Source organism: Oncorhynchus nerka, linkage group LG9a (assembly GCF_034236695.1).
Source record: "Oncorhynchus nerka isolate Pitt River linkage group LG9a, Oner_Uvic_2.0, whole genome shotgun sequence".
NCBI lineage: Eukaryota > Metazoa > Chordata > Actinopteri > Salmoniformes > Salmonidae > Oncorhynchus > Oncorhynchus nerka.
The window spans coordinates 15835224-15907312 of record NC_088404.1 but is presented as its reverse complement, the minus strand read 5'-3'; the positions used below and the strand labels follow the sequence as shown (position 1 = coordinate 15907312).

General features: G+C 42.0%; 2 protein-coding genes across 2 annotated transcripts; one reads left to right on the top strand and one right to left on the bottom strand.

Annotated features, from left to right (window-relative positions):
* Window positions 1–26951: 26951 nt before the first annotated feature.
* On the bottom strand, window positions 26952–39286 carry nts (neurotensin). Its single transcript, XM_029668882.2, has 4 exons — window positions 39043–39286; window positions 35563–35624; window positions 30062–30265; window positions 26952–27413 (listed from the first exon to the last, which is right to left on the bottom strand). The coding sequence occupies exons 1-4, from the start codon at window positions 39101–39103 to the stop codon at window positions 27267–27269; spliced, it is 474 nt and encodes a 157-aa protein (XP_029524742.1). The 5' UTR covers window positions 39104–39286; the 3' UTR covers window positions 26952–27266.
* A 1332-nt stretch (window positions 39287–40618) lies between these two features.
* rassf9 (Ras association domain family member 9) lies at window positions 40619–49201 on the top strand. The gene is made up of 2 exons (XM_029667413.2): window positions 40619–40803; window positions 47243–49201. The coding sequence occupies exons 1-2, from the start codon at window positions 40757–40759 to the stop codon at window positions 48579–48581; spliced, it is 1386 nt and encodes a 461-aa protein (XP_029523273.1). The 5' UTR covers window positions 40619–40756; the 3' UTR covers window positions 48582–49201.
* Window positions 49202–72089: the final 22888 nt, after the last annotated feature.

Here is a 72089-nt window from a genome sequence, read left to right as displayed (position 1 = left end):
CATCACCATCAGAGTCTTACTCCTCACCATCAGAATCTTACTCATTACCATCAGAATCTTACTCATCGCCATCAGAATCTTACTCATCACCATCAGATTCTTACTCATCACCATCAGAATCTTACTCATCATCACCATCAGAATCTTACTCATCATCACCATAAGAATCTTACTCATCATCACCATAAGAATCTAACTCATCACCATCAGAATCTTACTCATCACCATCAGAATCTTACTCATCACCATCAGAATCTTACTCATCATATCAGAATCTTACTCATCACCATCAGAATCTTACTCATCATCACCATCAGAATCTTACTCATCACCATCGGAATCTTACTCATCACCATCAGAATCTTACTCATCACCATCAGAATCTTACTCATCACAATCAGAATCTTACTCATCGCCATCAGAATCTTACTCATCACCATCAGAATCTTACTCATTACCATCACAATCTTACTCATCACCATCACAATCTTACTCATCACCATCACAATCTTACTCATCACCATCACAATCTTACTCATCACCATCAGAATCTTACGCATCATCATCAGAATCTTACTCATCATCATCCAAATCTACTCATCATTACCATAAGAATCTTACTCATCATCACCATAAGAATCTTACTCATCATCACCATCAGAATCTTACTCATCACCATCAGAATCTTACTCATCATCACCTTCAGAATCTTACTCATCTCCATCCAAATCTTACTCATCACCATCAGAATCTTACTCATCATCACCATCAGAATCTTACTCATCACCATCGGAATCTTACTCATCACCATCAGAATCTTACTCATTACCATCAGAATCTTACTCATTACCATCAGAATCATACTCATCACCATCAGAATTTTACTCATCACCATCAGAATCTTACTCATCACCATCAGAATCTTACTGATCACCATCAGAATCTTACTCATTACCATCAGAATTTTACTCATCACCATCAGAATCTTACTCATCACCATCAGATTCTTACTCATCACCATCAGAATCTTACTCATCATCACCATCAGAATCTTACTCATCATCACCATAAGAATCTTACTCATCATCACCATAAGAATCTTACTCATCATCACCATCTGAATCTTACTCATCACCATCAGAATCTTACTCATCACCATCAGAATCTTACTCATCAGAATCTTACTCATCATATTAGAATCTTACTCATCACCATCAGAATCTTACTCATCATCACCATCAGAATCTTACTCATCACCATCGGAATCTTACTCATCACCATCAGAATCTTACTCATTACCATCAGAATCTTACTCATTACCATCAGAATCATACTCATCACCATCAGAATTTTACTCATCACCATCAGAATCTTACTCATCACCATCAGAATCTTACTCATCACCATCAGAATCTTACTCATCACCATCAGAATCTTACTCCTCACCATCAGAATCTTACTCATCACCATCAGAATCTTACTCATCATCATCAGAATCTTACTCATCACCATCAGAATCTTACTCATCATCACCATCAGAATCTTACTCATCACCATCAGAGTCTTACTCCTCACCATCAGAATCTTACTCATTACCATCAGAATCTTACTCATCGCCATCAGAATCTTACTCATCACCATCAGATTCTTACTCATCACCATCAGAATCTTACTCATCATCACCATCAGAATCTTACTCATCATTACCATAAGAATCTTACTCATCACCATCAGAATCTTACTCATCTTCATCCAAATCTTACTCATCACCATCAGAATCTTACTCATCATCACCATCAGAATCTTACTCATCACCATCAGAGTCTTACTCCTCACCATCAGAATCTTACTCATTACCATCAGAATCTTACTCATCGCCATCAGAATCTTACTCATCACCATCAGATTCTTACTCATCACCATCAGAATCTTACTCATCATCACCATCAGAATCTTACTCATCATCACCATAAGAATCTTACTCATCATCACCATAAGAATCTAACTCATCACCATCAGAATCTTACTCATCACCATCAGAATCTTACTCATCACCATCAGAATCTTACTCATCACCATCAGAATCTTACTCATCATATCAGAATCTTACTCATCATCACCATCAGAATCTTACTCATCACCATCGGAATCTTACTCATCACCATCAGAATCTTACTCATCACCATCAGAATCTTACTCATCACAATCAGAATCTTACTCATCACCATCAGAATCTTACTCATCACCATCAGAATCTTACTCATTACCATCAGAATCTTACTCATCACCATCACAATCTTACTCATCACCATCACAATCTTACTCATCACCATCACAATCTTACTCATCACCATCAGAATCTTACTCATCATCATCAGAATCTTACTCATCATCATCCAAATCTACTCATCATTACCATAAGAATCTTACTCATCATCACCATCAGAATCTTACTCATCACCATCAGAATCTTACCATCTTCATCCAAATCTTACTCATCACCATCAGAATCTTACTCATCATCACCTCAGAATCTTTCATCACCAAGAGTCTTACTCCTCACCATCAGAATCTTACTCATTACCATCAGAATCTTACTCATCGCCATCAGAATCTTACTCATCACCATCAGATTCTTACTCATCACCATCAGAATCTTACTCATCATCACCATCAGAATCTTACTCATCATCACCATAAGAATCTTACTCATCATCACCATAAGAATCTAACTCATCACCATCAGAATCTTACTCATCACCATCAGAATCTTACTCATCACCATCAGAATCTTACTCATCATATCAGAATCTTACTCATCACCATCAGAATCTTACTCATCATCACCATCAGAATCTTACTCATCACCATCAGAATCTTACTCATCACCATCAGAATCTTACTCATCACCATCAGAATCTTACTAATCAGAATCTTACTCATCGCCATCAGAATCTTACTCATCACCATCAGAATCTTACTCACCATCAGAATCATCACCATCACAATCTTACTCATCACCATCAGAATCTTACTCATCACCATCACAATCTTACTCATCACCATCAGAATCTTACGCATCATCATCAGAATCTTACTCATCATCATCCAAATCTACTCATCATTACCATAAGAATCTTACTCATCATCACCATAAGAATCTTACTCATCATCACCATCAGAATCTTACTCATCACCATCAGAATCTTACTCATCATCACCTTCAGAATCTTACTCATCTCCATCCAAATCTTACTCATCACCATCAGAATCTTACTCATCATCACCATCAGAATCTTACTCATCACCATCAGAATCTTACTCATCACCATCAGAATCTTATCATTACCATCAGAATCATCACCATCAGAATCATACTCATCACCATCAGAATTTTACTCATCACCATCAGAATCTTACTCATCACCATCAGAATCTTACTGATCACCATCAGAATCTTACTCATTACCATCAGAATTTTACTCATCACCATCAGAATCACCATCACCATCAATTCTTACTCATCACCATCAGAATCTTACTCATCATCACCATCAGAATCTTACTCATCATCACCATAAGAATCTTACTCATCATCACCATAAGAATCTTACTCATCATCACCATCTGAATCTTACTCATCACCATCAGAATCTTACTCATCACCATCAGAATCTTACTCATCAGAATCTTACTCATCATATTAGAATCTTACTCATCACCATCAGAATCTTACTCATCATCACCATCAGAATCTTACTCATCACCATCGGAATCTTACTCATCACCATCAGAATCTTACTCATTACCATCAGAATCTTACTCATTACCATCAGAATCATACTCATCACCATCAGAATTTTACTCATCACCATCAGAATCTTACTCATCACCATCAGAATCTTACTCATCACCATCAGAATCTTACTCATCACCATCAGAATCTTACTCCTCACCATCAGAATCTTACTCATCACCATCAGAATCTTATCTTACCATCAGAATTTTATCATCACCATCAGAATCTTACTCATCACCATCGGAATCTTACTCATCACCATCAGAATCTTACTCATCACCATCAGAATCTTACTCCTCACCATCAGAATCTTACTCATCACCATCAGAATCTTACTCATTACCATCAGAATTTTACTCATCACCATCAGAATCTTACTCATCACCATCGGAATCTTACTCATCACCATCAGAATCTTACTCATCACCATCGGAATCTTACTCATTACCATCAGAATCATACTCATCACCATCAGAATTTTACCCATCACCATCAGAATTTTACTCATCACCATCAGAATAATACTCATCACCATTAGAATCTTCACCATCAGAATCTTACTCATCACCATCAGAATCTTACTCATCACCATCAGAATCATCACCATCAGAATCTTACATCATCACCATCAGAGTCTTACTCATCACCATCAGAATCTTACTCATCACCATCAGAATCTTACTCATCATCACCATCAGAATCTTACTCATCTTCATCAAATCTTACATCACCATCAGAATCTTACTCATCATCACCATCAGAATCTTACTCATCACCATCAGAATCTTACTCATCACCATCAGAATATAACTCATCACCATCAGAATCTTACTCATCACCATCAGAATCTTACTCATCATCACCTTCAGAATCTTACTCATCTTCATCCAAATCTTACTCATCACCATCAGAATCTTACTCATCATCACCATCAGAATCTTACTCATCACCATCAGAGTCTTACTCATCACCATCAGAATCTTACTCATCACCATCAGAATTACTCATCACCATCAGAATCTTACTCATCACCATCAGAATCTTACTCCTCACCATCAGAATCTTACTCATCACCATCAGAATCTTACTCATTACCATCAGAATTTTACTCATCACCATCAGAATCTTACTCATCACCATCGGAATCTTACTCATCACCATCAGAATCTTACTCATCACCATCAGAATCTTACTCCTCACCATCAGAATCTTACTCATCACCATCAGAATCTTACTCATTACCATCAGAATTTTACTCATCACCATCAGAATCTTACTCATCACCATCGGAATCTTACTCATCACCATCAGAATCTTACTCATCACCATCGGAATCTTACTCATTACCATCAGAATCATACTCATCACCATCAGAATTTTACCCATCACCATCAGAATTTTACTCATCACCATCAGAATAATACTCATCACCATTAGAATCTTACTCCTCACCATCAGAATCTTACTCATCACCATCAGAATCTTACTCATCACCATCAGAATCATCACCATCAGAAATCATCATCACCATCAGAGTCTTACTCATCACCATCAGAATCTTACTCATCACCATCAGAATCTTACTCATCATCACCATCAGAATCTTACTCATCTTCATCCAAATCTTACTCATCACCATCAGAATCTTACTCATCATCACCATCAGAATCTTACTCATCACCATCAGAATCTTACTCATCACCATCAGAATATCTCATCACCATCAGAATCTTACTCATCACCATCAGAATCTTACTCATCATCACCTTCAGAATCTTACTCATCTTCATCCAAATCTTACTCATCACCATCAGAATCTTACTCATCATCACCATCAGAATCTTACTCATCACCATCAGAGTCTTACTCCTCACCATCAGAATCTTACTCATCACCATCAGAATCTTACTCATTACCATCAGAATCTTACTCATCGCCATCAGAATCTTACTCATCACCATCAGATTCTTACTCATCACCATCAGAATCTTACTCATCATCACCATCAGAATCTTACTCATCATCACCATAAGAATCTTACTCATCATCACCATAACAATCTTACTCATCATCACCATCAGAATCTTACTCATCACCATCAGAATCTTACTCATCAGAATCTTACTCATCATATCAGAATCTTACTCATCACCATCAGAATCTTACTCATCATCACCATCAGAATCTTACTCATCACCATCGGAATCTTACTCATCACCATCAGAATCTTACTCATTACCATCAGAATCTTACTCATTACCATCAGAATCATACTCATCACCATCAGCATTTTACTCATCACCATCAGAATCTTACTCATCACCATCAGAATCTTACTCATCAGAATCACTCATCACCATCAGAATCTTACTCATCACCATCAGAATCTTACTCCTCACCATCAGAATCTTACTCATCACCATCAGAATCTTACTCATTACCATCAAAATTTTACTCATCACCATCAGAATCTTACTCATCATATCAGAATCTTACTCATCACCATCAGAATCTTACTCATCATCACCATCAGAATCTTACTCATCACCATCGGAATCTTACTCATCACCATCAGAATCTTACTCATCACAATCAGAATCTTACTCATCGCCATCAGAATCTTACTCATCACCATCAGAATCTTACTCATTACCATCACAATCTTACTCATCACCATCACAATCTTACTCATCACCATCACAATCTTACTCATCACCATCACAATCTTACTCATCACCATCAGAATCTTATCATCATCAGAATCTTACTCATCATCATCCAAATCTACTCATCATTACCATAAGAATCTTACTCATCATCACCATAAGAATCTTACTCATCATCACCATCAGAATCTTACTCATCACCATCAGAATCTTACTCATCATCACCTTCAGAATCTTACTCATCTTCATCCAAATCTTACTCATCACCATCAGAATCTTACTCATCATCACCATCAGAATCTTACTCATCACCATCAGAATATTACTCATCACCATCAGAATCTTACTCATCACCATCAGAATCTTACTCATCATCACCTTCAGAATCTTACTCATCTTCATCCAAATCTTACTCATCACCATCAGAATCTTACTCATCATCACCATCAGAATCTTACTCATTACCATCAGAATTTTACTCATCACCATCAGAATCTTACTCATCACCATCGGAATCTTACTCATCACCATCAGAATCTTACTCATCACCATCGGAATCTTACTCATTACCATCAGAATCATACTCATCACCATCAGAATTTTACCCATCACCATCAGAATTTTACTCATCACCATCAGAATAATACTCATCACCATTAGAATCTTACTCCTCACCATCAGAATCTTACTCATCACCATCAGAATCTTACTCATCACCATCAGAATCATCACCATCAGAATCTTACTCATCATCACCATCAGAGTCTTACTCATCACCATCAGAATCTTACTCATCACCATCAGAATCTTACTCATCATCACCATCAGAATCTTACTCATCTTCATCCAAATCTTACTCATCACCATCAGAATCTTACTCATCATCACCATCAGAATCTTACTCATCACCATCAGAATCTTACTCATCACCATCAGAATATAACTCATCACCATCAGAATCTTACTCATCACCATCAGAATCTTACTCATCATCACCTTCAGAATCTTACTCATCTTCATCCAAATCTTACTCATCACCATCAGAATCTTACTCATCATCACCATCAGAATCTTACTCATCACCATCAGAGTCTTACTCCTCACCATCAGAATCTTACTCATCACCATCAGAATCTTACTCATTACCATCAGAATCTTACTCATCGCCATCAGAATCTTACTCATCACCATCAGATTCTTACTCATCACCATCAGAATCTTACTCATCATCACCATCAGAATCTTACTCATCATCACCATAAGAATCTTACTCATCATCACCATAACAATCTTACTCATCATCACCATCAGAATCTTACTCATCACCATCAGAATCTTACTCATCAGAATCTTACTCATCATATCAGAATCTTACTCATCACCATCAGAATCTTACTCATCATCACCATCAGAATCTTACTCATCACCATCAGAATCTTACTCATCACCATCAGAATCTTACTCATTACCATCAGAATCTTACTCATTACCATCAGAATCATACTCATCACCATCAGCATTTTACTCATCACCATCAGAATCTTACTCATCACCATCAGAATCTTACTCATCAGAATCTTACTCATCACCATCAGAATCTTACTCATCACCATCAGAATCTTACTCCTCACCATCAGAATCTTACTCATCACCATCAGAATCTTACTCATTACCATCAAATTTTACTCATCACCATCAGAATCTTACTCATCATATCAGAATCTTACTCATCACCATCAGAATCTTACTCATCATCACCATCAGAATCTTACTCATCACCATCAGAATCTTACTCATCACCATCAGAATCTTACTCATCACAATCAGAATCTTACTCATCGCCATCAGAATCTTACTCATCACCATCAGAATCTTACTCATTACCATCACAATCTTACTCATCACCATCACAATCTTACTCATCACCATCACAATCTTACTCATCACCATCACAATCTTACTCATCACCATCAGAATCTTACGCATCATCATCAGAATCTTACTCATCATCATCCAAATCTACTCATCATTACCATAAGAATCTTACTCATCATCACCATAAGAATCTTACTCATCATCACCATCAGAATCTTACTCATCACCATCAGAATCTTACTCATCATCACCTTCAGAATCTTACTCATCTTCATCCAAATCTTACTCATCACCATCAGAATCTTACTCATCATCACCATCAGAATCTTACTCATCACCATCAGAATATTACTCATCACCATCAGAATCTTACTCATCACCATCAGAATCTTACTCATCATCACCTTCAGAATCTTACTCATCTTCATCCAAATCTTACTCATCACCATCAGAATCTTACTCATCATCACCATCAGAATCTTATCATTACCATCAGAATTTTACTCATCACCATCAGAATCTTACTCATCACCATCGAATCTTACTCATCACCATCAGAATCTTACTCATCACCATCGGAATCTTACTCATTACCATCAGAATCATACTCATCACCATCAGAATTTTACCCATCACCATCAGAATTTTACTCATCACCATCAGAATAATACTCATCACCATTAGAATCTTACTCCTCACCATCAGAATCTTACTCATCACCATCAGAATCTTACTCATCACCATCAGAATCATCACCATCAGAATCTTACTCATCATCACCATCAGAGTCTTACTCATCACCATCAGAATCTTACTCATCACCATCAGAATCTTACTCATCATCACCATCAGAATCTTACTCATCTTCATCCAAATCTTACTCATCACCATCAGAATCTTACTCATCATCACCATCAGAATCTTACTCATCACCATCAGAATCTTACTCATCACCATCAGAATATAACTCATCACCATCAGAATCTTACTCATCACCATCAGAATCTTACTCATCATCACCTTCAGAATCTTACTCATCTTCATCCAAATCTTACTCATCACCATCAGAATCTTACTCATCATCACCATCAGAATCTTACTCATCACCATCAGAGTCTTACTCCTCACCATCAGAATCTTACTCATCACCATCAGAATCTTACTCATTACCATCAGAATCTTACTCATCGCCATCAGAATCTTACTCATCACCATCAGATTCTTACTCATCACCATCAGAATCTTACTCATCATCACCATCAGAATCTTACTCATCATCACCATAAGAATCTTACTCATCATCACCATAAGAATCTTACTCATCATCACCATCAGAATCTTACTCATCACCATCAGAATCTTACTCATCAGAATCTTACTCATCATATCAGAATCTTACTCATCACCATCAGAATCTTACTCATCATCACCATCAGAATCTTACTCATCACCATCGGAATCTTACTCATCACCATCAGAATCTTACTCATTACCATCAGAATCTTACTCATTACCATCAGAATCATACTCATCACCATCAGCATTTTACTCATCACCATCAGAATCTTACTCATCACCATCAGAATCTTACTCATCAGAATCTTACTCATCACCATCAGAATCTTACTCATCACCATCAGAATCTTACTCCTCACCATCAGAATCTTACTCATCACCATCAGAATCTTACTCATTACCATCAAAATTTTACTCATCACCATCAGAATCTTACTCATCATATCAGAATCTTACTCATCACCATCAGAATCTTACTCATCATCACCATCAGAATCTTACTCATCACCATCGGAATCTTACTCATCACCATCAGAATCTTACTCATCACAATCAGAATCTTACTCATCGCCATCAGAATCTTACTCATCACCATCAGAATCTTACTCATTACCATCACAATCTTACTCATCACCATCACAATCTTACTCATCACCATCACAATCTTACTCATCACCATCACAATCTTACTCATCACCATCAGAATCTTACGCATCATCATCAGAATCTTACTCATCATCATCCAAATCTACTCATCATTACCATAAGAATCTTACTCATCATCACCATAAGAATCTTACTCATCATCACCATCAGAATCTTACTCATCACCATCAGAATCTTACTCATCATCACCTTCAGAATCTTACTCATCTTCATCCAAATCTTACTCATCACCATCAGAATCTTACTCATCATCACCATCAGAATCTTACTCATCACCATCAGAATATTACTCATCACCATCAGAATCTTACTCATCACCATCAGAATCTTACTCATCATCACCTTCAGAATCTTACTCATCTTCATCCAAATCTTACTCATCACCATCAGAATCTTACTCATCATCACCATCAGAATCTTACTCATCACCATCAGAGTCTTACTCCTCACCATCAGAATCTTACTCATCACCATCAGAATCTTACTCATTACCATCAGAATCTTACTCATCGCCATCAGAATCTTACTCATCACCATCAGATTCTTACTCATCACCATCAGAATCTTACTCATCATCACCATCAGAATCTTACTCATCATCACCATAAGAATCTTACTCATCATCACCATAAGAATCTTACTCATCATCACCATCAGAATCTTACTCATCACCATCAGAATCTTACTCATCAGAATCTTACTCATCATATCAGAATCTTACTCATCACCATCAGAATCTTACTCATCATCACCATCAGAATCTTACTCACACCATCGGAATCTTACTCATCACCATCAGAATCTTACTCATTACCATCAGAATCTTACTCATTACCATCAGAATCATACTCATCACCATCAGAATTTTACTCATCACCATCAGAATCTTACTCATCACCATCAGAATCTTACTCATCAGAATCTTACTCATCACCATCAGAATCTTACTCATCACCATCAGAATCTTACTCCTCACCATCAGAATCTTACTCATCACCATCAGAATCTTACTCATTACCATCAGAATTTTACTCATCACCATCAGAATCTTACTCATTACCATCAGAATCTTACTCATCACCATCAGAATCTTACTCATCACCATCAGATTCTTACTCATCACCATCAGAATCTTACTCATCATCACCATCAGAATCTTACTCATCATCACCATCAGAATCTTACTCGTCATCACCATCAGAATCTTACTCATCACCATCAGAATCTTACTCATCTTCATCCAAATCTTACTCATCATCACCATAAGAATCTTACTCATCATCGCCATCAGAATCTTACTCATCACCATCAGAATCTTACTCATCATCACCATCAGAATCTTACTCATCACCATCAGAATCTTACTCATCACCATCAGAATCTTACTCATTACCATCAGAATCTTACTCATCACCATCAGAATCTTACTCATCATCACGATCAGAATCTTACTCATCACCATCAGAATCTTTAATTTATATCCAAAACTATCAAATGAAGATTCATAACAGCTTTAGCTTCTTCTCTCTCTCTTCTCTGTCTCTTCTCTCTCATGACAATTCCTGGGTCTTCAGGAAGAGTGCAGTTAAAAGAGCAGGGCTTGGGGCTTTCTTGGAGCCAGTTGGTACCTCAGAGGGTGTCCCTACAGCAAGAGCGCTTAATCGCTCCCAATTGCTATGCCTCACAAAGGTGCAAAACTCCCCATCTGTTTCTCACTGTTACTGACACACAAATCTTGCCGCAAGGAGAAGGCTTGGTTTGTGTTCCAATTCCAGACGGTGGGCTATTCCTTATTGTGCACTACTTTTGACCAGAGACCAATAGGTGCACTATATAGGGAATAGGGTGCCATGTGGGACGGAGGAAACCACCAATCTATTGCCTATGGACCATATTGAAACAAATATCATACTGTAGGCTAACAGAGGATATTTTCTTGGAACACTAAATCTGGCTTATTTATCATGGAGATAAATACTCTGATTCATCTTTTATACATAGAGTATCTCTCTCTCCATCTCTCCCTCTTTCTCTCTCCCTCTCTCCCTCTTTTTCTCTCCCTCTCTCCCTCTTTCTCTCTCCCTCTCTCTCTCTCCCTCTTTCCCTCTTTCTCTCTCCCTCTTTCCCTCTTTCTCTCTCCCTCTCCCTCTCCCTCTTTCTCTCTCCCTCTTTCTCCCTACCTCTCTCCCTCTTTCTCTCTCCCTCTCTCCCTTTTTCTCATGCCCTCTCTCCCTATTTCTCTCTCCCTCTCTCCCTGTCTCCCTCTCTCTCTCTGAATTCAAGGTATCCCTTCCTGGCGGTAGTAGATCAGAGTCTCCTGATTAGCTAAAGAGAAAGAAAAAAAACGGTGAATTCCCTGACAGAACAATGGTTCCTGGACTTTGATGAGACAGAATGAGCTCAACCAGTAGACGTAATGGCTCTGCCTCCGCTATCCCTCCCTACACTCATTATACACACACACACACACACACACACACACACACACACACACACATACACAGGATTCCACACACATTAGCACACACACTAAACCCTCACCCACTGCTCATATCTAGCTCTTCACTCTCTTCACAGATTGACTGCAGTGCCATCCCTTAGAAATGAATAGGCCTTAATTAAAGATTAATGTTGGGGTTCCCCGCACGCTGCGTGGAGATAGCTCCTCTCCCAGGGTGCATCTCTGAACCCGCAAAGCTGATCGCCGGTTCACTGCGGCGTGCAATCAGAACAAAGACCAAACTATCAGGTCAGGACGCTCCCCGCTGAAGGACACGCAGTAATGGCACAGCGGCCACCGCTGTGGAGAGAGGAGAGGGAAGGGGGGTAGAGTTGTTTTAATTATCGTCTGCAAAGAGACACAAATAGCAAATTGAAGTTCTGCTGCACCGGCTGCCTCAAACACACACACACACACACACACACACACACACACATACTCCCTCCCCTCTCGACAATTACCGCCTCCTGTCTTCATGAGGCACAAGGGAAGGTGTAGTGGATGTGTGTGTGTGTATATGTGTGTGAGAGAGAGAGATATTATTGTGTAAATGGTGTCTCACTGACTCAGTCTTGCCGATGCACATGACACTACAAAACAATGTTTGATGTGCCGCATCAACTGATCTGCTCTGGCTTTTTAAAGACCTGACTGTGTGCCTGATCTCTTTCACGAAACATCCCATTTGTTTCTCACTCAAAATTGTAGGTTATTTTTGGGGGTTCCGTTAAGGTTGTGGTTAGGATGGGGCGGCAGGGTAGCCTAGTGGTTAGAGCTGTTGGTCTAGTAACTGAAAGGTTGCAAGTTCAAATCCCTGAGCTGACAAGGTACAACTCTGTCGTTCTGCCCCTGAACAGGCAGTTAACCCACTGCTCCTAGGCCATCATTGAAAATAAGAATTTGTTCTTAATAACTGACTTGCCTAGTTAAATAAAGGTAAAAAAGTATGTGGATATTAAGCTAGAGTTGAACTGGGGTGCGGACATAAAACTAGTGTTTAACTATTATGCAGACATGAATCTAGGGTTAGGTTTGAACCAGGAAGTGGACATGAAGCTAGGGTAAGGGTTGAATCGGTGTGTGGACATGAAGCTAGGGTTAGGTTTCTGTTTATGCTGGTATCAAACCTTGGGTTGCATGGTCCTGTAGCAACTTTCTACCCTGTTTCTATATTGTACATCAGACTGGTCTGGAGAGGGTGAGAGAACATGAAAGGCTGAGAGCTCCGAGGGGTCACACAGTTCAACAACAGGACGAAGGCCATTTTTGATAAAGTGCTTGGGGAAAGTTCAATTTTAAAACAAATTTTATATAATAAAATCATATTAAAACATGCAAACTGGATCAATAAATTAATAGATAAATAACTAAATAAGTCAGGACATAATTGGAAATCACACCAAGGGATGAAGGGATTAAGTTCTACAAAGATAAGTGTTGTGTTAAAGTGCTTGATATAATACAATTAAATATAAAAAAGACAAAACCAGATTGAGCAAATAAATACATAGCTTTTTCTTGAACTTCCTCCTCGTGTCGGTGGCCCCTCCTGCTCTCTAAATTAGGCCCTCACTAACTCCCACTGTCAATGCTTTATCCTACTCTTTACCATTCATACGAAGTGGAGCCAAGGTCTCAAGTTTTGCTATCCACCTGGATTCAGCTGCTCTCCTCTGGAATATGGTCCAGGAGGCTTTCATCTCCAGACCGGTGATGCGGAGGGAGGTTGTAGGGTGGTTTTGAATTTGTTTTACCAGGTTAAGGTTGTGGTTAGGGTTAGGATAAGAAAAATCAGTATTGTGACATAGAGATATGCTTTATCCAAAGAACAAAATGTAAATCAAGGTTTAATTTCTGCTGGGTAGTGGTGGTTCTCCTTATTCTGCAAACGGGCCATTATTTTTTAAATTATATTATAATTAGAAAAACTTTCTTAATTGACAGGCAGCACTAGTCTTATTGGATGACAATAAACAGCTCTGACAATGCCTGTTCCCTTGTCCCTTCTGTGGTGAGTTCTGTAATGGCTTCCATACGAAGGTCTAATTACCGCCTCGGCAGGCCCCGCAACAAGGTCGCGCTTGTTATGCCATCATCCAATTCACACAATCAGATTTTGCACAAAGGGAACTAATCTCATTCCTTCACAAGCCATTCTCTTGATCTGACTGCCTTGTGCCTGTTCTACAGACAGACAGAATGTGCTGTGTCTCCCGTCCAGATGAGATGAGAGAATTACTTTCATTTAGCGAGAGAGACAGAGAGAGACTCACTGACTGAAAAGGCTCCAGCAGGCGGCTCGCATCGACAAGTCGTTAACTGTCAATCTGCATCCAGACTAAAGGAGTGGAATTGAATAGGCGTACTTCAGGGGGATTTAGTCCAAAACAAACAACTAGAATTTAACATTACTGCTGTATGCATCAGATGTTTATGAAGGCTTAAGGGCTGGATTAAATCCATATTGACGAAGTATCGCTCAAGAGCCGCATTATAGCTTTATTGAAATTTAAAGGCAACGTTACCGCGTTCGCGGTTACTGCATTCACGGTAAGAGCTGCATATGTCGGCTCAATCGGAAATTACCTTTACATTTTTACGAGGATCTTCCGCTATATGGAATTAAACCAGTCCTTAATACTGTTCTATTAATTGACATAGTGTAGCATATCATCTGGTGTGTGGTAGAGTGGTAGGGGTGTTGATGGTAGGGATTAACTCTACAGGGTCAGTAAACCCGCGGAGACTGAGACAACACAAGTGTTGATAGTGTAAATCAGTGTTTCTTTAACCTGGTGGGGGCCCGAAGGTGTTTTGCTCTAGCACTACACAGCTGAAACACTGCTGTAAAATCCTTCAAAACCAGTGTAGTGGAAGAGAACACTACCTCTGAAATAGTAGTAATAATACCTTCAAAACCAGTGTAGTGGAAGAGAGCACTACCTCTGAAATAGTAGTAATAATACCTTCAAAACCAGTGTAGTGGAAGAGAACACTACCTCTGAAATAGTAGTAATAATACCTTGAGAATTAAAAACAAGTCTATAGATAATGACGATGGCTGCCTAGGAGCTCCCCGGTGTTGCAGCGGTCTAAGGCACTGCATCTCAGTGCTAAAGCCACCACTTTTCTATTGTTATTTTTTTAACCAGGTAGGCTAGTTGAGAACAAGTTCTCATTTACAACTGCGACCTGGCCAAGATAAAGTACAGCAGTTCGACACATACAACAACACAGAGGTACACATGGAATAAACAAACATACAAATAATACAGTAGAAAATGTCTATATACAGTGTGTGCACATGAGGTAAGATAAGGGAGGTAAGGCAATAAATAGGCCATGGTGGCGAAGTAATTACAATATACCATTTAAACACTGGAGTGATTGATGTGCAGAAGATGAATGTGCAAGTAGAGATACTGGGGTGCAAAGGAGCAAGATAAATAACTAAATACAGTAAGGAGATGAGGCAGTTGGATAGGCTATTTACAGATGGGCTATGTACAGGTGCAGTGTTCTGTGAGCTGCTCTGACAGCTGGTGCTTAAAGCTAGTGAGGGACATATGAGTCTCCAGCTTCAGTGATTTTTGCAGTTCGTTCCAGTCATTGGCAGCAGAGAACGTTAAGGAAAGGCGACCAAAAGAGGAATTGGCTTTGGGGGTGACCAGTGAGATATACCTGCTGGAGCGTGAGCTACGGGTGGGTGCTGCTGTGGTGATCAGTGAGCTGAGATAAGGCGGGACTTTACCTAGCATAGACTTGTAGATGACCTGGAGCCAGTGGGTTTGCGACGTGTATGAAGCGAGGGCCAGCCAACGAGAGCGTACAGGTCGCAATGGTGGGTAGTATATGGGGCTTTGGTGACAAAACAGATGGCACTGTGATAGACTGCATGCAATTTGTTGAGTAGGGTGTTGGAGGCTATTTTGTAAATTACATCGCTGAAGTCGAGGATCGGTAGGATGATCAGTTTTACGAGGGTATGTTTGGCAGCATGAGTGAAGGATGCTTTGTTGCGAAATAGGAAGCCGATTCTAGATTTAATTTTGGATTGGAGATGCTTAATGTGAGTCTGGAAGGAGAGTTTACAGTCTAACCAGACACCTAGGTATTTGTAGTTGTCCACATATTCTAAGTCAGAACCGTCCAGAGTAGTGATGCTGGCAGGTGCGAGCAGGTGCGGGCAGCGATCTGTTGAAGAGCATGCATTTAGTTTTACTTGCATTTAAGAGCAGTTGGAGGCCACAGAAGGAGAGTTGTATGGCATTGAAGCTCATCTGGAGGTCAGTTAACACAGTGTCCCAAGAAGGGCCAGAAGTATACAGAATGGTGTCGTCTGCTTAGAGGTGGATCAGAGAATCACCAGCAGCAAGAGCGACATCATTGATGTATACAGAGAAGAGAGTCGGCCCGAGAATTGAACCATGTGGCACCCCCATAGAGACTGGCACACTACAGACCCTTGTTCAATTCCAGGCTGTATCACAACCGGCTGTGATTGGGAGTCCCATAGGGCGGTGCATAATTGGCCCAGCGTCGTCTGGGTTTGGCTGGGGTAGGCCGTCATTGTAAATAAGAATTTGTTCTTAACTGACTTGCCTAGTTACATAATTTTTTTTACCTAGGATTCATTTGTTTTCTAAAATCCATTATATTGTTATGTTACTAACTTTTTACAATAAACTCTCAGCCTATGTTTTTCTCCCTCTCGTTCTCTGTCTCAACAACCAACCCACTAGGCACAGACGTCAATTCAACGTCTATTCCATGTAATCTTATTGAAATAATGTGGAAACAACGTTGATTCAACCAGTGTGTGCCCTGTGGGAAGGTTCAAAGATACATTGTATAATACTGCCATCTGTTGGCATGTATGCATCCATACATACTGGACACATTTTGATTAATGGACATTTACGTGTATGTAATGTACGTATTTAATGCCGTAATATATGGACATCAATGTGCATACATTAACATTAAAGATACTTGTTGCTCTGGATATTTCAAACTTTGTTCCTGTGATTTGATAGTCACTACTTTCTGTTGATCTGGATATTTCAAACTGTGTTCCTGTGATTTGATAGTCACTACGGCTGTTGATCTGGATATTTCAAACTTTGTTCCTGTGATTTGATAGTCACTACTTTCTGTTGATCTGGATATTTCAAACTGTGTTCCTGTGATTTGATAGTCACTACTTTCTGTTGATCTGGATATTTCAAACTGTGTTCCTGTGATTTGATAGTCACTACGGCTGTTGATCTGGATATTTCAAACTGTGTTCCTGTGATTTGATAGTCACTACTTTCTGTTGATCTGGATATTTCAAACTTTGTTCCTGTGATTTGATAGTCACTACTTTCTGTTGATCTGGATATTTCAAACTGTGTTCCTGTGATTTGATAGTCACTACTTTCTGTTGATCTGGATATTTCAAACTGTGTTCCTGTGATTTGATAGTCACTACGGCTGTTGATCTGGATATTTCAAACTTTGTTCCTGTGATTTGATAGTCACTACTTTCTGTTGATCTGGATATTTCAAACTTTGTTCCTGTGATTTGATAGTCACTACTTTCTGTTGATCTGGATATTTCAAACTGTGTTCCTGTGATTTGATAGTCACTACTTTCTGTTGATCTGGATATTTCAAACTGTGTTCCTTGATTTGATAGTCACTTCCTGTGATTTGATAGTCACTACTTTCTGTTGATCTGGATATTTCAAACTTTGTTCCTGTGATTTGATAGTCACTACTTTCTGTTGATCTGGATATTTCAAACTTTGTTCCTGTGATTTGATAGTCACTACTTTCTGTTGATCTGGATATTTCAAACTGTGTTCCTGTGATTTGATAGTCACTACGGCTGTTGATCTGGATATTTCAAACTGTGTTCCTGTGATTTGATAGTCACTACGGCTGTTGATCTGGATATTTCAAACTGTGTTCCTGTGATTTGATAGTCACTACGGCTGTTGATCTGGATATTTCAAACTTTGTTCCTGTGATTTGATAGTCACTACTTTCTGTTGATCTGGATATTTCAAACTGTGTTCCTGTGATTTGATAGTCACTACGGCTGTGCTTTTCTAATAAGAGAAGGAAAATGAGAGATCCAGTCACAGTGCGTTATGTTTGGATGGGTAATATGGAGCCGAACAGGATGGGAGAAACTGACAGTATCTCTCTTTTGAATTGTTTTAATTGAACATGAATGCAATATGTTTTTGTTTAGTTAGCTACATCTGATTGAAGTTCTATAGATAGTGCTCCATCAAATGGTTTTGTTTGAGAGGTGATAGAATTTGTCTTACTCTCTTCCCTAAAAACTTTTTTTATGACTACAAAACAGAATATTTTGCCTGAGATGACACTTGCTATTTCCAACATACATTATTGTCAAAATAAATAATGACACTGTGTGTGTTTCCTTAAATCCTCAGTGCCCTCTGTTGTCTGGCTGGTGTACATACCTGTATGCAGCTCCACAGCAGTCTCACTCGCTGGCAACTGAATACACAAACACACACATTCTACACACACACATTGTGGTAGTGTGGATATTATATTGTACTTCTGTAATAAGAGAGGAATAATGTAATAATGTCTTGTAGGTTGTATTGTGTTATTTATGATGTAGACTGTTGTTGTGTTTTTTGTTGTGCTTTTTGTTGTGATGTTCTTGTTTTAATCCTATTTTGAACCCAGGATCATAATAAATACAAAATACTACAGTTACAAGTTCTGGAATGCTTCTCTCCAGCCTGGCATAGCAGAGAACACAAACACCAGATACTCACTCAGACAAAAGGAGAATCTAATAAATGAGATAAAGTTATTTCAAGATTATACTGAGATGAAAAAAATACAAAACAGTTGTTCCTATTCTGGTGTGTCACTGCTATGAAAATGTGGAGAGGGATTTCAAGATCTCAAGAGCCAATTAAACTGGCCTTAGTGTTGATGCATGGCTTGTAGGTAGGGGAGAGTGGAGTATGTTGGGCCAGTTTTTACATTCAGCATCATTATGTCAAGCGAAATATTTCAAACAGATATCTACTGTGCCTTCAGAAACTACTCACACCCCTTGACTTTTTCCACATTTTGTTGTGTTACAGCCTGCATTTAAAAAGGATTCAACTGAGGTTTTGTGTCACTGGCAATACCCAATACCCCATAATGTCAAAGGGGAATTACGTTTTTAGAAATTATTACAAATGAATTACAAATGAAATGTCTTGAGGTTATGCGTATTCAACCCCTTTGTTATGGCAAGCCTAAATAAGTTCAGGAGCAAAAATGTCACATAATAAGTTGCATGGACTCAGTCTGTGTGCCATAATAGTAGATGACTAAGGTCCCTCAGTCGACCTGTGAATTTCAAACAAACATTAAATCACAAAGACCAGGGAGGTTTTCCAATGCCACATAAAGAAGGACATCTATAAATACAAACAGAATGAATATTCCGTTGAGCACGGTGACGTTATTAATTACCCTTTGAATGGTGTTTCAATACACCCAGTCACTACAAAGATAGAGGCATCCTACCTAACTTAGGAGATGAAGGAAACTGCTCAGGGATTTCACCATGAGACCAACGGTGCCTTTAAAACAGTTACGTAGTTTAATGGCTGTGATAGGAGAAAACTGAGGATGGATCAACAACATTGAAATTACTCCAAAATACTAACCTAAATGACAAGAGAAAAGAAGGATGACTGTAGAGAATAAAAATATTTCCAAAACATGTATTCTGTTTTTGATTAGGCACTAAAGTAGTTCTGCAAAAAATGTGGCAAAGCAATTAATTTGATGTCCTGAATACAAGGTGTTATGTTTGGGGCAAATCCAACTCAACAAATCCCTGAGTACCAATCTTCATATTTTCAACCATGGTGGTGGCTGCATCATGTTATGACTATTCTTGTCATTGGCAAGGACTAGGGAGTTTTTTGGGGATAAAAAGAAATGGAATCGACCTAAGCACAGGCATAATTCTAGAAGAAACCTTGGTTCAGTCTGCTTTCCACTGGGAGACAAATGAATCTTTCAGCAGGACAATAATCTAAAACACAAGGCCAAATATACACTGGAGATGCTTATCAAGACGACATTGAATGTTCTAGTGTCCTAGTTACAGTTTTGATGTAATCTGTCTTCAAAATCTCTGGCAAGACTTAAATGGCTGTCTAGCAATGATCAATAACCAACTTGACAGAGCTTGCAGAATTTTTGAAAGAATAATGTGTAATATTGTACAATCCAGGTGTGCAAAATCCATTTTAATCTCACTTGGTAAAAAAAATGTATAAAAAGTCAAGGGGTATGAATACTTTATGAAGGCACTGTACATTTATTTCAGGATGTTGTGGAAATAATCAGAATTCATGTGAACATACGTTTTCAAAACATAGTTGTCCAAAAAAAGGGACAGGTTAAAAATGACATCGCCTTGGGATGATGTTCAACGTCTATAAAATTCTGTCCCAAATTAAATATTATCACCACCAATGTCCTCTCTAAGTTGCGCGCGGGCATGCAGCTCCCCTAGGACTGCTGAGCATAAGAAATATTAGCCCACGCAGAGAAGCACGAGATTGAACTTCGCTCAACTTTCTAGAGTTTTCCCTGTTAGTTAACACTATCAATGTTTCCCTTTACAGTGGCAATTGTGATCAAATCAAGGCAATATTAGCCACTTTCAATGCAACATACTGAAACAAAACAAACTATGCAAGACTTAGTATGCAAAACTATGCAAGATTTTGCTGTAGGTAGAACACATCGGAAATAGGGTTCTATTGCATTGACAGCCATGACTCAGGCTCTTACTCTACACAGACCAGTGCACCATAACCAATCAGAGCTGCAGTAGGCCTACATGCAAATAGATCATCGCCATAAATGGATCTGTGCCATTCACTTTGAACTGGACGGTGTTAACGGCATGAGTGGTCGTGAGTAGATGTGCTTGTCTTGAGATCAAAGCCAGAGCTACATGTAGCGACGTGTGTACATTTGTTTATATCCTTTGCTAGTTAGTGAGTTATTAGCCCAGATATAGATCATTTGTAGTCAGCAATGGGGGAGTGATTGCTTCCAACAAGAGCACAAAACAGATCTTTGTTTTGTCTTAAAGTGGCAGTGTTGTATTTTGAGACAGGCTTGAAAGAGCCAATAGGCAGAGGATAGCCTAATTTGTCTGATTCTCTGTAATAATGGCATGGGAATAATGCTGCATTTTTTTTTGTAAAGTGGTTTCTTTCATCAAACAATACAACATTTTCAGTCACCTCCTTGTCTGGACAAATAGCTTATGTCAAACCCTGTGTCACGGCCGTTAAAAGAACTGGACCAAGGTGCAACGTGGTGAGAGTACATTTTCTCTTTTATTCGAAATGACGCCGACAAAACGTGAAGCTTAAGGCTATGTGCCATCAAACAAAGTTACCCTTTAAAAAGGGTACCTAAGTATGGTTCCCAATCAGAGACAACGATAGACAGCTGTCCCTGATTGAGAACCATACCCGGCCAAAACATAGAAATAGAAAATCATAGAAACACAAAACATAGAATGCCCACCCCAACTCACGCCTGACCAAACAAAATTAGAGACATAAAAAGGATCTCTAAGGTCAGGCCGTGACACCCTGCGTGTTTTTTTCAAAGGTGTCATGGAATGTAGGCCTACATTGAATACCACACATTGGTTGCTGCTGTAGGGTGAAAGATAGAACAGCTATTTCCATGTTAAAATGTTATGGGATGCATTTTCTCCATTGTTTTTGATGGTAGGTCACTCTGGTAGGCATGCATTATGATCAAATTGCCATAGTAGCCTACTTTACCACTCTTAAAACTAACTTTAAAGCAGGTACAGCCTCAGTGTTCACATTAAACAGAACGTTCAAGTTGGCACTCAGCAAACCTGACATTTGCTCAGTGACAAAAAAAAATGGAGGAAACATTGACCAACACCATTTTAAAACCGATTTTTTTTGTTGATTTTTATTTCAAACACTATTCAACACTATCACTTTTTTGTATTTTAAGAATTTTAACACAGGTTTAACACCTACAGTGTAACACACCTTTCTAACACTGTCCTTAAAAAAAATAGTTTAAACATAGGCTCAGGCCCTGCTGTAACCTCATAACCGCGTGCCAATTGGTAGGCAAGTTGTCTCCGTTTCAGGCTACCAAGCCCATGAAACTGGTCCGCGCTCAGATTCCATGTCACCTTGTGTTCCTCTGCTACTCTCTCATAGCCTCCCTTTATCAAGCTCAGACTCCATGTCATCAGATAAAACCTTGTGTTCCTCTGCTACTCTCTCATAGCCTCCCTTTATCAAGCTCAGATTCCATGTCATCAGATAAAACCTTGTGTTCCTCTGCTACTCTATCATAGCCTCCCTTTATCAAGCTCAGATTCCATGTCATCAGATAAAACCTTGTGTTCCTCTGCTACTCTATCATAGCCTCTCTTTATCAAGCTCAGACTCCATGTCATCAGATAAAACCTTGTGTTCCTCTGCTACTCTATCATAGCCTCCCTTTATCAAGCTCAGACTCCATGTCATCAGATAAAACCTTGTGTTCCTCTGCTACTCTATCATAGCCTCTCTATATCAAGCTCAGACTCCATATCATTAAATAAGACCGTGTTTTTCTGCTATTCAATCACAGTCTCTCTTTCACACAGGTACATGTTTGTTTTCTTTTTGGTACATTTTTTCTTTACTGCCGGAAAGCTGATATGTTGATATGCTTCAGTTAGCCTCATGACTGGTTTCACATTTTTCTCCAGTGATTTAAAAGTTAAAAGAGATCTAAAACAAGTGTCATTTATATTTACTATTCCCTTATCCAGATGGATTAGTCATTTAACTAGCTCTTATCAATATCTCTTATCAAGTTGTACATTTCAGTGCATGGAGAATGGTGTTATTTCTATCAGACCTTATTCATGGTTTAGCTGTTCAGGAGTCTTATGGGGGTAGAAGCTGTTAAGAAGACTTGTAGACCTAGACGTGGCGCTCCGGTACAGCTTACCATGCGGGGGCGGAGAGAACAGTCTATGACTAGAGTGGCTGGAGTCTTTCACCATTTTTAGAGCCTTCCTCGCACACCATTTGGTACAGTGGCTTGTGAAAGTATTCACCCCCCTTGGCATTTTTCCTATTTCGTTGCCTTATAACCTGTAATTAAAATGTATTTTTGGGGGGTTTGTGTCATTTGATTTACACAACATGCCTCCCACTTTGAAGATGCAAAATATTTTTTCTTGTGAAACAAACAAGACATAAGACAAAAATACAGAACTTGAGCGTGCATAACTATTCACACCCACAATACATTGTAGAGCCACCTTATGCAGCAATTACAGCTGCAAGTCTTTTGGGGTATGTCTCTATAAGCTTGGCACGTCAAGCCACTGGGATTTTTGCCCAATCTTCAAGGCAAAACTGCTCCAGCTCCTTCAAGTTGGATGGGTTCCGCTGGTGTACAGCAATCTTTAAGTCATACCACAGATTCTCAATTGGATTGAGGTCTGAGATTCGACTAGGCCATTCCAAGACATTTACATGTTTCCCCTTAAACCACTCGAGTGTTGCTTTAGCAGTATGCTTCGTGTCATTGTCCTACTGGAACGTGCACCTCCGTCCCAGTCTCAAATCTCAAATCTCAAATCTCCACAGACGATGCAATCTCAACCACACTGCACACTGCCCTAACCCATCTGTACAAGAGGAATACCTATGTGAGAATGCTGTTCATCGACTACAGCTCGGCATTTAACACCATAGTGCCCTCCAAGCTCGTCATCAAGCTCGAGACCCTGGGTCTCGACCCCGCCCTGTGCAACTGGGTACTGGACTTCCTGACGGGCCGCCCCCAGGTGGTGAGGGTAGGCAACAACATCTCCACCCCGCTGATCTTCAACACTGGGGCCCCACAAGGGTGCGTTCTGAGCCCTCTCCTGTACTCCCTGTTCACCCACGACTGCGTGGCCACGCACGCCTCCAACTCAATCATCAAGTTTGCGGACGACACAACATGGTAGGCTTGATTACCAACAACGACGAGACGGCCTACAGGGAGGAGGTGAGGGCCCTCGGAGTGTGGTGTCAGGAAAATAACCTCACACTCAACGTCAACAAAACTAAAGAGATGATTGTGGACTTCAGGAAACAACCGCCCACAACCGTAAGGCTCTCCAGAGGGTAGTGAGGCAAACTACCTGCCCTCCAGGACAACTACACCACCCGATGTCACAGGAAGGCCATAAAGATCATCAAGGACAACAACCACCCGAGCCACTGCCTGTTCACCCCGCTATCATCCAGAAGGCGAGGTCAGTACAGGTGCATCAAAGCTGGGACCGAGAGACTGAAAAACAGCTTCCATCTCAAGGCCATCAGACTGTTAAACAGCCACCACTAACATTGAGTGGCTGCTGCCAACACACTGACTCAACTCCAGCCACTTTAATAATGGGAATTGATGGGAAATTATGTAAAATATATCACTAGCCACTTTAAACAATGCTACCTAATATAATGTTTACATACCCTACATTATTCATCTCATATGTATATGTATATACTGTACTCTATATCATCTACTGCATCTTTATGTAATACATATATCACTAGCCACTTTAACTATGCCACTTTGTTTACATACTCATCTCATATGTATATACTGCACTCAAAACCATCTACTGTATCTTGCCCATGCCGCTCTGTACCATCACTCATTCATATATCTTTATGTACATATTCTTTATCCCCTTACACTTGTGTCTATAAGGTAGTAGTTTTGGAATTAGTTAGATTACTTGTTGGTTATTACTGCATTGTCGGAACTAGAAGCACAAGCATTTCGCTACACTCGCATTAACATCTGCTAACCATGTGTATGTGACAAATCAAATTTGATTTGATTTGATTTGTTCTCAGGGTGATAAGAGGTGTTGGGTTTTTGCCAGACATAGAATTTCCTTGATGGCCAAATAGCTAAATTTTAGTCTCATCTGACCACAGTACCTTCTTCCATATGTTTGGGGAGTCTCCCACATGCCTTTTGGCGAACACCATTTGTGTTTGCTTCTTTTTTTCTTTAAGCAATGTTTTTTTTCTGACCACTCTTCTGTAAAGCCCAGCTCTGTGGAGTGTACGGCTAAAAGTGGTCCTATGGACAGATACTCCAATCTCCGCTGTGGAGCTTTGCAGCTCCTTCAGGGTTATCTTTGGTCTCTTTGTTGCCTCTCTGATTAATGCCCTCCTTGCCTGGTCCATGAGTTTTGGTGAGCAGCCCTCTCTTGGCAGGTTCTTTCCATTTTTAAATAATGGATTTAATGGTGCTCTGTGGGATGTTCAAAGTTTTGGATATATTTTTATAACCCAACCCTGATCTGTACTTCTCCACAACTTTGTCCCTGACCTGTTTGGAGAGCTCCTTGGTCTTCATGGTGCCACTTGCTTGGTGGTGCCCCTTGCTTAATGGTGTTGCAGACTCTGGGGCCTTTCAGAACAGGTGTGTATATACTGAGATCATGTGACAGATCATGTGACACTAAGATTGCACACAGGTGGACTTTATTTAACTAATTATGTGACTTCTGAAGGTAATTGGTTGCACCAGATCTTATTTACGGGCTTCATATCAAAGGGGGGAATACATATGCACGCACCACTTTTCCATTATTTATTTATTTAAAAACAGTTTTTAAACAAGTGATTTTTTTCATTTCACATCACCAATTTGGACTATTTTGTGTATGTCCATTACATGAAATCCACATAAAAATCTATTTAAATTGTTGTAATTCAACAAAATAGGAAAAATGCCAAGGGGGATAAATATATTTGTAAGGCACTGTATAGAGTTCCTGGATGGCAGGAAGCTTGGTCCCAGTGATGTACTGTGCCATACTCATTATCCTCTGTAGTGCCTTGCGGTTGGAGGCCGAGCAGTTGCCATACCAGGCAGTGATACAACCGGTCAGGACGCTCTCGATGGTGCAGCTGTTGAACTTTTTGAGGATCTGAGGATCCATGCCAAATATTTTCAGTCTCCTGATGTTTGCTATTATAAACAGCTAGAGTTCTGAAAAAACCGTCACATCTTAGTGGTTTTGAAATATGTATTGTTTAATCATATTGGAAAGAAAATACATGGAGTGAACACATATAGTAAATATAAAGTCTCTCAAAAGATACACACTTTCTTACTGCTTTTGTATGCTTTTATTTCAATTGGTCCTCTCTTTTTGGAGCAGGATTGGGCCTAGAATGTGAGTAGAGACCTATAGTGACAGACACAGGTTTGAGATATCATCTGTATGGACGAAACATTGCGGAAACATCAGTAATAACACTACAACAGAGAGCACATATGGTCACATATCCACAGAATGTATAGTGTCTTTCTTTCTCCTCCCGGGGGTGGATCAGTAAAATGTACTCCGCTTCAAGATGTATGGCCTCCGAGCTTTGGTGTTTTTCACTTGCCTCTTAAAAATATACGGTGATTTCCTTTTGAGCGGGTTGTCACTGTTTTGATCGGCGTCAAGGTACTCTTGAGAGTTGTCAAGCAGCTGTAAAGAAAAACAGAATAATCAAATTAAATATTATTTGTCACATGCACCGAATACAACATGTGTAGACCTTATAGTGAAATGCTTACTTACAAGCCCTTAACCAACAACAATTAAAGAGCAGCAGTAAAATAACAATAGCGAGGCTACATACAGGGGGTACCGGTACAGAGTCAATGTCGAGGTAATATGTACATGTACACTACCGTTCAAAAGTTTGGGGTCACTTAGAAATGTCCTTGTTTTTGAAAGAAAAGCACATTTTTGTCCATTAAAATAACATCAAATTGATCAGAAATATAGTGTAGACATTGTTATTGTTGTAAATTACTACTGCAGCTGGAAATGGCAGATTTTTTATGGAATATCTACATAGGCGCAGAGGCCCATTATCAGCAACCATCACTCCTGTGTTCCAATGACACGTTGTGTTAGCTACTCCAAGTTTATCATTTTAAAAGGCTAATTGGTCCTTAGAAAACCATTTTGTAATTATGTTATCACAGTTGAAAACTGTTGTTCTGATTAAAGAAGCAATAAAACTGTCCTTCTTTAGACTAGTTGAGTATCTGGAGCATCAGCATTTGTTGGAAACAAAGCACTTTCTTTTGAAACTTGTCAGTCTATTCTTCTTCTGATAAATTAAGGCTATATGCTAAGAAACTGAAGATCTCGTACAACGCTGTGTACTACTCCCTTCACAGAACAGCGCAAATGGTCTCTAACCAGAATAGAAAGAGGAATGGGAGGCCCTGGTGCACAACTGAGCAAGAGGACAAGTACATTAGAGTGTCTAGTTTGAGAAACAGACGCCACACAAGTCCTCAACAAGTCCTCAACAAGTCCTAAACAAGTCCTCAACTGTCAAAGACTCCAGCCACTGTAGTCATAGGCTGTTCTCTCTGCTACAGCACGACAAGCAGTACTGGAGTGCCAAGTCTAGGTCCTCAACTGGTAGTTTCATTAAATAGTACCTGCAAAACGCCAGTCTCAACATCAACAGTGAAGGGGCGACTCCGGGATGCTGGCCTTCTAGGCAGAGTTGCAAAGATAAAGCCATATCTCAGACTGGCCAATAAAAAGAAAAGATTAAGATGGGCAAAAGAACACAGACACTGGACAGAGGAACTCTGCCTCGAAGGCCAGCATTCCGGAGTCACCTCTTCACTGTTGACGTGTTTTGCGGGTACTATTTAATGAAGCTGCCAATGTGATGGAGAAGCTGACAGTGTGCACATCAACGTGATGGAGAAGCTGACAGTGTGCACATCAACGTGATGGAGAAGCTGACAGTGTGCACATCAACGTGATGGAGAAGCTGACAGTGTGCACATCAACGTGATGGAGAAGCTGACAGTGTGCACATCAACGTGATGGAGAAGCTGACAGTGTGCACATCAACGTGATGGAGAAGCTGACAGTGTGCACATCAACGTGATGGAGAAGCTGACAGTGTGCACATCAACGTGATGGAGAAGCTGATCAAGTGGAGTGCACATCAACGTGATGGAGAAGCTGACAGTGTGTACATCAACGTGATGGAGAAGCTGACAGTGTGCACATCAACGTGATGGAGAAGCTGACAGTGTGTACATCAACGTGATGGAGAAGCTGACAGTGTGCACATCAACGTGATGGAGAAGCTGACAGTGTGCACATCAATGTGATGGAGAAGCTGACAGTGTGCACATCAACGTGATGGAGAAGCTGACAGTGTGCACATCAACGTGATGGAGAAGCTGACAGTGTGCACATCAACGTGATGGAGAAGCTTGAGAAAAGAGACGAGGAGAAGGATAGGTGTTTAACGAGGGGTGTTCAGCGCTGTGCAGGGCCCAGGGATGGATGCTCATCGTGGGTATTTAGCGCTGTGCAGGGCCCAGGGATAGATGCTCATCGTGGGTATTTAGCGCTGTGCAGGGCCCAGGGATAGATGCTCATCGTGGGTGAGCGATATGTGTGTGGCCCTGTTTATATGTATTTTTGTGTGCGCACTGCTCTCTGTAGACCTACAATGCTCATGCCTGTGCTTGTTTTCTATATGTGTGTATGCAAAGTGTGTGTGTGTTTTCTATTCAAATGGGGAAAATTGCTCTCTTTGCTGTGTATCAGCCTCTGTCATTGTAGGTGTCGGTATGGTCATCCCTGTATGTGGCCTGATTCAATCAGATCGAGCTGATGTTTTGACGGTAATAACTGTGGTATAACTGTGGTATGAGCTGACAAATCGGGGAGTAGCTGCTGTGTTGTGTCACAAACCAATCCCTTCCTTATTATTCCTACTGAGCTAAATGTTCAAAACGGTACTAGACTGTTTAGGCTCTATCCATGGTAGAAATAATGACTCTGAAATGTCAAACCGTTGATGTGAGGCTAATGCATGTTTTCATGTTAATTTGGATGGGAGGATTGTAGCCTGTCAGTCTAATTTGAGCGTATGAACTTGTAACGTGTCTGCATGGGATTTGTTGGATTATAGTCGGGTGTGGTTTCGTTGCACACAATGGCAGTGTCCGCGATAAGGTAACGCAACGAGCCACTTGTAGATTTGACAGCTCTAATTCAGTTCCAGCTCCGAATCCAGTCCTTAGCGTCTGTATATCCCAGTGTACACTATGTATGCATGCATCCCTGTGTCCGTCCCTCACCTCTCGGGGCTGCAGTACTCTGCAGATGTGCTGTAGATCGAGGAGCTCATCCAAGGGCTCCGGCAGGGAGGCCAGCCCCTCCCCCAGCTCCTCCCCAGTGTTATACTCCACCTGTTCTCTCCACAACCGGCTGTTTATCAGGCTGTTCACCATCCTGCACACATTCACCAGGGACACACGCCAGTAGGGGGCGTTCTGCTTGCTCTGTTTCATGTGGGAGACGATAAGAAATAATTAAGACTGTGTGTGTGCGTGTGTGTGGGTGTGTGTGTGTGTACGTGTTTAACTATACTTGTGGAGACCATAAGTTCCCACAAGAATAGTAAACAAACACAAATTTGACCAACTGGGGACATTTTGTTAGTCCCCACAAGGTCAAATGCTATTTCTAGGCCCTAGAATCTAGGGTGTTTAGGGTTAAGGTTAGAATTAGTGTTAGGATTAGTATTAGTGTTAGAATTAGTGTTAGGGTTAGAATTAGGTTTAGGTGTCACGGTCGTCCTCTTCATCTGAAGAGGAGAGGCGAGAAGGATCGGAGGACCAAAATGCAGCGTGGTATGTGTTCATGTTGAATGTTTAATTAAAGAAAGAACTGAACACTGAAACACTATACAAAAACAGTAAACAAAATAACAACCGTGAAGCTAATGCAAGCTGCGCTGAAACAAGCCATCAACATAGACACATATCACGCTGGTCCTCCGATCCTTCTCGCCTCTCCTCTTCTCTTCTCTTCAGATGAAGAGGACGACCGTGACAGAATCACCCACCAAACACTCAAAAAAATATGGCTGCCTAAATATGGTTCCCAATCAGAGACAACGATAAACACCTGCCTCTGATTGAGAACCACTTCAGACAGCCATAGACTTAACTAGAACACCCCACTAAGCTACAATCCCAATACATACACACCACATACAAAAACCCATGCCACACCCTGGCCTGACCAAATAAATGAAGATAAACACAAAATACTTCGACCAGGGCGTGACATTAGGTTTAGGGTTAGGGTTAGGAGCTAGGGTTTCGGTTTAGGTTAAAGTTAAAGTTAGGTTAGGTTTTTGGGTTAGAGTTAGGGTTAAAGTTAGAGTAAGGGTACAGGTTAGGGTTAGGGGTTAAGGAAAATAGGATTTTGAATGGGACTGAATTGTATGTCCCCACAAGGTTAGCTGTGCTGTGTAAGACTGTGTGTGTGCGTGCGTGTGCGTGTGTGTGTGTGAATATCTGTGCTTTCTGCTCCCTCTCACAATTCATGGCAACAGATCAGATCTTAACCTTATCTAGCTCCAAGCCTGCTGTATCATAGTCTAGTTTGAGCGTGTGGTATTGGATGGTGTGAAGCCCCTGCCGCTGCCTGTGGGGACCCCTGTGCGTGGGCCGACTCCCTAACAGCGCACAGCCCAGACTCCCTCCCGGGTGTCACTGACAATGATGAACAGAGTCATAAGGAATATAAGATTGGAGCTTCTAAATCATCTCAAATCCCATCTCACCTATCAGCTTTGCTTTTATAGATGGCATAGGATAGCACTTTTATTTCCTGGCATAGCCATTGTTGAGAGAGGAGTTGTTAGATATTACATATGGATTTTATAGGCCAGGGGGGAGAAATGGCACAGAGTGGATATGTATCGTACCGAGCATTCTGAGCCATAAACCACTCCAGAGACGAGACAGAAAGGACGCCTCGGTCTGGCTGGATAGTGTTGTGAGTTCCTGACAATACTAACATTTAGAGAACCCTACAATTGCAAATGAGGTCTTGTTTACTTCCAAATGAACAGTTTATTAACACACTGAGTTGTGAGACGAGTGGTATGTTCACTTTTAATTGTGTCTCGTCCTTCGTCAGTATCTTTTCGCTCAGTGTCACTTAACCAATGAGGGACTGAGGGACGGATCCCGTGTTTATGGAGCAGGAATGGTCCAATAATGCTTGCATCCACAGCAGAGTGACTAACTGCCATTTTAAATGGCCCGTCCCAACTTTCTATTGAACTGTCTGTCAATGGCTAGTCTTTCATGACAGTTATGGGTGCCGAGATTATCCACTGGCTAGATTACTACACCAGCCATTATTAAATGAACTATTCCTTTAAGACACTGGCTACTGGTTTATCCAGAATAAGTTTATCTCACCTTACTCACCAATTGATTGACTGAAACAGCTTGACGAAAATGTAAAGGCAATGTTCCCGCGTCAGCGGAGACTGCATTCACGGTCAACACTGTAAATGTCGGCTCACGGTAAACGCTGCAAATGTCGGAAATTACCTTTGAATTTCAACGCGAGCTTCCGTCTAATTCCCTGTTCTAATTCCACTCTTTTCTATTCTGTTTAGTCAAATATGTGGGTATGCATGCAGCAGTTAAAGACTGACATGACAGATACTAATGAAGTAATAAACTGTTGTTTAACACCACTGATCATTTGTGCAGTTGTCTTTTCATGGCCTGTCAAACAGCTGCCAAATAACATCACCAACAAGTGTCATGGAAACAATAGTCAACCTATTTCAACAGATATTAGGTGTATAATCTAAAGAGGAACCAGGTGTAATGGGTGTATAATCTAAAGAGGAACCAGGTGTAATGGGTGTATCATCTAGAGAGGAACCAGGTGTAATGGGTGTATCATCTAAAGAGGAACCATGTGTAATGGGTGTATCATCTAAAGAGGAACTATGTGTAATGGGTGTATAATCTAAAGAGGTACCAGGTGTAATGGGTGTATCATCTAGAGAGGAACCATGTGTAATGGGTGTATCATCTAGAGAGGAACCATGTGTAATGGGTGTATCATCTAGAGAGGAACCAGGTGTAATGGGTGTATAATCTAAAGAGGAACCATGTGTAATGGGTGTATAATCTAAAGAGGACCAGGTGTAATGGGTGTATCATCTAAAGAGGAACTATGTGTAATGGGTGTATAATCTAAAGAGGAACTATGTGTAATGGGTGTATCATCTAGAGAGGAACGAGGTGTAATGGGTGTATAATCTAAAGAGGAACTATGTGTAATGGGTGTATAATCTAAAGAGGAACCATGTGTAATGGGTGTATAATCTAAAGAGGAACTATGTGTAATGGGTGTATAATCTAAAGAGGTACTATGTGTAATGGGTGTATAATCTAAAGAGGAACCATGTGTAATGGGTGTATAATCTAAAGAGGAACCATGTGTAATGGGTGTATAATCTAAAGAGGACCTATGTGTAATCTGTGTATCATCTAAAGAGGAACCATGTGTAATGGGTGTATAATCTAAAGAGGGACCATGTGTAATCTGTGTATCATCTAAAGAGGAACCATGTGTAATGGGTGTATAATCTAAAGAGGAACCATGTGTAATGGGTGTATCATCTAGAGAGGAACCAGGTGTAATGGGTGTATAATCTAAAGAGGACCTATGTGTAATGGGTGTATAATCTAAAGAGGAACCATGTGTAATCTGTGTATCATCTAAAGAGGAACCATGTGTAATGGGTGTATAATCTAAAGAGGAACCATGTGTAATGGGTGTATAATCTAAAGAGGAACCATGTGTAATGGGTGTATAATCTAAAGAGGAACCATGTGTAATGGGTGTATAATCTAAAGAGGAACCATGTGTAATGGGTGTATAATCTAAAGAGGAACCAGGTGTAATGGGTGTATAATCTAAAGAGGAACCAGGTGTAATGGGTGTATAATCTAAAGAGGAACCATGTGTAATGGGTGTATAATCTAAAGAGGAACCAGGTGTAATGGGTGTATAATCTAAAGAGGAACCATGTGTAATGGGTGTATAATCTAAAGAGGAACCAGGTGTAATGGGTGTATAATCTAAAGAGGAACCATGTGTAATGGGTGTATAATCTAAAGAGGAACCATGTGTAATGGGTGTATAATCTAAAGAGGAACCAGGTGTAATGGGTGTATAATCTAAAGAGGAACCAGGTGTAATGGGTGTATAATCTAAAGAGGGACCATGTGTAATCTGTGTATCATCTAAAGAGGAACCATGTGTAATGGGTGTATAATCTAAAGAGGGACCATGTGTAATCTGTGTATCATCTAAAGAGGAACCAGGTGTAATGGGTGTATCATCTAAAGAGGAACCATGTGTAATGGGTGTATAATCTAAAGAGGAACTATGTGTAATGGGTGTATAATCTAAAGAGGAACCATGTGTAATGGGTGTATAATCTAAAGAGGAACTATGTGTAATGGGTGTATCATCTAGAGAGGAACCAGGTGTAATGGGTGTATAATCTAAAGAGGACCTATGTGTAATGGGTGTATAATCTAAAGAGGAACCATGTGTAATCTGTGTATCATCTAAAGAGGAACCATGTGTAATGGGTGTATAATCTAAAGAGGAACCATGTGTAATGGGTGTATAATCTAAAGAGGAACTATGTGTAATGGGTGTATCATCTAGAGAGGAACCAGGTGTAATGGGTGTATCATCTAAAGAGGACCTATGTGTAATGGGTGTATAATCTAAAGAGGACCATGTGTAATCTGTGTATCATCTAAAGAGGAACCATGTGTAATGGGTGTATCATCTAAAGAGGAAAAAGATAAAGACAAGTGTCTAATACGACACTGTCTAATACGACACTGTCTATCCAGTGTCTTCTTGAGCACTCCATCACTCATCTGGCGACCTATTATTACAATCAGCCCTCCAAGGAACCTTATAAACCATAAATCACAAGAGTTTATTTGTCATAGTCATGTCTCAGTGTGTCCGCCTCATTATCAGACTGAGAGTGGGGTGTAGGGTGTGTGTGTGTGTGTGTGTGTGTGTGTGTGTGTGTGTGTGTGTGTGTGTGTGTGTGTGTGTGTGTGTGTGTGTGTGTGTGTGTGTGCTTGCGTGTGCGTGTGTGTGTGTGCGTGCGTGTCGGCTGCACGGCGCTATGTTGCTGTCAGAGACAATCTGAATGGTATTAGCTCAGGTAATCAGTCTCCAGGCTCCACTAGTTCCAGTTCCATGATAAATACCCATATAGAATAAGTAATAATTATGTTATACTTGAATGAATTTCAATTCCCATTACGTGTGTGTGTGTGTGTGTGTGTGTGTGTGTGTGTGTGTGTGTGTGTGCACGCGTGCGTGCATGTGGGTGTATATATGTGAGTCGAAAAGTATTGAAGTGAATGGAAAAAGTGAGTTTGAAAGCTTTACTGGTGCATTAGAAGATTATTGACTGTACTAGATTGAACATTATGTTTTTTTCAAAGATCATATATCCTAATAAAGAAATCTGTGAAACAATGAACAAATAGAATCAACTATGAGACAATTCAAGTTGAAACAGAAACCCAGAGAGGAAGATGACATATCTAAAGGACAGGTCTATATCCAGCCCCCATGAAAGAGCGCACACACACACACACACACACACACACACACACACACACACACACACACACACACACACACACACACACACACACACACACACACACACCTCAGATCTGACAGGTGCAAAGAGGAAGCAGTACAGTACCTTTGAAGTAAAGAGACTGCTCAATAGCTCCTCTTCTATCGCCCGCTGTTCTTGGTCAACATCTGTCAGATAGACACAAAACAAGAGTTGGAGTACTGATGTACAGGTACCATACAGCTATCATACAGGTATCATACAGGTACCATACAGGTACCATACAGGTATCATACAGCTACCATACAGGTATCATACAGGTACCATACAGGTATCATACAGGTACCATACAGGTATCATACAGCTACCATACAGGTATCATACAGGTACCATACAGGTACCATACAGGTACCATACAGGTATCATACAGATATCATACAGGTATCATACAGGTACCATACAGGTATCATACAGGTACCATACAGGTATCATACAGGTATCATACAGGTACCATACAGGTATCACACAGGTATCATACAGGTATCATACAGGTACCATACAGGTATCATACAGGTATCATACAGGTACCATACAGGTATCATACAGGTACCATACAGGTATCATACAGGTACCATACAGGTACCATACAGGTATCATACAGGTACCATACAGGTATCATACAGGTACCATACAGGTATCATACAGGTACCATACAGGTATCATACAGGTATCATACAGGTATCATACAGGTATCATACAGGTACCATACAGGTATCATACAGGTAGGCATGTAACAATACTAATACACGTATCATACAGGTATCATACAGGTACCATACAGGTACCATACAGGTATCATACAGGTACCATACAGGTACCATACAGGTATCATACAGGTAGGCATGTAACAATACTAATACAGGTATCATACAGGTATCATACAGGTATCATACAGGTAGGCATGTAACAATACTAATACAGGTATCATACAGGTATTATACAGGTAGGCATGTAACAATACTAATACAGGTATCATACAGGTATCATTCAGGTATTTTGTGCTCCAATCCATAATAAAAACTTGGTTTCTATCACCTTGAGTTAATGTTGTTCTAGCCTTTCCCTCAACAGCTTTATCCAACGGAATTGATTTGTTTGGTACAAATGTAGACCTCACAGCCTAATAAAGCCGATTTGAAGCCTAATAACTTTCTGTTAGAGCCTGACCCTCAAACATCGGCTAAAGGTGCAATAAAGCTCAACCAAGAAAAGCTCAAAGATTTTTGACGTCCATTTTGAAGCGTGTCACAGAGTTCAGATAAAAACCAAACTTTGATTAGATGTTCAATCAAATCCCTTTTTCTCCTTGAGCCAGGAAGTTAATACTGCAGTGGGTTAAATCAGGATCACACAGAGTGTTTCTTGGTAGTCTTAAACAAATCTACTTTGAAACAAAAGTATACACTTTACAGACATGGTTATGGGCGTAAAAAAAGAAGACACCTGTACCATGTCAGATATAGAGTTGAAATGTATTCAATTTTGAGTTTGCATCCCAATATGACACTTTATATACATCACAGAAGACTGAAATATAACAAAACCGTTTGATACACAGGTAGAAACACTGGATTTTCTGCAGTTGAATCAAATATATATATGTTTATTAATTATGAAATATATTAATAACATTCCACCCATGAGGCCACTAGAGGGTGATTTGGTCATTTGACTGCAGGAAAGGGCTACGGCTGTTTTGGGTGCTGCTAGATGGGATTCCTCTCCTCCCCCTCGCCCACACCCTACAGTAACATCAGTTCATTTCTACAACAGAGCTATGTGCTTCATAAGCTCAACGGAACAATGTGCTGTTTCTTTCGGAGAGGATTAAAGGGCTTATGTAATTGAGGTATAATTAGTAAGGATCACTAAACACCCGAGGTGCCCAGGTTTTTTCAAGACTGGTTGTAAATAAAGACTGAATGAGGGCTCTCCAAGACTGGCTATAATAAAGACTGAATGAGGGCTCTCCAAGACTGGCTATAATAAAGACTGAATGAGGGCTCTCCAAGACTGGCTATAATAAAGACTGAATGAGGGCTCTCCAAGACTGGCTATAATAAAGACTGAATGAAGGCTGTCCAAGACAGGCTATAATAAAGACTGAATGAGGGCTCTCCAAGACTGGCTATAATAAAGACTGAATGAGGGCTCTCCAAGACTGGCTATAATAAAGACTGAATGAGGGCTCTCCAAGACTGGCTATAATAAAGACTGAATGAGGGCTCTCCAAGACTGGCTATAATAAAGACTGAATGAGGGCTCTCCAAGACTGGATATAATAAAGACTGAATGAGGGCTCTCCAAGACTGGCTATAATAAAGACTGAATGAGGGCTCTCCAAGACTGGCTATAATAAAGACTGAATGAGGGCTCTCCAAGACTGGCTATAATAAAGACTGAATGTGGGCTCTCCAAGACTGGCTATAATAAAGACTGAATGAGGGCTCTCCAAGACTGGCTATAATAAAGACCGAAACAAACAGAGAACACTGTCACGTCATGGTTATACTCTCGGAAATACGGTATAAAACAGGTTGTTTTAGCCGGTATGATTTGAAAGGGAGAGAGGGGTGAAGAGAGAGAGAGTGAGCAAAAAGAGAAAGAGAGAGAAAGAAAGAAAGAAAGAGGGAGAGAGGGGGGAGTGAGAGAGAGCGAGAGCGAGAGAGAGAAAGAAGGAGAGAGAGGGAGAGAGCTAGAGAGAGAGAGAGAAAAAGTGACAGAGAGAGAGGGGGGGGGAATAAAGAAATAGAGAGAGCTAATCAATGAGCAAACAGTCAGATGTGTGTTCATGCATCAATTAACCCAGTGGCCACAAACCCTGATCCTGGAAAGTTTCAATTGGCTGTCTGAGCTGTAAAACACCTGAGACAACTAGGCTAGGGCATTGATTAAATGGATAGATGGATAGTTCTGTGCTGGGCTAGAACAAACCCATGCACACCCTGTATCTCTGCAGATCTACCCCACTAGGACGATGCACACCAAAAATGTGTTGAAAATGAATTTATTGTATTCAAATTTTGCTGCACTGTAATACAACTCTCCAAGTGTGTACTTTACATATGAAGTAGGTTGAAGATGATTACCTTCAACTTACTAAACTTATGTTTTGAATTTTGGTGAATTCAATTTTGTAGAATTTCAAAGAAACATGATTTGATCAAATAATGTCATTTCTGGACTCTAAATACTTTCAAAACATATAAATAACAAAATAATCTGACAACATTGGGTGAATTAGAGGATACCCACTATTTCAGAGCATATCTCAGAGGGGTTGTGTCTTCTTGATAGGAATGTCAGGGTAATCAATGGATGTGAATGGACAAGATCACTATAGTGTGCATGGTGAAATCCACCTGTTGCAAAAGTATGTTTCAGTTGAGAGAAATTCAGTTAGTCTGTAGTCTCTGAGTATATGTCCTGTTCTTTCAAGATTAAATCCAACCTAGTCAGTTGACAATGCAACCAATATAACACTCAGCAAGGTAGCAAATCAATTAGCATCAATAGGAAAGGATATCAAAGGATGCCCGTGCTTACCTGAACATAATACGCCACACGGCAAACAGAGGAGAAGCACAAACGCCAACTGTGTCTGCATCTTGGAGAAAATCCCACACTCTGAATCCAGCTAGCTAAGCAGGACCCAAGTCCATAGGGTTAGGGGTCAAATGCAGAAAGAGAGACAGAGATGGAGGTGGAGAAGGAGTGTACTCACTCAGTCTGTTTCTCCTTGTGTTCTCTTTTTCCTGGCAGTGACAGTGTGTGACTGTGTCCTCCTGGCTGTAGGTAGAATGAATGAAGTGAAGAACACTGGGCTCCATTCCCTCAATATATAAGAGGTAGAATGATGTCAGAGGACCACTCCCCCCCCCCCCCCACTCCCTCCTTCATCCTCCATTCCTCCATCCTCTCCCCCTTCCATATCCCCCTTTCTCTCTCTCTCATCACCCTCTCCCCCTCTTTCTCAACCTATGAGCCCTGGCGCTGTGTCATCTTGACATCAGACGTCATCCCCGCGTCACACATCAGGGTTTTGCATCATATAACTTCTAGATGTGGTTATTTTCATATTTGGTTATTTTTATTACTTTAGAGTGGGTAGATTGATTGGTTTTCTGATTTGTTTGTGAAGGAGAGCTGTGTGTCTGAAGTTGAGGACCCCCTGTTTCACTGAGATTCAGAGACACACTCTCAGGGCTCTACAAATACTCTATAAACCTTATTTCTGGATGTTTTAGGTGGTGTCTAAATTAGGATTTAATGGTGTCTTATCAAGCCTAGATCAATGTGGTCAAAGTAAAGTTTTACCCCTCTTCTTACCTTGAGACCAAATGCTGTGAATTTATAACTATGGGTATAGGGAGTTTTATTATATGACTTGTATTATAGGCTTATTTTCACCATATTCAACTATCAAACAAAATGTGTATGATTATTATATTATATTGTTTTCTTATTTTTTCCCCCAACGATTCCATTGTCATATATTTGAAATAAATAAATACATTTGTGTAATAACCATTTTGTGTAATAATATATGAACAACCTCTATCAAAAACCCTAGGCTACTGGTAAACCCAAACAGCGATGATGTATAGTCTAATTGTACCATACATAGGTCATGCTATCGTGATGAAAATGCACTCCCGCTAGACGTCAGTCTCAAGCAAATTATGTCTACTTGCTCTTCATTGCGCATTTAAATGCTGCCTAGTGGGCTGTAATAAATTAATAAATTACTGGATTGTGGGAAACCATTAACTAACACGACTATTCTCAAGTGAACGCAGAGATGAAGTAGTCCTTACATGAAAAACATGAACGCATGAATGATTTGCTCTCCCTAACAGAAATGTGAATATCGATATTCCCACTGTATATCAAAGAAAGTTGCCCCCCCCCCCCCACACAAAAAAAAAGATATTGGCTTTTGTTCTGTCCTCTTTTAAAACGGCAAATGTATGCTTTGATGTGTCGGTCATTATAAAGAACAGTTTTGAACGCGCAAAATAATTGCGGCTGAGATTTACGCCTCCATTTTTGGATAAACGCCACCCTCAGTTTTACGATGGGGCGGCCTCTCACTGAAGTGCGCTATGACAAGCGTTTCGCTTTGGGACAGTGTTGAACTTTTTGGTGAGTGACAACCCTACACCAGTTTGTGAAAAAGTCACGGACGTCCTGCAATGCAGTGGCTGTAACCCATTTTGGCAGCATTTTGGATAATTGTGTTTCAGTTGAGCGGCTTGCTATGGCTCCATTCGGGAAGAACTTTCTGAAAGCGCGTTTGAAAAACAGGTAATTTTAAAGATGTATTTTTTAGTTCTCACCTGTTGCATTCAGAACTGTAGAATACTATATATGAGGCACATTTAACATGTGGAGGAGGGAATTTATGCTCCCCTGCCGGGTACTAAATATAACTTATTTTACGTGCATAATTGTTTTATCCATCTGACCAAAAATAACACCAATGTGGCTGTTCAACAATTCACCTCTCATTTCCGAGTCTATTGATGTGAGAGAAAACAGCATAGGCTATTTTTGCATCTCCTCCAGACTATGATATACGTAACTCTTTTGCATTTAGAATGTTCTCCTGCTCAGTGAAGGTAAATGGTGCCATTTTTTGTTACATTTACATTTACATTTAAGTCATTTAGCAGACGCTCTTATCCAGAGCGACTTACAAATTTGTTGTTGAAATTGTGGGAGTTTTTTGTTCTGTAAGCAGGTGAAATGGCAATTTTAATGTTGTAAGTAGACTGTGTGTGTGTGTGTGTGTGTGTGTGTGTGTGTGTGTGTGTGTGTGTGTGTGTGTGTGTGTGTGTGCATTGCATGTGTGGTGATGGGAAAGTGTGGCTGTCAATATGTCTAAGTCAGACCAACTCTAGACACTGCAGATGAACAGATGACTGTGAGCAGACTCCTGTCAGTCAGTCAGACTAATCATGACAGTAGTGACTTTTAAGTGGTCATAACATGGTAATAACATAAGAACACATACATGTCAGGGCATGAATAATACCTACGCCACCACATTGTAAACCCTTGCCTAGGTTTGTTTTGACACTCAAGGCCATGTCACATCAGCTATTACTAGGGTTCATATAACACTGGAGAAAATGTTCACAAAATGTCAACACATGTTTAGTCTGACATGGAATTGCATAAAAATTATATGATCATTTCAAAACAATTCGCGCAAAATATCCATGTAGACTTTGGTGTGGAGTTAAGCCAGACAGAAAGACGTATCATATGGAATCTAATAAGAGTTGACCCGCTCTTAAGATGCAGACTAATCTGTAATTAAACCTAAGATATTTTTCCATAAAGCGTTTCTACCTGAGAGACTGTTTAGTGGGAGAAAGCATTCCTAGTTCAAGTTTAGAGGTATCCTGTCATCGACACTTGTATAATTTGCTTGAGCAATTTCCTTAAGTGGCTCGGTTCCCTTTTTGACGTTTCATGGTCCCAGATAGGCTAGACCACTGTACATTGAAAGGTATTAAAAAATGTATTTGTTGTTTAGCCGCGAGCGATGATGTGTCAAATAAATAATAGTTTCTTTGTTAAGATACCTAAATGATGTGGTTAATGTAAAACCACCATCTAATGCCTCCCTGCTTAATGGACATGTTGCATGTGGTCATGCTTTAGGCTAGTCCACATCTAGGATGCAGGAAACATGCTTGTTGTTGGAACAGCTCCAATCTACTCCAATATCTTAAAACATTTTTATAGAGAAAAATAAATCAATTGCTTTTGTTTGGCTGAATGAACTTTGCTGACACTCTTAAGTTTGAGAGTATGTTTTACACATTTCTTCAGGCATTCATCGCTAACCCTGATTGTGGCAGTGGCACCAGTCTGACACTAACCTATTTTCATTGCACACACAGCTGACGACAAGTGAAGTATTTATCTGTCTAGTCCGACTGTCTTTGATGACTTCAAACAGTCTCAGCTCAAGTTGCCTCAGTAGATATGTAATTTTTTTCATGTTGTGTAGTAATTACCCAGCAGCTTGGCCAACTATAATTATCTCACATTTTCAGATCTCTAGATATGTCAATTTAAGTTGTGTAGCAAGGAGATACACCAAGTTGGATTCATTCCTAAAGATTGGCTTAGATATATCCTAAAGGGGAAAAAAATATTCAGCATGATATACTGTAGTTCTATTCGATGTCAGAATGTGTAGATAGACACGAAGCTTGGTTATATTCAGCTGGATCAAATTAATTTACCCTGGAGGTCAAGGCAATTAAAATTTGACCCATTGAAGCATGTTAGAATATGTAGATCACGTGTCAAACTCATTCCACGGAGGAACGAATGTCTGCAGGTTTTTGCTCCTGCCTTGAAAATGTATTGATGAATTAAGGTCACTGATTGGTAAGGAACTCCCCTAACCTGGTTGTCTAGGTCTTAATTGGTCACAAATCTAAAGAAGAAACCAAAAACCAGCAGACAATTGGCTCTCCATGGAATGAGTTTGACACCCCTGATGTAGATAGACAGGAATCATGGTTATGTTCAGCTGGATCAAGACAATTTACCCTGAGAGTCAGACAATTCAGATTTGACCCATTGAAATGATCAGAAAACAACATACTTTCATTTAAAAGTGGATGCCAATTCACTTCACAACCATATAATACAGTAAGGACTCTTCTCCAGTGCTGCACCGGCCCGGGAGAGACGAGAATAGGGTAAGGGCGTAGATTATTTTGTCTTTTCTCCCAGATGCCTATCTGACTGGGAGTCATCCTAGAGATCAACGAACCCAGATAGAGAAGTGATGTTATTTCCTTCCAAATCCCTCATCCTCTTAAGATAAGAGCCGAAAACTGTGTGCCTCTCCAGGCCGCATCCCAAATGGCAACCTATTCCCTATTTAGTGCACTACTTTTGACCAGGGCCAATAGGGTAGGCTGCCATTTGTGAGGCATGCCCTAGGGTGGCATTTGGAACACAGAGGACCTAGTCTCCTCCTGTTTCGTCACATGATAGTACCCTCCACGTAGTTATTTGTGTTCGGGAAACTGCTTGTGGGACATGTCTTTACACAGACAGGATTAACCCCACTTACTGTACAGTATGGTATTCGCTCCCATTTTCTTCGGGCCTTATTTCATTGAATGGATGGGCTTGGATTACATATGAAAGATGATGATGGTTCCTAGTATCTTTAGAAGGATTTAGATGTGAAACGGTCTGGTGCGTTCACTCTATTACAACTCTTTCAAGAACTGTTCCTGTCTTGCACTTCAGGCTCTGTTACTTTTTCTATGTTCTTTGAATATGGATGTAAAGCAACATAACCGTTCCGTTTATTCCATTCCAGCGATTAATATTAGCCCTTCCTCCAATATAGCTCCTTCCAACAGTCTCCACCGATATATTGTAATCTAGTGTAGTCACTTCCCACTCAAACTAGTCTTGATAACAACAGCTCAACAAATGTTTACGTTCATTGTATCACAGATGGGCAACTGTCACAGAATATCAATAGATCCATGTTTCCCTGTTTGTCTAGTTGATAGTGTCACTCAGTCAACACGTTGTGACATAGAGTAGCGCTAATAATTTGGTCTCACTTGTTGGGACTTGTTCAAACATTAAAGAAAATGCATTTGGTTCTTCAGTGTAAATTTGCCATGGGTGGTTTTCTAAATTGATGAGATCGTCTTTACTGTATGAAATGACTGTTATGATATGTCTTAGGGAACAAGAAGTGCTCTAGCAATGTGAACTATGAATGCTGTGGTGTTCCAACGTAGATCACAGAAACATACACACTGCATATCACCTGGTAGTTTCATAGAATAGAGTTTTTCCTCCACATCAGGCCTTTATGTACTTCCAACGTCTACTCGGGGGTCAAGTGTGCTTGCTCAGGTTTCTGTAGATTACTCAGCATTTAGCTCCCTATTAAATGAGGAATTATTGAATGACACAGATTTGACATTAGCAATGACATAAAGTAGGATATAAAACCTACATGTATGTAGACTTTGATAGTGTGTAGTTTGTATATATATATTTTTTTAACGATTGGCTCAAGTTCATCAGCACATTCATGTACATTTCTGTCATAAAGCACTGTATATAAGTTTATCAATGTAGACCTATAAGGGCGCCCACATACGTTCCTGCCCAAACCATAACATATTCCCCAGCTATGCATATGAAGTGACACACCAGTTCACAGCCCTCATGAATGTATTGGCTTTGATTAAATCAGCCCATTGGCCCATGCAGACTTTGTATTTGTCCAGGCAGGGAGTTGGCTCGAGAGGAGAGGAGACAAACAGTTCCCAGTGTTACACAGTGTGTATGTCTACTGTTTTGGCACCGACTTCACTGTTATCTTATCACCGGTTAAGTGTAAACATGGTTGTCCTCAGAGTGAGAGAGAGCAAGTTGTACCCTCCTCTTCTCCTCACTGAGAGAGAACACGTTTTGACACAGGTCTCTGCTTCGGGTGCTGTCTCAAACGTAAGAAAAGGGCCAGTGAACTATTCCACTAACCATGATGTGAATATGTATCAGTATCGGATGGGAACTATTCCCAGCACAGCTCACTGTTAATATGACATCCATAGAGACATACTCACACAATATACCCATATTCCTTGCTCGCGTTACATTAGGTGTGCACCTCATGTTCCATATTTACCAGGCTCTAGTTATGGAATTCATGTTTTCCTCCTCCCTGTCCATAGACTAGCATTCTGTCAGGAAGTAGCAGGATGTTGCCGTTTTTCCACTGATTGTGGCCCTGCAGGACAAACACAGGTGCTTCCCTTCCTCTAATGTTCTGCCTTCCTGTGACTTCCTGCACAGCTGAGGGTTTAGGTCAGCTGGCCCACCATAACACTAATTGTATGTGTGTGTGCGTGAATGCATGCTTGTTTTCACATGTGTCTATGCAACTTTTCTGTGTTTAAAAAAATGTATTTTTCAGTTAATTTTGGGGGAAAAGGCCCCATGGGAGTGTACAGTACTATATCTACCATACTCTACTGTTCTCCTCACTGAGAAAGGAGAAGGCAGTCTTTACATCTCGAGAGACAGAAGAGAGTCTCCAATTTCTCAAGTTACTGAGTGCTCCTTGGGTTTCCAAGGGAAGAGGTGGAGGAATGGTTAGGTCAAAGTCGTCATGGTGATTGTCTGTGAATGCTGGAGGCGTGTCGAGGAGATTGTTTTCCCTCTCTCTGCATAGCTCAGGTATTTGCATTCCCTTTTCATCTCCAAGGGTCTCCATAACCATTAACTAGCCTATTGCATTGTTGCATACATATCGCATTCCTCAGGCCTCGTTCAGCTCAGAGTTGACACAATGCTCCACCTGTGTGTTTTTATGCCCGTTGGAAACCGTAACACTACGTGGTGATATCGCACTCTATATCAGCTAAACCCAACACTTCACGAGGAGCTAAGCTAGCGGGGATTGGTTTTTCCATTGAACTCTTTTGAATGAGGTCGTTTATTGTGCGTCAGATACGTGTGAGCTTCTGTCGTTCTGAACAGGTAACTACTGTGTCACTACTATGTCATCCAGGGGCCACTCTGAAGCTTTGTTCGTGCCTGGTAGAGAGATGATTGACATTGCCTCCAGGATGCCTGAAGACGTTGATGTTAGCCCAACCTGGATCTTGGGGTCAGAGAAGGTTAACTCTCCACAGACAAACAGAACAGATATAGACTAAGATACCCTTTTATCCAACAGTCAGACAATGGAGTCAGTACCAGATACCAAGACTAGGACCAGACCCACCATATCAGACACCTAACCAAAACCATGTGTGGTTATGATCTATGATCTGATGGAGTTAAATAATGAAAGAACATACAATAAGAATGATATGGATACTTTGGTTCTGGAATGTTGCAGTATTTGGCCTTTGGACATAGGATGCAGTTACAGGACTTATTTAGATGTTCTTATATGAGATGTTAAATTAGATTCTAGGGACATTAGCCTGAAAAATATTAGTCAGTCAACTACTGTTGAGCTACTGAAGACATCCGATGTTAACATTACCATGTATTAAAACATTACAAAGTTCAGTGCCTTGTACTGCAACAAAATTGCCATGTCACAAAATGCTATCTGGACATTACGTTTGATTATTGCTTAATGTAATTAATTGGGTTGGTATCTGCACTGCACTGCCTCTTTTGATCTGAACTGCCCATGGCTATGGGGTTTTCCCATCATGGAAAGGAGACAAAGGAATGAAACATTGAGTTAGATAAGGGACATAATCAAAAGCCGATTTTGGAGGCGATTTTTTTCTCAGGTTTTTATGGTCCAGGCAAAAAGATAATGAGGGCTTCGGAGTGAAATAGCTCAGAACGGAATCATAAAGTGATCATGTCTGATGAGTAAGAGGATGAGTAACTATTTAATAGAATCAGAATCGGAGTGCTGAGCAAATTGAGTGACTACATTTTCTGCTCATCGACTGCCTTGATGACCACCAACCAACCATAGGATGTGCTTTTTCCCAAAGCTATTAGGCTAATGAAATGACACGTCAAAACTAGGTTTATCCATAATTGCACATCATTACATTCTGGGACATTTCATGCTGTTCAACGGTTATTTAAATTATACCCATTGATGTCTAACACATACAGTATAACCAAGTCTTAACATATCAGAACCTGTTGACTATTCAAACACCAAAATTCTTATGTTTTGTATTTGTCTTTTTCCTAGAGCGAAGGACAAAGATGACAAGGAAACTGTGCTAGGAAAGGAGATCCAGGTGTCTGTGTGTGATGAGGAGAAGGTGGTGTGCGGTGTCACCAAACACACAACGTGTGCTGACATAGTGCAGGCCTTGCTGGACGACCACAAGACCATCCCTGAGAACAAGAAAATTCTGCATGGCGACCCTAAAGACTTCTGCCTGCTAGAGCGCTGGAAAGGCTTTGAGAGGGCTCTGCCCCCATTAACCCGCATCCTCAGGCTATGGAACGCCTGGGGAGACCAGCGACCGTTCATCCAGTTCAGCCTGGTCAAGGCCAGCGATTTTGTACCCCAAGCAGGCTGCAAGAAGGGGGCCAAATTAAAGGGGGCTAAGGGGGCTAAGAGATGGGAGCAAGGCCCGGCCCAGTACTCCCAGTCACTGCCAGTGGAGAGGCAGAAACGGATGGTGAAGAAGGCCTTCAGGAAGCTGGAGAAGATCCATAAGGAGAAGAGGGTAGTGGGATCTTCTCCGGGCAGCGAGGAGATAGACAGGATGGTTCAGCTGCTTATCCAACAGGACCACACCATCCGGCATCAGATCCAGAGGATGAGGGAGCTGGACTGTGAGATGGAACGCTTCGAGATGGAGCTGCAGGGAGGACAACAGGATACAGAGCTTCTCCATGAGGGATTCTCCTCACTCTCCCCGATCTCCTTCCCCCACAGCCACAACCAGAACCTGGACAGCCAGCCAGGGGTTTCAGAGGAGGAGCTGCTGCAGGAGTGCGTGTATACTAGTGACGGTGTGGCCCAGTTGGAGATGCAGCTGCTCAGGCACGAGGAGCTTATAGCCCAACTGTCCCAGGACATCGACGTAGAGCTGACGAGGACCATGTTAACGTTGCCGGAGGTCCCCGACAAGGATACTCAGTTACAGGGGGCAGCGGCAGGGGTAACTTCTGACCCAGACCTGTCCTGGGAAGCGGCAGAACTGGAGAGACTGCAGGCCGAACTGAGGCTTAGTCTGCGCACCGGCGTGTCCCTTCACATCCAAACGGCCCAGCTGGAGAAGGAGCTGAAGGGCTATGAATCCACACTGTTTTCCAAGGACCAGGATTGCTGGCAGCTGGCTTCCCAGCTGAGCACACTGCAGGTGGGGGACAGCGTGCAGGAAACGCCCAGGCTCGGGACTATGAAATGCCCGGCCCCATGCATTGTTCCACAGGCAGTGAGACTGAAACACAGCCTGTCCCCTACAGATGTTACAGACACAGACTCAGACACAGGGATCAGCTCCACACACAGTCAGGACTCACTGTCTCCTTGTCTGGACATGATCCTGCCACCGCTGGACACTGATGTCTGAGATGTCTGCCTCTCTGGATTCCCCTCAGAAGGCAATACACAATCCCGCTATATGCACTATTTGCCTGGCGGACTAATTTGATACTGTATTAATCATTGAGTTACACTGACACATTTTCTACTTCAAATGATAATAGTATTTTCTTACTATTCCTACTTTTGATGTGCCCATTGCATGACACTTCATTAAGTATTAATAGATTGACCAAAACACAAAACATAAAATGATTGTTTTATATTAAAACATTCAGCAGACCTTTGTAGATGTAGAATTTTACCGATCTGCCTTTGTTATAAAATGTAAACCATTATCTATTCATATTTTCTTCATAAGCTATAAGATATAATGTCACAGAGATTCATCAAAATGACAAAAGAACAATGAGATGTAAGGGAAAACTATATTTATTTGTGTTCTTGTTTTGGAGCATTATACTATTTGTTACTGTATGTTTATATACATTCCAAAAACATATGAAGCCAAACTCTACATTTCTCAATATGTGTGCAAGTAGTCACTATCATTCATGTCAAATGAAAGCCTTTTAAGCTAAAAAATATATATATATATATAAATGTACATTCTCTACTGCAACAATAAAGGCATGTTTCTTAACAATTCTTAACATTTCTCTAAAACTCCATTAGGGATTCCATCGATTCCACTGGAGATGCTCGCTAGGTGAGCACGAACTAAAGCGAGCAGTCTTTTCTTGTCAAGGTATTGCTGACATAGGTAACATAGTGTATTCTGGGCAAACCAGGGCTGGTGGTGGAAAAGCAGGGGATATCTATTTCACACACTAATTGCCTGCTTCTCCCCCCTCTCTAAGCCTCTAAGTAGCTCTGGCAATCATGAAAGAGACTGAACATTACAATGTGGAAGGCCATGTCACTGGTGCCTTGCCCGACTCATTGAATGAACAAGGGGTGGAGTGCTTTAAGCAGGCAGTTTATCCCAAATTGGATGAAAATCAGATACCTCTGAATGTATTTTCTGATGTCTATAGAGATCCCACATCTTAAAAATGTTGGTTATGATATTGCACAACATAATATGAGGTCACATTGTTAGCTACTGTATCTAGTGTTCTTATGAACGACTACTTAATGTAATGTAGGTGCACCCCATTTCTGTGATTTGGTAACAAGCTTTGTGCTGATTACTTTCCACGACCCTCTGTATTAACCATTAAAGGGATAGTTCACAGCAAACACAACATTTACATGATTTTCCACTTATAGTACCCTGTCGGATGTTGGCAGATAGTACATTAGTACATATTTGGCTTATTTTGGATATTTCAGATGCCTTTGGCAAGCACAAGGGCCAATGATGAAAAGAAGCCAACAGGGCACATCATAGCTTGTTCTTAAAATAATGAAAAAGTTCTCAAAGTGTATTTTTCGCTGCACATTACTGGCTGATATTCCAGAGGGGAGAAGCAAAGAGTCAGGAGTTAGACTGGGTCCAATGAGTTTACCTGTCTACATCAGATCAGCAGGAGATAAAAGCCTCGCAAAATGACAATTACAGTACTGCTGGATTTTTTTCTTCCTGTTGTGGCAACGTCAGCGTTAGCAATTACTACAGGCCAGTTTGGACAAACAGTTATTTGTGGATTAGGATGGTCTTGGGTTGGGAACGATGCTAAAGACAGTAATGGCTGAGTTACAAACTAAACATACTGAGATGTACAGTATGTTCAACATTAGAGTACAGGTCCTTAACATAGCTGTGGTTTAGAATGCCATGCCTGTATGTGCAGTCTTGAAAGCTTCTGGTGCCCTGTTCGTGAGAGAGGTGTCTGTAATGACTCGATTGCTCTTTATTAATTTCCAAATACTGATTTTATTGCTTGAAAAGTTTTAAGAACGACTATATCTGCACTGTAAAACACTAATGTTTTTGATAAAGCCTAGCACATATTCTCTATTCACAGAGAGTGAAACACCACACAACCTAACTTACAATTATCACCTTCTACTGCACCCCAGTCCATTTAACACCACTGAGAATGGTTTCATTTAATTATCAATGTATTATGACTAGTAATAACTAGTAAAGACCTCTTGCACTCTTTTTATACCAAGCATTATTAGCAAACAATGGACGTATCTAACTAGAAACTATCAAATGTCTATGAAATATTTGTATCTCAAAAGAAGGAATATAATATTGAGATAATTGCTCAAATTATATTGAATACATAATGCGACATGACACATGACACATTAATTGATTAAAATGTGTTAATTTTCTCATGCTGTCAGTGCTAAGTTGTTTTAAAAGAACTTAACTATTTTCAGTGGTCCTTGAATGTTCTGATCACAGGGATCAAACAATGAACTCAACTCTGTCATTGACAAAAACAGAAATAACAAGATCATAGAAAGTTTCATATTAATTATTTGATTCCAGCATTAGGCAGCGGCATAAAAGCTGAGGCTTTTGAAAAAACCCAAACCAAAACCCCAAATGATTTGTCAGCAATCCAATTTTCTTCTCATTTTGAAGTTGATAATTGCTTGTTAATTGAACTGCTTTATGCCTCTCAGAGTTCTGTGATTTTAAAATATTTCATTTCGTGGTAAAAAAGGATTATGTTGATCCATTGCTGTCTGCAATGGGGTTGATGTCTGGATAAACAGCAGTATTAAGGTTTTGTTTTGTGAATGTGAGATAATGTGAGAAACTGAATGTGAGATCATGTGAGATACTGAATGTGAGATCATGTGAGATACTGAATGTGAGATAATGTGAGAAACTGAATGAGAGCTCATGTGAGAAACTGAATGTGAGATCACGTGAGAAACTGAATGTGAGATCATGTGAGAAACTGAATGTGAGATCATGTGAGGAAACTGAATGTGAGATCATGTGAGAAACTGAATGTGAGATCATGTGAGAAACTGAATGTGAGATCATGTGAGAAACTGAATGTGAAATCATGTGCGAAACTGAATGTGAGATCATGTGCGAAACTGAATGTGAGATCATGTGAGAAACTGAATGTGAGATCATGTGAGAAACTGAATGTGAGATCATGTGAGAAACTGAAGCCATTAGCGTAGTAACACAACTGGCCCTTGTATGGCATATGACATTTGTAAGATGGTATGCAAGGGATTGTAAAATCACCCTTAGGGTACAAACACACTAATCAGACGCCAAAGATATGGACACATTTTAAGTGTGTGAAAGTGACAAAATGGCACAATACCAATGACTTGACAGGCTGTCAGACTAGAATTGTGTACACTACACCCTTAATCAACTAAGTTTGATGTGATCATGAGCACACACACGTTCTGTTGTTGTATGTGTCACATGCTCCGAATATAACAGGTGTTGACCTTACCGTGAAATGCTTACTTACAAGCCCTTAACCAACAATGCAGTTCAAGAAATAGAGTTACATTTACATTTACATTTAAGTCATTTAGCAGACGCTCTTATCCAGAGCGACTTACAAATTGGTGCATTCACCTTATGACCTCCAGTGGAACAGTAGTGCATCTAAATCTTTTCAGGGGGAGGGGGGGTGAGAGGGATTACTTTATCCTATCCTAGGTATTCCTTAAAGAGGTGGGGTTTCAGGTGTCTCCGGAAGGTGGTGATTGACTCCGCTGTCCTGGCGTCGTGAGGGAGTTTGTTCCACCATTGGGGGGCCAGAGCAGCGAACAGTTTTGACTGGGCTGAGCGGGAACTGTACTTCCTCAGTGGTAGGGAGGCGAGCAGGCCAGAGGTGGATGAACGCAGTGCCCTTGTTTGGGTGTAGGGCCTGATCAGAGCCTGGAGGTACTGAGGTGCCGTTCCCCTCACAGCTCCGTAGGCAAGCACCATGGTCTTGTAGCGGATGCGAGCTTCAACTGGAAGCCAGTGGAGGGAGCGGAGGAGCGGGGTGACGTGAGAGAACTTGGGAAGGTTGAACACCAGACGGGCTGCGGCGTTCTGGATGAGTTGTAGGGTTTAATGGCACAGGCAGGGAGCCCAGCCAACAGCGAGTTGCAGTAATCCAGACGGGAGATGACAAGTGCCTGGATTAGGACCTGCGCCGCTTCCTGTGTGAGGCAGGGTCGTACTCTGCGGATGTTGTAGAGCATGAACCTACAGGAACGGGCCACCGCCTTGATGTTAGTTGAGAACGACAGGGTGTTGTCCAGGATCACGCCAAGGTTCTTAGCGCTCTGGGAGGAGGACACAATGGAGTTGTCAACCGTGATGGCGAGATCATGGAACGGGCAGTCCTTCCCGGGAGGAAGAGCAGCTCCGTCTTGCCGAGGTTCAGCTTGAGGTGGTGATCCGTCATCCACACGGATATGTCTGCCAGACATGCAGAGATGCGATTCGCCACCTGGTCATCAGAAGGGGGAAAGGAGAAGATTAATTGTGTGTCGTCTGCATAGCAATGATAGGAGAGACCATGTGAGGTTATGACAGAGCCAAGTGACTTGGTGTATAGCGAGAATAGGAGAGGGCCTAGAACAGAGCCCTGGGGGACACCAGTGGTGAGAGCACGTGGTGTGGAGACGGATTCTCGCCACGCCACCTGGTAGGAGCAACCTGTCAGGTAGGACGCAATCCAAGCGTGGGCCGCGCCGGGAGATGCCCAACTCGGAGAGGGTGGAGAGGAGGATCTGATGGTTCACAGTATCGAAGGCAGCCGATAGGTCTAGAAGGATGAGAGCAGAGGAGAGAGAGTTAGCTTTAGCAGTGCGGAGCGCCTCCGTGATACAGAGAAGAGCAGTCTCAGTTGAATGACTAGTCTTGAAACCTGACTGATTTGGATCAAGAAGGTCATTCTGAGAGAGATAGCGGGAGAGCTGGCCAAGGACGGCACGTTCAAGAGTTTTGGAGAGAAAAGAAAGAAGGGATGCTGGTCTGTAGTTGTTGACATCGGAGGGATCGAGTGTAGGTTTTTTCAGAAGGGGTGCAACTCTCGCTCTCTTGAAGACGGAAGGGACGTAGCCAGCGGTCAGGGATGAGTTGATGAGCGAGGTGAGGTAAGGGAGGAGGTCTCCGGAAATGGTCTGGAGAAGAGAGGAGGGGATAGGGTCAAGCGGGCAGGTTGTAGGGCGTCTCCTCATCTGCAAAGCCGTCACAAGACGACCCAACTGCAAGATTTCATCTGGAGAGAGAGGGGAGAAAGAGGTCAGAGCACAGGGTAGGGCAGTGTGAGCAGAACCCTCTGGTGTCGTTTGACTTAGCAAAAAAATAACGAGGCTCTTCCGGATGTCGTGCCTACATCCTTCATCTTTTCAAAATGGACTTTGCCAGTCGTTACCATGTCATCTGCAGAGAGGGAGGACTGGGGGGTCAGCTATCCAGAGAACAGCTTTTCCTAGACAGACAGACAGACAGACAGACAGACAGACAGACAGACAGACAGACAGACAGACACACAGACACACAGACAGACAGACAGACAGACAGACAGACAGACAGACAGACAGACAGACAGACAGACCATACAGACAGACAGACAGACAGACAGAGAGACAGACAGACAGACAGACAGACAGACAGACAGACAGACAGACAGACAGACAGACAGACAGACAACCAGACAGACAGACAGACAGACAGACAGACAGACAGACACACACACACAGACAGACAGACAGACAGACAGACAGACAGACAGACAGACACACACACACACAGACAGACAGACAGACAGACAGACAGACAGACAGACAGACAGACAGACCGTTGTACTGTGTTTCTACCTTTTTAGTTGTTTATGTTTTTATTATTCAGATTCAATTTGTAAGTCGCTCTGGATAAGAGCGTCTGCTAAATGACTTAAATGTAATGTAAATGTCTCCGGAAATGGTCTGGAGAAGAGAGGAGGGGATAGGGTCAAGCGGGCAGGTTGTAGGGCGGCCGGCCGTCACAAGACGCAAGATTTCATCTGGAGAGAGGGGAGAAAGAGGTCAGAGCACAGGGTAGGGCAGTGTGAGCAGGAGGAGTCATCTGCAGAGAGGGAGGAGGGGGGAGGGGGAGGAGGATTCAGGAGGGAGGAGAAGGTTGCAAAGAGCTTCCTAGGGTTAGAGGCAGATGCTTGGAATTTAGAGTGGTAGAAAGTGGCTTTAGCAGCAGAGAGAGAAGAGGAAAATGTAGAGAGGAGGGAGTGAAAGGATGTCAGGTCCGCAGGAGGCGAAGTTTTCCTCCATTTCCGCTCGGCTGCCCGGAGCCCTGTTCTGTGAGCTCGCAATGAGTCGTCGAGCCACGGAGGCGGGAGGGGAGGACCGAGCCGGCCTGGAGGATAGGGGACATAGAGAGTCAAAGGATGCAGAAAGGGAGGAGAGGAGGGTTGAGGAGGCAGAATCAGGAGATAGGTTGGAGAAGGTTTGAGCAGAGGGAAGAGATGATAGGATGGAAGAGGAGAGAGTAGCGGGGGAGAGAGAGCGAAGGTTGGGACGGCGCGATACCATCCGAGTAGGGGCAGTGTGGGAAGTGTTGGATGAGAGCGAGAGGGAAAAGGATACAAGGTAGTGGTCGGAGACTTGGGGGAGTTGCAACGAGGTTAGTGGAAGAACAGCATCTAGTAAAGATGAGGTCGAGCGTATTTCCTGCCTTGTGAGTAGGGGGGAAGGTGAGAGGGTGAGGTCAAAAGAGGAGAGGAGTGGAAAGAAGGAGGCAGAGAGGAATGAGTCAAAGGTAGGCGTGGGGAGGTTAAAGTCGCCCAGAACTGTGAGAGGTGAGCCGTCCTCAGGAAAGGAGCTTATCAAGGCATCAAGCTCATTGATGAACTCTCCGAGGGAACCTGGAGGGCGATAAATGATAAGGATGTTAAGCTTGAAAGGGCTGGTAACTGTGACAGCATGGAATTCAAAGGAGGCGATAGACAGATGGGTAAGGGGAGAAAGAGAGAATGACCACTTGGGAGAGATGAGGATCCCGGTGCCACCACCCCGCTGACCAGAAGCTCTCGGGGTGTGCGAGAACACGTGGGCAGACGAAGAGAGAGCAGTAGGAGTAGCAGTGTTGTCTGTGGTGATCCATGTTTCCGTCAGTGCCAAGAAGTCGAGGGACTGGAGGGAGACATAGGCGGAGATGAACTCTGCCTTGTTGGCCGCAGATCGGCAGTTCCAGAGGCTACCGGAGACCTGGAACTCCACGTGGGTCGTGCGCGCTGGGACCACCAGATTAGGGTGGCCGCGGCCACGCGGTGTGGAGCGTTTGTATGGTCTGTGCAGAGAGGAGAGAACAGGGATAGACAGACACATAGTTGACAGGCTACACAAGAGGCTACGCTAATGCAAAGGAGATTGGAATGACAAGTGGACTACACGTCACGAGTGTTCAGGGAGTTAAGCTTACGTAGCAAGAATCTTATTGACTAAAATGATTAAAATGATACAGTACTGCTGAAGTGGCCTAGCTGGCAGAGGCTGCGTTGTTGACTAAGTAGGCTAGTTGGCATTGGCTGCGTTGTTGACACTACACTAATCAAGTCGTTCCGTTGAGTGTAATAGTTTCTACTGTGCTGCTATTCGGGGCTAGCTGGCTAGCTAGCAGTGTTGATTACGTTACGTTGCGTTAAAAGAACGACAATAGCTGGCTAACTAACCTAGGAAATCGCTCTAGACTACACAATTATCTTTGATACAAAGACGGCTATGTAGCTAGCTATGTAGCTAGCTACGATCAAACAAATCAAGCCGTTGTACTGTAATGAAATGAAATGAAAAATGTGATACTACCTGTGGAGCGAAGCGAAATGCGACCGGATTGTTGAGTGCAGAAGTTCTGTTCGGTAGACGTTGGCTAGCTGTTGGCTAGCTAGCAGAGTCTCCTATGTTAAGGACGACATAAAACTACACACTCTAAACTACACAATTATCTTGGGTACGAAGACAGCAAAGACAACTATGTAGCTAGCTAACACTACACTAATCAAGTCGTTCAGTTGAGTGTAATAGTTGTGCTGCTAATCGGTAGACGGTGGACTAGCTAACAGTGGACGTTAGCTAGCTGGCTAGCTGCAGGGCAGTGTAGACTGCGTTAGGACGACGAAATACGATAATTACGCAATTATCTATGATACAAAGACGGCTGTGTAGCTAGCTAAGAAGAAATTGCTAAGATTAGACAAATCAAACCGTTGTACTATAATGAAATGTAATGAAATGTAATGAAATGTAATACTACCTGCGGACCGAGTGCAGATGCGACCGCTCGCTCCAACCCGATAATTGCCAATTGCCAATTAAGTTAAGAAAATATTTACAAAATAAACTAAAGTAAAAAAGTAAATAAAAGTAACACAATTAAATAACAATAACGAGGCTTCATACAGGGGGTACCAGTACCGATGTACGGGGGTACAAGTTAGTCAAGGTAATTTGTACATGGAGGTAGGGGGTAAAGTGACTATGTATAGATAATAAACAGCGAGTAGGGTGATGCAACGGGTTAGGATGCTCTCGATGGTGCAGCTGTAGAACTTTTTGAGGATCTGAGGACCCATGCCAAAGGGGAAAAGGCATTGTCGTGGACTCTTCATTACTTTCTTGGTGTGTTTGGACCATGATTGTTTGTTGGAGATGTGGACACTCTCAACCCACTCCACTACAGCCCTGTCGATGTAAATGGGGGTCTGTTCGGCCCACCTTTTCCTGTAGTCTACAATCATTATTATTTTTTATTTTATACCTTTATTTAGCTAGGCAAGTCAGTTAAGAACAAATTCTTATTTTCAATGACGGCCTAGGAGTGGGTTAACTGCCTGTTCAGGAGCAGAACGACAGATTTGTGCCTTGTCAGCTCGGGGATTTGAACTTGCAACCTTCCGGTTACTAGTCCAACGCTCTAGGCTACCACTAGGCTACCCTGCCGCCCCATCATCTTCTTTGTCTTGATCACATTGAGGGAGAGGTTGTTGTCCTGGCACAACACTGCCAGTCTCTGACCTCCTCCTTATAGGCTGTCTCATCGGTGTCGGTGATCAACACTGTTGTGTTGTCAGCAAACTTAATGATGGTGTTGGAGTCGTGTTTGGCCACGCAGTCGTGGGTGAACAGGGAGTACAGGAGGGGAGTAAGAACGCACCCCTGTGGGGCCCCAGTGTTGAAGCTCAGCATGGCAGATGTGAAGTTACCTAACCTTACCACATGGGGGCGGCCCGTCAGGAAGTCCAGAATCCAGTTGCAGAGGGAGGTGTTTAGTCCCAGGGTCTCTAGCTTAGCGATAAGCTTTGTGGGTACTATGGTGTTGAACACTGAGCTGTAGTCAATGAACAGCATTCTCAAATAGGTGTTCCTTTTATCCAGGTGGGAAAGGGCAGTGTGGAATGCGATTGAGATCATCTGTGGATCTGTTGGGACGGTATGAGAATTGGTGTGGGTCTAGAGATTCTGGGATGATGGTGTTGATGTGAGCCATGACTAGTCTGAGGTTATTTACTACTTTACACACATAATCCCACCCAACTGAACATGTCAGACTGACATCAAGAAGAGCAAGAAAACTGCCTTTCTTGAGTTTAAATTAATCCAACAAAATGTAAATTGATGAGTGTAAACAGAGGCATGAGAACAGAAATGACCATCGCATTATCTTAATGGCTGTGATATCACAAACCCCTCTACTAGTCCCTTATTGAGGCACTGCAGAGCTAGGTCACTCCAGTCATAGACTCTTTAGCAGTGGGCATGTCAGAACACAGCAGATCTATGTCCTGGATATACACTGTACTAGCTAGATATAATTGCCTAAATAATCAAAGCAGAACCAAGATGCCATCCACAACAATTATAAATCATATGATATTCAGATCAAAGAGCCAACTAACAGCCATTGTAAATCAGGTAGGAGCAAGACATCCAGAGAAACTGATGAAGAGAAATGCAACTGATTTATCAGAGTAAATTGTGAATCTCTCATAATAGAGGTACTGTACAGCATGTGCCTGTATGTTGGTCTGGCTGCTTGGGGGGGTCTGCTGACTGGGAAAGGAGTTCTCAGAGGTATCCAGTGCAAGATACAGTACATGATTAACTTTGGCAGTAGATTTAAATGTTCTGATTTATTTTAGTTTAGACTTCAGTTCAATTTGGGTTTTGGATTTTATTGCTCTCATGTTACTTAGTAAAAATGTCCTGATCAAGTCATTGGCATGTTGCCACGCTAACAGAGCACACACACACACACACACACACACACACACACACACACACACACACACACACACACACACACACACACACACACACACACACACACACACACACACACACACACACACACACACACACACACACTTCAAATAGACTGTTTTATCTTTGCTGCCTCCTGCCTTTAATCACTCTGTAAATAAACAGGGCCACATTCTAGCGCAGAATTTAATTATTTTACTCCTTATTAGTGTTGCTGTTCAATCAGAGGCTGTTTGCTGAGCCACAGGTGTTTCTCTGATACTACTCTCTCTTCCATCCATTACCCTTTCATTAAGGAAAAGAGGAAGAGAGACTGTGACTCCCTTCAGTAAGAAAGAGGAAAATATTGAAAAAAGAAAGAAAAAAAGAGGGAGGAAAAAAATAGAAGGTAAAATAGCATACTGCAGAGAGAGGAATGGAGGAAACGAGAGAGGCAGACAGAGGGATAAAAACAAAGAGGTGTGAAGAGACAGAAGCAGCAAGATGACCCAAGCATTAACAACTGGAGTATTTTTCTCTGGTAGGCCTATGTCTGAGCATCTGGTGAATTCTACATCATATAGAAATCATGTGATTCCTTTTCCAACACACACACACACACACACACACACACACACACACACACACACACACACACACACACACACTGCCTTACAACCCACCTGACTATCATTATTAAAACCTACCAGTGCAGCAGCAGGATGATGGGTTTTTGTAGCTAGGTTTCACATTCACATTCCTTTCATTTGAAAGTTTGTTTCTTAAGTCCTTTGTTGTTGTTGTAATGAATTATTTTTTCATCATATTTTAAATAACTTGCAAAAAATACACTTTATGACACTGAAACATTATGAAGCATGAAGCATTATGAAGCATGAAGCATCCTGTTGGACTTACTTTGATGACTCTCATCTTATCTACGAACATAGACAGGGCTCTAACTACCCAAGCTCCACAATGAGATAGGGTACAGGCAAGGCAGCAGGCTGTTAGTCAGCCTGCCAGCTTAATGGAGTCTGCCACTAGCACAGTCAATGTAGTCAGCTCAGCTATCCCCATTGAGACCGTGTCTGTGCCTCGACCTAGGTTGGGCAAAACTAAACATGGCTGCGTTTGCCTTAGCAATCTCACTGGAACAAAGACCTCCTCCATTCCTGACATTATTGAAAGAGATTGTGAAACTTCACATCTTAAAATAGGGCTACTTAATGTTAGATCCCACACTTCCAAGGCAGTTATAGTCAATGAACTAATCACTGATCATAATCTTGATGTGATTGGCCTGACTGAAACATGGCTTAAGCCTGATGGATTTACTGTGTTAAATGAGGGCTCACCTCCTGGTTAAACTAGTGACCATATCCCCTGTGCAATCCGCAAAGGCGGAGGTGTTGCTATCGTTTATGATAACAAATGTCAATTTACAAAAACTAAACACCATTTTCATCTTTTGAGCCTCTAGTCATGAAATCTATGCAGCCTACTCAATCACGTTTTATAGCTACTGTTTACAGGCCTCCTGGGCCATATACAGCGTTCCTCACTGAGTTCCCTGTCCTATCTGACCTTGTAGTCATGGCAGATAATAATCTAATTTTTGGTGACTTTAATATTCACATGGAAAAGTCCACAGATCCACTCCAAAAGGCTTTCGGAGCCATCATCGACTCAGTGGGTTTTGTCCAACATGTCTCCGGACCTACTCACTGCCACAGTCATACTCTTGATCTAGTTTTGTCCCGTGGAATAAATGTTGTGGATCTTAATGTTTTTCCTAATAATCCTGGACTGTCGGACCACCATTTTATTACGTTTGCAATCGCAACAAATAATCTGCTCAGAACCCAACCAAGGATCATCAAAAGCCATGCTATAAATTCATGGACAACTCAAAGATTCCTAGATGCCCTTCCAGACTCCCTCCGACTACCCAAGGACGTCAGAGGACAAAAATCAGTTAACCACCTAACTGAGGAACTCAATTTATCCTTGCGCAATACCCTAGATGCAATCGCACCCCTAAAAACTAAAAACATTTGTCATAAGAAACTAGCTCCCTAGTATACAGAAAATACCAGAGCTCTGAAGCAAGCTTCCAGAAAATTGGAACGGAAATGGCGCCACACCAAACTGGAAGTCTTCTAGCTAGCTTGGAAAGACAGTAGTGTGCAGTATCGAAGAGCCCTCACAATCATCCTATTTTTCCAACTTAATTGAGGAAAATAAGAACAATCCTAAATGCATTTGTGATACTGTCGCAAAGCGAACTAAGAAGCAGCATTCCCCAAGAGAGGATGGCTTTCACTTCAGCAGTGGTAAATTCATGAACTTCTTTGAGGAAAAGATCATGATCATTAGAAAGCAAATTACGCACTCCTCTTTGAATCTGTGTATTCCTCCAAAGCTCAGTTGTCCTGAGTCTGCACAACTCTGCCAGGACCTAGATTCAAGGGAGACACTCAAATGTTTTAGTACTATATCTCTTGACACAATTATGAAAATAATCATAGCCTCTAAACCTTCAAGCTGCATACTGGACCCTATTCCAAATAAACTACTGAAAGAGCTGCTTCCTGTGCTTGGCCCTCCTATGTTGAACATAATAAATGGCTCTCTATCCACCGGATATGTACCAAACTCACTAATAGTGGCAGTAATAAAGCCTCTCTTGAAAAAGCCAGACATTGACCCAGAAAATATAAAAAACTATCGGCCTATATCAAATCTCCCATTCCTCTCTAAAATTGTAGAAAAAGCTGTTGCGCAGCAACTCACTGCCTCCTGAAGACAAACAATGTATACAAAACGCTTCAGTCTGGTTTTAGACCCCATCATAGCACTGAGACTGCACTTGTGAAGGTGGTAAATGAACTTTTAATGGTGTCAGACCGAGGCTCTGCATCTGTCCTCATGCTCCTAGACCTTAGTGCTGCTTTTGATACCATCGATGACCACATTATTTTGGAGAGATTGGAGACCCAAATTGGTCTACACGGACAAGTTCTGGCCTGGTTTAGATCTTATCTGTCGGAAAGATATCAGTTTTGTGAATGGTTGGTCCTCTGACAAATCAATAGTAAATTTCGGTGTTTCTCAAGGTTCCGTTTTAGGACCACTATTGTTTTCACTATATATTTTACCTCTTGGTGATGTCATTCGGAAACATAATGTTAACTTTCATTGCTATGCGGATGACACACAGCTGTACATTTTGATGAAACATGGTGAAGCCCCAAAATTGCCCTCACTTGAAACCTGTGTTTCAGACATAAGGATGGCTGCAAATGTTCTACTTTTAAACTCGGACAAAACAGAGATGCTTGTTCTAGGTCCCAAGAAACAAAGAGATCTTCTGTTAAATCTGACAATTAATCTTGATGGTTGTACAATCGTCTCAAATAAAACTGTGAAGGACCTCTGCGTTACTCTGGACCCTGATCTCTCGTTTGACGAACATATCAAGACTGTTTCAAGGACAGCTTTTTTACCATCTACGTAACTTTGCAAAAATCAGAAACTTTCTGTCCAAAAATGATGCAGAAAAATGTATCCATGCTTTTGTCACTTCTAGGTTAGACTACTGCAATGCTTTACTTTCCGCCTACCTGGATAAAGCACTAAATAAACTTCAGTTAGTGCTAAACATGGCTGCTAGAATCATGACTAGAACCAAAACATTTGATCATATTACTCCAGTGCTAGCCTCTCTACCCTGGCTTCCTGTTAAGGCAAGGGCTGATTTCAAGGTTCTACTGCTAACCTACAAAGCATTACATGGGATTGCTCCTACCTACCTTTCCGATTTGGTCCTGTAGTACATACCTACATGTACGCTACGGGCACAAGACGCAGGCCTCCTTATTGTCCCTAGAATTCCTAAGCAAACAGCTGGAGGCAGGGCTTTCTACTGTGGAGCTCCATTTTTATGGAATGGTCTGCCTACCCATGTGAGAGACGCAGACTCGGACTCAAACCTTTAAGTCTTTATTGAAAACTCATCTCTTCAGTAGGTCCTATGATTGAGTATAGTCTGGCCCAGGAGTGTGTAGGTGAACGGAAAGGCACTGGAGCAACGAACCGCCCTTGCTGTCTCTACCTGGCCAGTTCTCCTCTCTCCACTGGGATTCTCTGCGTCACTTGAGTGAGTTGAGTCACTGACGTGATCTTCCTATGGGCTATACTCGGCCTTGTCTCAGGATGGTAAGTTGGGGGTTGAAGGTATCCCTCTAGTGGTGTCGGGGCTGTGTTTTGGCAAAGTGGGTGGGGTTATATCCTGCCTGTTTGGCCCTGTCCGGGGTATCGTCGGATGGGGCCACAGTGTCTCCCGACCCCTCCTGTCTCAGCCTCCAGTATTATGCTGCATTAGTTAATGTGTCGGGGGGCTAGGGTCAGTCTGTTATATCTGGATTATTTCTTCTATCTTATCCGGTGTCCTGTGTGAATTTAAGTATGCTCTCTCCAATTCTCTATTTCTCTCCTTTCTTTCTAGCCCAAGGACCATGCCTCAGGACTACCTGGCCTGATGACTCCTTGCTGTCCCCAGTCCACCTGGCCGTGCTGCTGCTCCAGTTTCAACTGCTCTGCCTGCGGCTATGGAACACTGACCTGTTCACCGGAGGTGCTATCTGTCCCAGATCTGCTGTTTTCAACTCTCTAGAGACAGCAGGAGCGGTAGAGATACCCTGAATGTGATCGGCTACGAAAAGCCAACTGACATTTACTCCAGGGGGGCTGACCTGTTGCACCCTCGACAACCACTGTGATTATTATTATTTGACCCTGTTGGTCAACTATGAACATTTGAACATCTTGGCCATGTTCTGTTATAATCTCTACCCGGCACAGCCAGAAGAGGACTGGCCATCCCTCATAGCCTGGTTCCTCTCTAGGTTTCTTCCTAGGTTCTGGCCTTTCTAGGGAGTTTTTCCTAGCCACCGTGCTTCTACACCTGCATTGCTTGCTGTTTGGGGTTTTAGGCTGGGTTTCTGTACAGCACTTTCAGATATCAGCTGATGTAAGAAGGGCTTTATAAATACATTTGATTTGATTAAGAAAATACACTTTATAAACACTGTCAAGAAGCATTATGACCATTATAATCATATATGCCAGATAGGCCTATCACGTACATGCTCTTATGTCAGTCATCAGTCGAAGAAATTGTGTTTTGTCTGCTCCTGCCCAGTCATCATAAACAGAGCAATGGGGTAGGTGGGGGGCTCCCGAGTGGCGCGGCGGTCTAAGGCACTGCATCTCAGTGCTAAAGGCATCACTACAGACCCTGGTTCGATTCCAGGCTGTATCACATCTGGCCGTGATTGGGAGTGCCATATGGTGGCGCACATTTGGCCCAGCATCGTCCGGGTTAGGGTTTGGCCGGGGTAGGCATTCATTGTAAATAAGACAGGGTGGCTGGAGTCTTTGACAATGTGTAGGGCCTTCCTCTGACAGCGGCTTTCTCTGACAGCACCTGATACATGTCACAACAGGTCTAAATATATGTGTCATGACAGTGTTATGACCAGTTATGTCAGCTGTTATGACATATTAAGACATAGTTATGATTGTGTCATATGACTGTGTCATAATGTGTTATGACGCATACAAAAATAAGCACATTTTCACATCAAACTGAACTGTTGTGCAAACTGTGCTTGATGATGTAGTCACATAAAAATCCCTTATGTGGTGAAATTTCCATGTACCAAAACAAATGTGAAATGGGTTTCCATCGCATTTCCAACTCTAACGATGGTTTTGTCACAGAAAGTGATGTGATAAATAGAAAACTGCCCAATCTGTTCTGGCGTATGTTCTCTAGACAATCATTTGGATGGATAAGATACATTTGTTTCATAATTGGCAGCCAAACACCGAACATCATGTCCCCAGCCTACCCTCGATATTTAGCCTATTGGAAACTTGCATGACCACCATGTGAAATTCATCTTAACTTGTTTCATCTTCTTATGAACTGTTAATGCTTTTACACATGGTGGTGGTAGGTCCTACAACGAAATATATCATCGCGTGATTTCAGGTTTACGTCTATATTTATTTCACCTTTATTTAACCAGGTAGGCAAGTTGAGAACAAGTTCTCATTTACAATTGCGACCTATATGATGGTTATTACATGTATATCAATATAAGGCATTTCCACTGCCATTTCTTGCATAATTCGTTTTACAGACACAAAAAGACCATGTCAAATTAACAAATTCTCTGACGACATTTATGAAATTGTACCGACATTTCCTGTTTCCATCGGCCCTGTCCTGACCTTTCTTTTATGCATCAGATAATTGATCTGCATGAAATGGTTGGATGGAAACCTGGTTGGTCTGTCTCTAAGGAGGTAGAAGGCACCAGTTACGAGCTACTCCTCGCATCTCCTCTGATCCTCTGCTTCGGCGTGTCGTCCTGATGAGCTACTTACGTAAACATGGAACAAGTAGCTTTGCCACCTCTCCACACATCATAGGGGCCAACAACCTCCACCCTTCTCCTCTCTTCAGGCAGATCTTCTGGGGATCCCTGCATCCCCGCTCTAATTTTATGGTAGACAGGTTCTGATTAGGCGTGTTTTTACAGAAGCAGCTGTGTGTTTTTCTATTACAGCTAATCAGTGCCTGAGCCATGACCCCTATTATGTGAAAGGGTGGTTTGGGTGGTTTGTCACAAAGGGAGGGAAGTTACCACAAGAGTAGAAACTCTTCAGAATGGAAGATATATTACCAAAGTATGATGACACATGTTTGTTAGTGTGTTTCAATAGCGCGTTTGCTTGCGTTTCAATGACGGACCGTTTTTGTTAACTTAATTTTTCAATGACGTTAGCGTGTATAAGTGTGAGTTTGCCTCCATTTCAGTGACATGTACTGTACCTTGAGACATTCTCAATCTTTCCTTATAAACAGTCATATATACAGTTGATGTCGGAAGTTTATATACACTTAGGTTGGAATCATTAAAACTCGTTTTTCAACCACTCCACAAATTTCTTGTTAACAAACTATAGTTTTGGAAATCGGTTAGAACATCTACTTTGTGCATGACACAAGTCATTTTTCCAACAATTGTTTACAGACAGATTATTTCACTTACAATTCATTGTAACACAATTCCAGTGGGTCAGAAGTTTACATACACTACGTTGACTGTGCCTTTAAACAGCTTGGAAAATTCCAGAAAATTATGTCATGGCTTTAGGAGCTTCTGATAGGCTAATTGACATAATTTGAGTCAATTGGAGGTGTACCTGTGGATGTATTTCAAGGCCTACCTTCAAACTCAGTGCCTCTTTGCTTGACATCATGGGAAAATCAAAAGAAATCATCCAAGACCTCAGAAAAGATTTGTAGACCTCCACAAGTTTGGTTCATCCTTGGGAGCAATTTCCAAACGCATGAAGTTACCACGTTCATCTGTACAAACAATAGTACACAAGTATAAACACCATGGGACCATGCAGCCGTCATACCGCTCAGGAAGGAGACTCGTTAGGTCTCCTAGAGATGAACGTACTTTGGTGCAAAAAGTGCAAATGAATCCCAGAACAACATCAAATGACCTTGTGAATATGCTGGAGTAAACAGGGACAAAAGTATCTATATCCAAAGTAAAACATGTCCTATATCGACATAACCTGAAAGGCCGCTCAGCAAGGAAGAATCCACTGCTCCAAAACCACCATAAAAAAAGCCAGACTACGGTTTGAAACTGCACATGGGGACAGAAATCGTACTTTTTGAAGAAATGTCCTCTGGTCTGACGAAACTGAAATAGAACTGTTTGGCCATAATGACCATCGTTATGTTTAGAGGAAAAAGGGGGAAGCTTGCAAGACGAAGAACACCATCCCAACCGTGAAGCACGGGGGTGGAAGCATCATGTTGTGGGGGTGCTTTGCTGCAGGAGGGACTAGTGCACTTCACAAAATAGATGGCATCATGAGGGAGGAAAAGTATGTGGATATATTGAAGCAACATCTCAAGACATCAGTCAGGAAGTTAAAGCTTGGTCACAAATGGGTCATCCAAATGGGCCCAAGCATACTTCCAAAGATGTGGCAAAATGGCTTAATGACAGAGTGGCCATCACAAAGCCCTGACCTCAATCCTATAGAAAATGTGTGGGCAGAACTGAAAAAGCGTGTGCGAGCAAGGAGGCCTACATGTAGTCTAGTAGTTAGAGCATTGGACTAGTAACCGAAAGGTTCTTCCCCTGAACAAGGCAGTTAACCCACTGTTCCTAGGCCGTCATTGAAAATAAGAATTTGTTCTTATCTGACTTGCCTAGGTAAAGGTAAAACATCAAAAAATTAAACCTGACTCAGTTACACCAGCTCTGTCAGGAGGAATGGGCCAAAATTCACCCAACTTATTGTGGGAAGCTTGTGGAAGGCTACCTGAAACGTTTGACCCAAGTTAAACAATTTATAGACAGTGCTACCAAATACTCATTGAGTGTTTGTAAACTTCTGACCCACTGTGAATGTGATGAAAGAAATAAAAGCTGAAATAAATCATTCTCTCTAATATTATTCTGACATTTCACATTCTTAAAATAAACTGGTGATCCTAACTGACCTAAAACAGGGAATTTTTACTAGGATTAAATGTCAGGAATTTTGAAAAACTGAGTTTAAATGTATTTGGCTAAGGTGTATGCAAACTTCAGATTTCAACTTTACATTTGAAAAGTGGTGATATGTTGAAATCTACCGAACTGACAGTAGCCTACAGACTGATTAAATGTCCCTGATTTAAAGAAGTATATAAATATGTTCCTTTGACAACAATCATCTGAACGCAAACCCACTTGATGGAAAAAGAATCAGATGCAAAGTGCTCCACTATTGCCAGTGTTATTGTTTTCCCAAGTCCCTGTGTGACAGTGTTCTCTGTCACTGTGCGGGGTGTGAAGTAAGAACTACTGAAGACCGGAGTTGTGACGGCCTCTAGATCCCCTCCTTTGATCGGAAGCTAAAGCCAGTGGAGATGGATACCTGTGCTGTGTGCTGTATTGAAGCTAGCTGAGCAACAGCAGAGCTAACCTTCATGCACTTCATCTGATTGTAGAGCTGCACTTTGAAGACCCAAGTCTGATTGTGAGATTAATATGATTTGGTGCTAATTTCCTGAGAGTCCCTCGCCATGCCGTTGTATCCCACCACCTCTGCCTGAGCCTCCAACCCGCCAGCAACCCCCTTGTCTTTGAGATTCATGTTGTCGTGGCAACTAGATTCGTGTTCATCTGGTGTTGGCAGTTGTACTACAGCGCCAGGGTTTGAAAAAAACCTGAGAAATCCCTTCAGGGGAAGGCGGCAATCAGATCTTATCAACTCAACAGTCAGTAGTTGCCATCTGAAATGTCAAACTAAATCAAATCAAATTGTATTGGTCACATATACATGGTTAGCAGATGTTATTGCGAGTGTAGCAAAATGCTTGTGCTTCTAGTTCCAACAGTGCAGCAATATCTAACAAGTAATATCTAACAATTCCAGAACAAAAACCTAATACACACACATCTAAGTAAATTAATGGAATAAGAATGTATAAATATATGGATGAGCAATGTCAGAGCGGCATAGGGTAAGGTGCAATAGATAGTATAGAATACAGTATATACGTATGAGATGAGTAATGCAAGATATGTAAACATAGTTAAAGTGGCATTATTAAAGTGATGAGTGTTCCATTATTAAAGTGGCCAATGATTTCAAGTCTGTATATAGGCAGCAGCCTCTCTGTGCTAGTGACGGCTGTTTAACAGTCTGAGGCCTTGAGATAGAAGCTGTTTTTCAGTCTCTCGGTCCCAGCTTTGATGCACCTGTATTGACCTCGCCTTCTGGATGATAATGGGGTGAAGAGGCAGTAGCTCGGGTAGTTTTTGTCCTTGATGATCTTTTTGGCCTTACATTTACATTACATTTAAGTCATTTAGCAGACGCTCTTATCCAGAGCGACTTACAAATTGGTGCATTCACCTTATGACATCCAGTGGAACAGTAGTGCATCTAAATCTTTTAAGGGGGGTGAGAGGGATTACTTTATCCTATCCTAGGTATTCCTTAAAGAGGTGGGGTTTCAGGTGTCTCCGGAAGGTGGTGATTGACTCCGCTGTCCTGGCGTCGTGAGGGAGTTTGTTCCACCATTGGGGGGCCAGAGCAGCGAACAGTTTTGACTGGGCTGAGCGGGAACTGTACTTCCTCAGTGGTAGGGAGGCGAGCAGGCCAGAGGTGGATGAACGCAGTGCCCTTGTTTGGGTGTAGGGCCTGATCAGAGCCTGGAGGTACTGAGGTGCCGTTCCCCTCACAGCTCCGTAGGCAAGCACCATGGTCTTGTAGCGGATGCGAGCTTCAACTGGAAGCCAGTGGGAGAGCGGAGGAGCGGGGTGACGTGAGAGAACTTGGGAAGGTTGAACACCAGACGGGCTGCGGCGTTCTGGATGAGTTGTAGGGGTTTAATGGCACAGGCAGGGAGCCCAGCCAACAGCGAGTTGCAGTAATCCAGACGGGAGATGACGAGTGCCTGGATTAGGACCTGCGCCGCTTCCTGTGTGAGGCAGGGTCGTACTCTGCGGATGTTGTAGAGCATGAACCTACAGGAACGGGCCACCGCCTTGATGTTAGTTGAGAACGACAGGGTGTTGTCCAGGATCACGCCAAGGTTCTTAGCGCTCTGGGAGGAGGACACAATGGAGTTGTCAACCGTGATGGCGAGATCATGGAACGGGCAGTCCTTCCCGGGAGGAAGAGCAGCTCCGTCTTGCCGAGGTTCAGCTTGAGGTGGTGATCCGTCATCCACACTGATATGTCTGCCAGACATGCAGAGATGCGATTCGCCACCTGATCATCAGAAGGGGAAAGGAGAAGATTAATTGTGTGTCGTCTGCATAGCAATGATAGGAGAGACCATGTGAGGTTATGACAGAGCCAAGTGACTTGGTGTATAGCGAGAATAGGAGAGGGCCTAGAACAGAGCCCTGGGGGACACCAGTGGTGAGAGCACGTGGTGTGGAGACGGATTCTCGTCACGCCACCTGGTAGGAGCAACCTGTCAGGTAGGACGCAATCCAAGCGTGGGCCGCGCCGGAGATGCCCAACTCGGAGAGGGTGGAGAGGAGGATCTGATGGTTCACAGTATCGAAGGCAGCCGATAGGTCTAGAAGGATGAGAGCAGAGGAGAGAGAGTTAGCTTTAGCAGTGCGGAGCGCCTCCGTGATACAGAGAAGAGCAGTCTCAGTTGAATGACTAGTCTTGAAACCTGACTGATTTGGATCAAGAAGGTCATTCTGAGAGAGATAGCGGGAGAGCTGGCCAAGGACGGCACGTTCAAGAGTTTTGGAGAGAAAGAAAGAAGGGATACTGGTCTGTAGTTGTTGACATCGGAGGGATCGAGTGTAGGTTTTTTTCAGAAGGGTGCAACTCTCGCTCTCTTGAAGACGGAAGGGACGTAGCCAGCGGTCAGGGATGAGTTGATGAGCGAGGTGAGGTAAGGGAGAAGGTCTCCGGAAATGGTCTGGAGAAGAGAGGAGGGAATAGGGTCAAGCGGGCAGGTTGTTGGGCGGCCGGCCGTCACAAGACGCGAGATTTCATCTGGAGAGAGGGGGAGAAAGAGGTCAGAGCACAGGGTAGGGCAGTGTGAGCAGAACCAGCGGTGTCGTTTGACTTAGCAAACGAGGATCGGATGTCGTCGACCTTCTTTTCAAAATGGTTGACGAAGTCATCTGCAGAGAGGGAGGAGGAGGGGGGGGAGGAGGATTCAGGAGGGAGGAGAAGGTTGCAAAGAGCTTCCTAGGGTTAGAGGCAGATGCTTGGAATTTAGAGTGGTAGAAAGTGGCTTTAGCAGCAGAGAGAGAAGAGGAAAATGTAGAGAGGAGGCAGTGAAAGGATGTCAGGTCCGCAGGGAGGCGAGTTTTCCTTCATTTCCGCTCGGCTGCCCGGAGCCCTGTTCTGTGAGCTCGCAATGAGTCGTTGAGCCACGGAGCGGGAGGGGAGGACCGAGCCGGCCTGGAGGATAGGGGACATAGAGAGTCAAAGGATGCAGAAAGGGAGGAGAGGAGGGTTGAGGAGGCAGAATCAGGAGATAGGTTGGAGAAGGTTTGAGCAGAGGGAAGAGATGATAGGATGGAAGAGGAGAGAGTAGCGGGGGAGAGAGAGCGAAGGTTGGGACGGCGCGATACCATCCGAGTAGGGGCAGTGTGGGAAGTGTTGGATGAGAGCGAGAGGGAGAAGGATACAAGGTAGTGGTCGGAGACTTGGAGGGGAGTTGCAATGAGGTTAGTGGAAGAACAGCATCTAGTAAAGATGAGGTCGAGCGTATTTCCTGCCTTGTGAGTAGGGGGAAGGTGAGAGGGTGAGGTCAAAAGAGGAGAGGAGTGGAAAGAAGGAGGCGGAGAGGAATGAGTCAAAGGTAGACGTGGGGAGGTTAAAGTCGCCCAGAACTGTGAGAGGTGAGCCGTCCTCAGGAAAGGAGCTTATCAAGGCATCAAGCTCATTGATGAACTCTCCGAGGGAACCTGGAGGGCGATAAATGATAAGGATGTTAAGCTTGAAAGGGCTGGTAACTGTGACAGCATGGAATTCAAAGGAGGCGATAGACAGATGGGTAAGGGAGAAAGAGAGAATGACCACTTGGGAGAGATGAGGATCCCGGTGCCACCACCCCGCTGACCAGAAGCTCTCGGGGTGTGCGAGAACACGTGGGCAGACGAAGAGAGAGCAGTAGGAGTAGCAGTGTTGTCTGTGGTGATCCATGTTTCCGTCAGTGCCAAGAAGTCGAGGGACTGGAGGGGGCATAGGCTGAGATGAACTCTGCCTTGTTGGCCGCAGATCGGCAGTTCCAGAGGCTACCGGAGACCTGGAACTCCACGTGGGTCGTGCGCGCTGGGACCACCAGATTAGGGTGGCGCGGCCACGCGGTGTGGAGCGTTTGTATGGTCTGTGCAGAGAGGAGAGAACAGGGATAGACAGACACATAGTTGACAGGCTACACAAGAGCCTACGCTAATGCAAAGGAGATTGGAATGACAAGTGGACTACACGTCTCGAGTGTTCAGAAAGTTAAGCTTACGTAGCAAGAATCTTATTGACTAAAATGATTAAAATGATACAGTACTGCTGAAGTAGGCTAGCTGGCAGAGGCTGCGTTGTTGACTATGTAGGCTAGCTGGCAGTGTCTGCGTTGTTGACACTACACTAATCAAGTCGTTCCGTTGAGTGTAATGGTTTCTACTGTGCTACTGTGCTGCTATTCGGGCTAGCTGGCTAGCTAGCAGTGTTGATTTACGTTACGTTGCGTTAAAAGAACGACAATAGCTGGCTAGCTAACCTA

Coding starts and splice junctions, on each gene's coding strand:
- nts (XM_029668882.2), bottom strand. CDS start 39,103: ATGCAGACACAGTTGGCGTTTGTGCTTCTCCTCTGTTTGCCGTGTGGC. Junction 35,625..39,042: donor GTGTGGCGTATTATGTTCAG/GTAAGCACGGGC, acceptor TCTATCTGACAG/ATGTTGACCAAGAACAGCGG. Junction 30,266..35,562: donor GCAGTCTCTTTACTTCAAAG/GTACTGTACTGC, acceptor CACATGAAACAG/AGCAAGCAGAACGCCCCCTA.
- rassf9 (XM_029667413.2), top strand. CDS start 40,757: ATGGCTCCATTCGGGAAGAACTTTCTGAAAGCGCGTTTGAAAAACAG. Junction 40,804..47,242: donor AAAGCGCGTTTGAAAAACAG/GTAATTTTAAAG, acceptor TCTTTTTCCTAG/AGCGAAGGACAAAGATGACA.